The 71,837-nt window shown below is 32.0% G+C and overlaps 7 protein-coding genes and 1 long non-coding RNA gene across 16 annotated transcripts in view; 5 read left to right on the forward strand and 3 right to left on the reverse strand.

Moving 5' to 3' along the window:
- Positions 1 to 13,872: 13,872 nt before the first annotated feature.
- Positions 13,873 to 20,664, reverse strand: LOC112736110 (protein TPR3). The gene is made up of 19 exons (XM_025785453.3): positions 19,387 to 20,664; positions 19,126 to 19,287; positions 18,630 to 18,685; positions 18,424 to 18,535; positions 18,185 to 18,294; positions 18,014 to 18,089; positions 17,839 to 17,912; positions 17,536 to 17,739; positions 17,261 to 17,388; positions 16,812 to 17,046; positions 16,567 to 16,671; positions 16,280 to 16,399; positions 15,929 to 16,039; positions 15,572 to 15,739; positions 15,336 to 15,464; positions 15,145 to 15,243; positions 14,659 to 14,835; positions 14,411 to 14,568; positions 13,873 to 14,200 (listed from the first exon to the last, which is right to left on the reverse strand). Exons 1-19 carry the CDS (start codon positions 19,469 to 19,471, stop codon positions 14,101 to 14,103), a joined length of 2,409 nt encoding a protein of 802 aa, XP_025641238.2. The 5' UTR covers positions 19,472 to 20,664; the 3' UTR covers positions 13,873 to 14,100.
- Positions 19,954 to 31,052, forward strand: LOC112734795 (uncharacterized). Of its 6 annotated transcripts, XR_011880495.1 has the most exons (4): positions 27,654 to 27,787; positions 28,123 to 28,284; positions 29,289 to 29,807; positions 29,985 to 31,052. XR_011880495.1 is itself a non-coding variant. In XM_025784260.3 (3 exons), exon 3 carries the CDS (start codon positions 29,344 to 29,346, stop codon positions 29,746 to 29,748), a length of 405 nt encoding a protein of 134 aa, XP_025640045.1. In that variant the 5' UTR covers positions 27,649 to 27,787; positions 28,123 to 28,284; positions 29,289 to 29,343; the 3' UTR covers positions 29,749 to 29,939. The 6 variants fall into 6 exon arrangements, 3 of the variants coding, with proteins under 3 accessions (XP_072089833.1, XP_025640044.1, XP_025640045.1); XR_003168440.3 differs by lacking the exon at positions 28,123 to 28,284 and having other exon boundaries at positions 27,543 to 27,787; XR_003813256.2 differs by lacking the exon at positions 28,123 to 28,284 and having other exon boundaries at positions 27,543 to 27,787; positions 29,989 to 31,052.
- On the reverse strand, positions 22,498 to 23,103 carry LOC140183668 (uncharacterized). The gene has a single exon (XM_072232135.1). It carries the CDS (start codon positions 23,101 to 23,103, stop codon positions 22,498 to 22,500), a length of 606 nt encoding a protein of 201 aa, XP_072088236.1.
- Positions 31,053 to 32,688: 1,636 nt separating the features above from the next.
- LOC112734797 (hydroxyproline O-galactosyltransferase GALT2) lies at positions 32,689 to 37,477 on the forward strand. Its single transcript, XM_072233729.1, has 8 exons — positions 32,689 to 32,941; positions 33,144 to 34,069; positions 34,489 to 34,721; positions 34,899 to 35,189; positions 35,755 to 35,883; positions 35,965 to 36,138; positions 36,394 to 36,501; positions 36,775 to 37,477. The coding sequence occupies exons 2-8, from the start codon at positions 33,163 to 33,165 to the stop codon at positions 36,988 to 36,990; spliced, it is 2,058 nt and encodes a 685-aa protein (XP_072089830.1). The 5' UTR covers positions 32,689 to 32,941; positions 33,144 to 33,162; the 3' UTR covers positions 36,991 to 37,477.
- A 184-nt stretch (positions 37,478 to 37,661) lies between these two features.
- On the forward strand, positions 37,662 to 39,716 carry LOC112734798 (phospholipase A1-Igamma1, chloroplastic-like). The gene has a single exon (XM_025784262.3). The coding sequence runs from the start codon at positions 38,178 to 38,180 to the stop codon at positions 39,666 to 39,668; it is 1,491 nt and encodes a 496-aa protein (XP_025640047.1). The 5' UTR covers positions 37,662 to 38,177; the 3' UTR covers positions 39,669 to 39,716.
- A 2,118-nt stretch (positions 39,717 to 41,834) lies between these two features.
- LOC112734799 (probable mediator of RNA polymerase II transcription subunit 19b) lies at positions 41,835 to 44,288 on the reverse strand. Of its 4 annotated transcripts, none has more exons than XR_003168442.3 (6): positions 44,026 to 44,288; positions 43,676 to 43,792; positions 42,790 to 43,076; positions 42,474 to 42,686; positions 42,208 to 42,324; positions 41,835 to 42,038 (listed from the first exon to the last, which is right to left on the reverse strand). XR_003168442.3 is itself a non-coding variant. In XM_025784263.3 (5 exons), exons 2-5 carry the CDS (start codon positions 43,704 to 43,706, stop codon positions 42,259 to 42,261), a joined length of 597 nt encoding a protein of 198 aa, XP_025640048.1. In that variant the 5' UTR covers positions 43,707 to 43,792; positions 44,026 to 44,288; the 3' UTR covers positions 42,129 to 42,258. The 4 variants fall into 4 exon arrangements, 2 of the variants coding, with proteins under 2 accessions (XP_025640048.1, XP_025640049.1); XR_011880496.1 differs by having other exon boundaries at positions 43,676 to 43,856; positions 44,026 to 44,235; XM_025784263.3 differs by lacking the exon at positions 41,835 to 42,038 and having other exon boundaries at positions 42,129 to 42,324.
- Positions 44,289 to 55,483: 11,195 nt separating this feature from the next.
- On the forward strand, positions 55,484 to 58,365 carry LOC112734800 (uncharacterized). Its single transcript, XR_003168443.3, has 2 exons — positions 55,484 to 55,813; positions 58,088 to 58,365. It is a non-coding gene; the product is annotated as an uncharacterized lncRNA (long non-coding RNA).
- A 12,897-nt stretch (positions 58,366 to 71,262) lies between these two features.
- LOC112736111 (MADS-box protein SOC1) overlaps positions 71,263 to 71,837 on the forward strand; it is a 977-nt gene continuing 402 nt past the window's right edge. The window contains exon 1 of the mRNA XM_025785454.3: positions 71,263 to 71,837. This exon is cut by the window's right edge and continues 402 nt beyond it. Within this exon, the coding sequence (XP_025641239.1) occupies positions 71,483 to 71,837 (355 nt within the window). The 5' untranslated portion in view covers positions 71,263 to 71,482.

The raw sequence follows: 71,837 nt of genomic DNA on the forward strand, positions 1-71,837 counted from the left end.
AATTATAAAATTTTATTGATAATAAAAATAATAAATAATAAGAAGAATGAGATTTTAATTTGTATAAATAAGTTAATAACACCTTTAATTTGTGAAAGTCTATTGAAATCTAAGTCCAAAGTTTAATGTAAAAATACGAAACTTAAACCAATTAAATTACATTTATTCTTTTGTATTAATAGTAAATTTTGAGAATATATATTTAATAATTAGGTATTTTTGTTGTATTTTAAAATATTTTAGGGCAAATGACTAAAATAAAATATTTGGTCTCAAATTTATCGAAATATAATTTTTACATATTGCATAAACAAATGCAATTTTTCATTAAACTATATAGAAACCGTGGCAAGGGTCTTGCAGTTTTTGTGTATATGTGAAATGTGCATAAACTGCGACCCTTTTCGCCGCGACCCTTTTCGCTTCTATATCTCCATCTTCTTGTTCTGCATCACCATGTATCACTATACCCTTGGAATTAATCCCACTGCATTATTTGATTCTCTCACCAGGCTCTCCAATTTTCAGGTTATTCCGTTTTCTCTTTCTTTTTATATTTTTTTGTTGATTTTTTCAGCGAGTCTTTTGATTATTCTGTTTCAATTTTATCAAATGATCAATTTTTTTGGGTCTGGGATGTTGTGTTTATTTATTTATTTATCAAGCTATGCCTTCTCCAACTACTAGCTCGTTTCATTGGCTAAGTTCTATGCCACTTGATCAAGAAAATCTCAATCATATTTCTAGTTCTTCCCTCAAGTTTAAGAACAATGCCACTCTTGCCGATCCTAATTTTTTGCCTCCTTACTCTGCCTATGGGAGGATAGTTATAATTGGAGAAAGTATGGTTACAAGGTAGCGAGATTATAAATATACTCAACCTAATTGTCAGGTCAAGAAGGAGGTGGAAAGATCTCATGATGGCCAAATAACATAAATTATCTATAAGGATACTCATAACCATTCAAAATGATTTTTTTTATATAAATAAGTAAATAAAATATATTAATTTTCATAATAAGCATCCACAGAAAGTTTAATGAAAATTTATTTTTATATAATATCAAATATAAAATAAATTATAATCTTAAAATAATTAATTGCATTTATATAGATCAACATTAAAAAATAAGACTAGTAAATTAATTTATTATTCACTATAACTCTTTTAATTCAGGTAATACGTACTCAATACTAAATAAAAAAAATTTAACAAATATATTTTTTCAATCTTAAATTTTAGAATTATAAATTTTAGAACTAAATTGACTATAAATTCAACAAATGTATTTCATGTTTGATGTTCGAAACAAGAGACTAAATTGGAGAAGGAATTTGTGTATTATTCAGTTGTGTTAAAAGTACAATGTACAAGGGATATATATAGCCGCTAGAAGAATCAAAGTAATAAAAGTATAGAATCCTACAATTAATGTACAGATATGCTATATAAATATAAATGATACTAATTGATCTAAATTGATTCTAATGATTCTCTAACATCCCCCCTCAAACTAGGGGTGAGCACGGGTCGGTTTGATTCGGGTTCAAGGTAAAATTAGAACCGAACCGATCAAAAAGTAATTGGTTTGGTTTGGTTCGAATTTGCATTTTTTTGTGCTTGTACCCGAACCAAACCAAACCGATTAAGAACGGATTTGTTCGGTTCGGGTAGCGGGTACCCGATGACTTTGAAACTCATAAAAAAAGCCAAATTGAAAAATTTTTATCTTAAAAATTCAAGAAATACAATAAACATGTAACATTAACAGAAATAATGCAAACATATTAAATACCAAATACATTAAAAACTAAACTCATCAAAATTCAAACATATTAATAGTAAATAATCCTGTCTAATGAAAATATAAAAGTGCAATAGAAATATTAGAAGTTAAATACAAAAGTCTAGTGAATAATCTTTGAAAGAAGCTAAAACCAAAATACATTAAAATCTAAACATTAGTGAGATAGGATTAGGGTTATGAGTTAGAAAACACATAAAAAGTCATATATATATATATATATATATATATATATATATATATATATATATATATATTATTTAATTAATTATGATCGGGTATACGGGTTGGTTCGGGTTCTGCGCCCCCAAAACCGATACCCGAACCAATCATCAGCAAATGTCATTGGTTTGGTTCGGGTTGGACCCGATTATCCGTCGGTTCCAGAACCAATTTGATTGGTTTGGTTCGGGTTCGGGTGGATAATCGGGTACCCGCTACCCGTGCTCACCCCTACCTCAAACTCAAGTGGGAGTCAAGGATACCATCTTGAGTTTGGATAACAGAGTCCGGAAACGAGTCGGATGATGAGCATTCGTGAAGATATCAGCAGTCTGATCCAATGTTCCAACAGTGATGAGACGAACAGCATCAATAAGGATACATTACCGAACAATGTGACAATCAATCTCAATGTGTTTGGTGCATTCATAAAACACATCATTATGGGCAATCTGAATAGCACTGCGGTTGTCACAAAAACGTCAGTAGGGAACGACTGAGGAGCACCCAAATTTTTGAGAAGCCAACGAATCGAGATAACCTCAGCAGTGGCGTCAGCGAGAGCACGGTACTCAGCTTCTGTGCTTGATCGAGCAGTAAACGTTTGCTTCTTAGCTGTCCAAGAAATGAGAGCGTCACCAAGAAACAAACAGTAACCAGTAGTAGAACGATGATCAGTGGGATCACCAGCCCAATCAGCATCGGAGTATGCCTGAAGGGACAAAGAGGAATGGGCAGAAAAATAAAGGCCACGAAATAGAGTGCCTTTGATGTAGCGAAGAATGCGAAGAACTGCTGCATAGTGAATAGTACGAGGAGCTGACAAGAACTGGTTAAGTACATGAACTGGATAGGCAATGTCTGGTTGGGTGACAGTCAAGTAGACGAGACCTCCAACTAACTGTCGATAGAGAGTATGATTATCCAAAACAGTGCCATCCATAGGGGTAAATCAAACATTAGGCTCAAGGGGAGTAGACTCAGTGCGACTATCTGTAATCCCGGCGCGAGCAAGAAGATTTGAAGCATACTTAGCCTGAGAGAGATAGATGTCATCATATGTGGATATGACATCGAGACCAAGAAAATAGCTGAGATAACCAAGATCTTTCATCTCAAAGGTATGGTGAAGGGAGGCTTTGAAATCAGAGATACCATCAACATCATCTCCAGTAATGATCATGTCATCAACATACAAAAGCAGAAGAACAACTCCACGTTCACTTTTACGAATAAAAAGCGCATTCTCATGAGGGCTGCAAGTGAAGCTGAGATTGCAGATAGTGGTGCTAAACTTGTCAAACTATTCACGAGGAGTTTGCTTAAGACCATAAATTACCTTGCAAAGGAGACAGACTTTGCTAGAAGGACAAGAATAACCTGGAGGTGGTTTCATAGACCTTCTTTTTTAAATCTCCATTAAGAAATGCATTCTTCACATCCATCTGACTGAGAGACCATTTTTTGACCGCAGCAATGGCAGGAAGAGCTCGAACAGATGTGAGACGAGCAGCAGGAGCAAAAGTCTATTCATAGTCAATACCATACTCTTGCATACAACTTTGAGCAATTAAGCATGCCTTATAATGGTCAATAGAGTCATCAGAGCGAGTCTTGATCTTGTATACCCATTTACTGCCCACAACTTCCTAATTAGAAGTGTGTGCTTTTTCAAGTGCTTGTATTTCTTCCTGCATTGCTTGTTGCCAATTTGAATTTGTGGAGGCTTTTCTGAAAGACTTAGGTTCATGTTGATAAAGAATAGTAGAAAAGCAATGATAATCAAGAAGATGAGAAGGTGGATTTCTTACCCTAGAAGAACGAGTGAAAGGAGGAGACATGACGTTAGGAGCAGGATCGTCGTCCGGTCTGGAATCATCAGGAGATGGAGAAGGCGAAAGAGCAGGTGGTTGTAGAGAATGGCCCGAGATATAACATGTAGAATCATCACTAGGAAAAAGGTCAACATTGGGGTTAGTGAAGAAAGGTGACTGAGTATGAGGAATGGACTCAAAGGAGGAAAATCGGGAAAACATGTGATGCTCCCAGAAGACAACATGACGAGATATACAAATACGTTTAGAGAGAGGATCCCAACAATGATAACCCTTGTGTTCAGTGTCATAACCAAGAAAACAACACATGCGAGCTCGGGGTTCAAGTTTACTATGTTCATGAGGCTGAAGAAGAACGAAACAAACGAAGAGGAACGAAACAAACACAACTAAAAACTCGAAGAGAACTGTAATCTAGAGAGGTATGATAAAGACGCTCAAAGGGATTAACATTACCAAGAATAGAAGAAGGAAGTCTATTGATAACATGAACAACAGTAAGAACAGCTTCACCCCAAGTACGCTCAGGACACGAACAAGAAAGAAGCATTGCACGAACAGAGTCAAGAATGTGACAGTGTTTGCGTTTAGCTCGGCCATTTTGTTGAGAAGTACCAGGACAAAAAATCTCAGACAAAGTACCATGTTCTGCAAGAAAGGCTAAAAGTTTGGAATCATGGTATTCCATAGTATTATCGCGTCGAAAAACCTTAATGACCTTGGAAAATTGAGTTTTAATCATAGTAGCAAAGTTAATATAAATATGAGGTAACTCATGGCTATTAGTCATCAAATAAACCCAAGTAAAGCGTGAATAATCATCAATAAAACGACAAAGTATCGAGTTCCTCCCATAGAAGCAGTGGGAGCGGGGCCCCAAACATCAGAGTGGATAAGATCAAAAGGAGAACAAGCAAGAGAGAAATTATTGTGAAACGATAAAGCAGGTTGTTTAGCAGTTTGACAAGAAATGCAATCAAAAGACTCATTATGAACTTGACCCAAAATACCCTAAGACACAAGAGGACGCAATTTACCCAAGGAGCTGTGGGCAAGCCGTTGACGCCATAAGTGAAGGGTGGATGGGGAAGAAGCAGCACAGAGATTTGGCACAGAAGGAATATGAAGATTCTCGAGTTTAAACAACCTTCCGACCTTACGTCCAGTCCTGATGATTTATCCCTTTCAACGATCCTGTACACGGCAACCAGAAATAGAAAAAGTGATATCAAAACCGAGATCAACAAGTTGACCAACAGAAATAAGATTAAAGTTCAACTTAGGAATATAATAAGTATCAGGGAGATTAAGAGTTGATTGGGAAATAGAACCCTTGTGTGTTGCGTGCAAGAGGGAGCCATTAGCATTATTGACAGAAGGTGCATTTGTAGTGGTGGACAAAGACGAGAAAAAAATGACCCAAAGAAGACATGTGATTAAAGCAACCAGAGTCAAAATACCATTTAGAATTACCTGGAGGAGTCGAAAGAGCAGTAGAAGTATTACCAGAAAGGGAGAGAAGATGCTTAAGAAGAGACGCAATATCAAATAAAGAGACAGGAGTAGTATAGGTGCTAGATGCAGTAGTAGCAGCAACGGGAGAAGCAGACACATTCTTGGAGGAGTTAGGATGAGAATGAGACTTGAAGTGATCAGGACATGGTGGGCGAGTAGGATAGATAGCAATCAAATGTCCCGAGTGCTTGCAATAATGACAGAATAGTTATAGACAATTGTAGCTAATGTGACCTTTCTGTTTGCATGTGCGACATTCAACAGAAGGACAGTTTGAGAAGAGGTGCCCAGAACGGTTATAGTTACGATAGAATTGACTCTTTCTGTCTGTGGCAGCAAAAACATCTAAGTTTTGCATAATAGTAGATACAAAGATCAAAGAGATGAGAGAAAACTACAAATTCAGAGTAGAAAACGAGAAAACAGACGGCAAAATTGGAAAGAACTCACCAAAAAATCTTAGGGAGGGCCCCATTATTTTGACACGTTAGTTGCCACGTCAAATTCCACGTCAGCAGCCACATCAGTAGGAAGGTGACACGTGGCAGCGTCTGAGTAGAGAAGAGAAGCTACGTCAACGCTGAGTTAGCGAGGGCGGTGCGTGGGTCTCGAAGTGGTCTAGGTTGAGCAGGCGCGGGTTGTTGGAGACGCTGATTCCATGACACGTGGCGCGCTCTAGACCGTTTGATCGTTGCTGAAGATCGAACGGTGCTGGGAGCCCGAGCTGCTAGAGGCGTTGCTTCGGCGACACGTGGGACAATCCTGGGCGTTGATTATGGGCTGAAACCGGACGGTCCTGGAAGTGTCTGGAAGAAGGAAGAGAAGCAATCGGACGGCGACCTTCGGACGACGCGTGCGGTGGTTTCCGGTGACGAGGCTGGACTCATTGAACTCGCAACAACGAGACGAAGGCGGTGATAAGGGCGGTGACGAACTAAAGCGTCGGGAAATGGTCAAAAAATGAGACCAAAGAACACTGTCGGAAGAGAAAAAAACAAAGGGGCTATGAACGAGTTTTCATGGAAAAAAAAAAGAACCTAAGCTCTTGATACCATGTTAGAAACAAGAGACTAAATTGGAGAAGGGATTTGTGTATTATTCAATTGTGTTAAAAGTATAATGTACAAGGAATATATATAGCCGCTAGAAGAATCAAAGTAATAAAAGTATAGAATCATACAATTAATATACAGATATGCTATATAAATATAAATGATATTAATTGATCATTCTAATAATTTTCTAAGATTTGATATTGTATAAAAATAAATTGTTAACTTAATAAAAAATTAAATAACTAAAAACGTACAAATAATAAAAATATAATTTTATATTTTAAATATTAAAAAATTTATTTTAAAAATAGATCAGCTAAACATATTTTTATTATTTTCAACATTTAGAAATAAGGTATCTTTTAAAAAAAAAATTTAATGTGAAAAAATAAAAATAAAAATAAAATCTAAACCTGTTTGTACTTCTTAGTAACCGTTTTCTCTCTTTTTGTGAAACATCCTGAAAAGCTTATTATTGTTTAAGTAGAAAGATTTATTATGATTATTCCTTATCTATCCTAATATTCTAATGGAAGTTATTTCTGTTATGGTTGAAAATTAGATTGTGAATGATATTTCGCAGATACCACCACATATATGATCCAATTCGTAGGCACCACCACAAGGGTGGTCCATTTCGCGTGCAATAGCAGAGAAATGGCCGCTGCTCTATTTTGTAGGCGTCCCATTTCGCAGGTGTCAGTGGGGTGATTTAGGGCTGGCAATATATACTTTACCCGTGGGTACTTAACCTGGACCAACCCGTTCGGGTAGGGTTGTCTACCCGACCCGCTGCAGGTAGGGTAGGGTACAATGCGAGTTTGTTTGCGGGTAGGATATTGTAGGGTACGGGTTCAGGTATACCCTATCCTACCCTGCCCGCACCCCTAATATATTATATAATTTATATGTAAAAGTTATGTATGTAGTGAAAAAAGTGAGTGTTGAACTCACAATTTTCCTCTTATAAAAACTTGAAATAATCACTAAGCTAGTTGATGATCATATTATTTGTAATTTTATGTTGGATTTCTTTAAGATTTTATTGTTTTTAATTTTAATTTGAACTTAGTTTTTTATTTTCTATTTTATTAATATGTATGAAATTTGGAATGGTTGAATTTTATGTTTGTGAAAATTTTTTATTTTTTTACGGGTAGGGTTAGGGTTGAGAGATTCTCAACCCACGAGTAGAGTAGGGTAGAATTTTAAAAAAGTTTTTAACCCGCAGTAGGGTTAGGGTAGAGTCCAAACCCTACCCTACCCTACCCATTGCCAGCCCTAGGGTGATTTCAATCTCCAATTCGCGGGCACCATGACTGAAATGATGTGCAATTCCATTTCGTATTTAAAGAAATAATCATTTTATTTTATTTATTTATATAAAAAATCAAAAACCACACCTTAGCGTCAGGACTTTTCACTGAAGCACTGAAATTAGTGAAAACTAAGTTCATATTAAAATTTTAAAAAATATAGGAGACTCGAACCCACGACCTCTTAATTGAGTGTGGAAAAACTATGCCATTTGAGTTATAACTCATTAGCATGAAAAATTGCATTTGCGTATGCAATATATAAAAGTTGTATTTCGATAAATTTAAAGCCTAAATATTTTATTTTAGCCATTCGTCTAATATTTTAATAATATTTTTATTAATAAGAATTTGGATGACATTTATATATATCAATAATTTATTAATTCTTGAGAATATATATTTACTATCTACATTTGATTAATAATTGGGTGGATTTTACTTCTTGAGGTCTGTAAAGAGAAATTCTTGTAAAACATTGTATTATAAAGAGAACATAAGAGGTTGGCTTCTTTTAAATAATGTGAATCATCAGCCGCGTCACACATAAATTCTTCTGCCTTTGTAAATAATCGAATACAATAATCATTTGATAATATAAAATATTGTATCACATGAGGTTATCAAAGGACCATAAAACTAATATAAAAGGTGCTTAAGTGAAAAAACCAGTGGGTAATATATATGAATTTAATTCTGATAATATAAAATATTTTATCGGTTTTGTAATCATATTTATTTTTTTAAATAATTATTTACATAATTAATATAAAGTATAGTTATTTTTATTGATGTGAAATTATATAATTAGATATACGTGTAAAAATACTATCAATTAAATTCATATATATATATATTATTAATCAAATTTGTAATTAAATTTTTATATTTTTTAATTAAATTTTTACACTACTTTTAATTTTATAATTAGGTCATTTTTATATTAAAATATTATAATTAATAGAATATTTTTCGTAAAAATATGTGATAAAAAAGATTTATAATTAAGTTTTTAATTATAAATACTTTTAATTTAAAAAATATTAAATTAATTCGAATATTTTTTATATTAAAAAGAATCTTATTATAAAATTAAAAATAGTATCTAATTAAAAGAAAAATATATAAAAATCTAATATAAATTTGATAAAACTATAAGGACATAGTAATTAAATCTCTCTATATATAAAAAAGAGTTTTTAGTTTATTTAGAATATCGGTATTTCAGTTGTTTTAATTATTGATCTAAATTATAAAAAATATATATAATATATATTAATTAAAATCAACTGTTAAAACAATTGGAACATCGATGTTATAACAATATATAATGGCAAAACTTGTTTTGGTGTCCAATATTTTTTTTAATTTTGTCCTTTCTAATCATCTATCCCACTATATGTCTGTTATTCCACGTTAAAAAATTATCACTATCTCACCTCCTCTCTTATCACATATATTTACATTCTCCCTTATCTCATTCATTCACATTTATAGAACTTTTATAATTATCTCTTTCTTCCCTGGCTATCTCTCGTATCAAATTACTGTTACTGCATAATAGAAAAAAATTTTTCTTTTCTTATCCATCTTCTCTTGCATTCGTCTCATTACACTTAAATATAACGTAAAACTAATATAATTTATATTTCTGTCATCAAATATTCATAATAAAAGCGGAACTGTGTCCAAATAACAGACCGAATAATGATATTATGCGTATAAATTCTGTATATTTATTTAATTTTAACAATATATAATGGCAAAACCTGTTTTGGTGTCCAACATTCTTTTTCAATTTTGTCCTTTCTAATAATCTATCCCACTAAAATTTGGATCTTCTAAATTTTAAATTTGTACTTTAGAGGATAAAATGTGATCTTCTACCCTTGAATAGTTTCTCTCTCATATTTATTCTTTATCCCACCTATAAAATAAATGGTGAGAGATCACACTTTACTCTCTAAAGTAAAATTCAAACTTTAGAGAATCCAAATTCATCCTACTATATGTCCGTTATTCCACGTTAAAAAACTTGCATTGCCTCACCTCCTCTCTTATCACATACATTTACATTCTCTCTTATCTCATTCATTTACATTCACAGAACTTTTATAATGATCTCTTTCTTCTCTTGCTATCTCTCATATCAAATTATTGTTACTGCATAATAGAAAAATTTTTTTCTTTTCTTATCTATCTTCTCTTGCATCCGTCTCATTTCACTTAAATATAAAGTAAAACTAATATAATTTATATTTCTGTCGTCAAATATTCATAATAAAAGCGAAACTGTGTCCAAATAAGACCGAATAATGATATTATGGGTAAGAATTTTGTATATTTATTTAATTTAATAATAGATTTTTTCTTAAATTTTGATTCAATAAATCTTTAATTATTGTCCCAAATAATATTGTTATAATTATTATATTATGTTAATGTACTTTAGATTTATAACAATATATAATGACAATATCAAAAATTTTGGTGTCTAAATTTAAATTTCAATATTATTCTTAAAGAGAGGGATTTATTATTAAAAAGAATTCTCCAAGTTACTCTAAATAAAAAAATTTCATCTATTTTAAACAGCAACTTCATTAAAAATTTTTTATGGAATATAAATCATTGTTGCAGATTTTTAAAAAATAAAAGTAAAATAGTTTAAATAGGACAATTTTTTTAAATAAATATACAAAGAATAATCTTTTTTTTAATTATCATTATTATCATGTTATTTTAATGTACTCTTAATATTTACTAATTTACACAATATATAATGATAATTGAGGTCTAAATTTAAGTTCTAATATTATTCTTTAAGAAAGGTTTATTATTAAAAAATTCTTCCATGTTAAATATATTAATTTCTACCTATTTTTTTACAGAAATTTTATTAAGATTTTTTTATTGGATATAAATTATTGTTGCAGATTTTTTTTATTTGTATATATTTTTAAAGAATAAAAGTAAAATAGTTCAATAGGGTCTATTTTTTTTTAAAATAAATTTACACAAAATAATTTTTCTCTTCAAATTGTTATCGTATTCTTTTAATATATTCTAGGTACCTACACAATAGATAATGTCAATTGGCATCTAAATTTAAGTTCCAATATTACCCTTAGTGAGAGAAGTTTATTATTAAAAATTTTTTTCCGTACATCCCTACGTTGAATAAAAAAACTTTCACATATTTTTTCTAGCAAACTTTATTAAGAGTTTTCTATTGGATGTAAATTATTCATGTGAAAATTTTTTTATTTTGGATATACTTTTAAAAGAATAAAAATAAAATAGCTTAATAAGACAATATTTTTTTTTTAAATTACGCAGAATAATTTTTATACCAATATATCGAAATTCATTTTACATATAATTTATTCTTCTAAAAATTAGATGATTGAAAAACTATTAATTATAGAAGAAGTCTATTTCTTGACTATAAAAATACATATAATTCACTCTTGAATATAATCAAAATAAATATATATTTATTTAATCTTTTAAATTTTACATTAATTATTAAAATCATGATATAATAAATGTACTCTTATAAAAAAAATAAAAATAACCTCATAACTATTTTTTTTCTTGGAAGGAAACATGACTTAATAAATATAAAGTCTAATTTAAACAACTATAGATAAGTAAAATAATTAATAAAAAACGAACATAAAATTAATTTTTTTGTTATTTGGTACAAAAATAAATATAATAAAATAAATCACTGTTCTTATTCATAATGACATAAAATTTAATATTATTCTTTTCTAGAGCTATCTATTTATTTAATTTTTATCCTTATATTATTTTTATGCTTTATTTTAATTTTATTAAACAAAAAAGTGTTAATGTCATTTAATTTTAATTTTCAACTTTTATCATAAATAAAAATATGTGATTTTGTATGCATTAGATAATAAAAAAAAAACTCATAATAGAAAAAGTTAAATTTACTTTTTCGTTACATTTATAGAAGTGTAGGTAGATGATTCACATAAGAGTTATAAGACTTTTTTTTTTTAACTTTATTTTTAAAGTAGTATTCACTTTTGAGTGTAATAATTATGAACTAAGACATGCACGGTGGTAACTAATTGTGATTAGAGAGAAGATAGAAAGATAATACTTTTCCAAGACCGAAGAAAGAAGAGAGAACAAGCCAACATAAGAGTAGTAGTGAGGCATATGTAGATAAATAATGGTAAAAAAAAGAATAATAAAAATAAAAATTAAAAATTCTAAAAGAATAATAAAACTAAAGATCATTTAAAATATTGAATATAAAATTATAAAAAATAAAATTTTTTTAGCTATTAAAATTATGCGAGAGAAAGAGTGATTTAAATATAAATTTTTATATCTACTTTAAATTAAATATAATTGAGAAATAAATAAATTTACAAATTTTTATAAATTTTTATCTTCATTGTTACACATAGTAACAACGTAATGATTTTAGTATTATACCGAAATTAATTTAAATTTAATTATTATATATATTAAATAAATTAAATAACTTATAAATTTTATATTTAATTATTCTATACAAAATTTTTGAATGCCTTATATCTTAAATTTTTGCTTAAAATGATAAAATATGACTTTAATAAATCAAATAAAAAAATAATTCTTTTAATAAATTTTTAACAACTCAAAAGTTAATACAATAGATATGTATGGATCAAAGTGATAAACAAAAATGAGAGTTGCGATAATGATACGGTGGTAATTGGTTGTGGTTGGGGTTAATAAAAGAAGAAAACAAGAAAGGAGAATGAAACAAGGCAACATAATTATAAGAGAAAATGATAAGATGTATAATAAAATTAATATGATGAGATGATATAATCAAAATAAAAATTAATCATTTTAAAATAATAATAAAATTAAAAATAATTAAAAATATTTAATATAAGATTAAAGAAATAATTTTTTATCTATTAGAATTATATATAAAAAAAAGTATTTTGAATATAAATTTTTAAATTTACTTCAAATTAAATAGGATTGACAAAATAAATAAATTTAATATATAAATAACTAATTTATAAATAATATTAGTAAATCTTTATCTTAATTTCGTTACACGTAATAATAATTTTTTTTATTTTTTAATTTAAATTTATTTATTTTATACTTTCTATATATATTAAATAACTTAAAATATTTTATTTTTTTATAATTTATTTTTTAATGATTAATAATAAATTTATAATTTTAGAAATAAAAATATAAAAATATTTTTTAAGTCAATAGAAAAGTAGCTAAACACCCGTGCTAATATATCATAAAATGAATAAATATTATAATTTATTTATTCCAGCAAATTTGGGACAGCAAAGAAATCCCCAAAAATAGGGTAGAGAGTGAACTCGTCTTACGGTATCATAGCCGCCAAATAAGCCACAATATATACTATGAACTCGTTGTCGTTGAAAGGACACTCGAATGGAATGGATGGGGATACCGAACGGGTAATAGGTAGAGAGTGAGCGAGTCGAAACGTTCTCATGCGGCAATTTGCATGAATCATTGATTAATGGTTTTAGGTTCCGTGATGGCATAGTTAACTCAGATAATGGAGATACATGAGATCAACGCGAAACTTTGGTACTCCGTGACGAAGTATTTAGAATTGTATGTATCTGGATACATTCCTGTGTTGGAGGTGCATCCCTTCCCTAGAAGCCAAACTTGTCAGCAGGCCAGCAGCTAAACTAGCTTCTCTCTTATTTACATGCTGCCTGTAACTTTTTTTTTTCTTCTTTTTAATCTGAAAAAATGTGCCAAGAATATTTTTTTACTCATGTTTTCGCAAAATTTTATCAAATACTTACTTGATACTTTTTCTGTTTTAGAAATTTATAACTTCATCACAAAAATTTTCATAATCCTATTTGTCCTAATAAAAGAAATGAATAAAGTATAATAAATAATTATATAAAGGCATGGACAATGAATTAAAAAGTAAAAGGGAAGAAAAAAAAAAGGTGTAACAAAGTTAGGTGTTGATTGGATTTATAAGTTCAGGTGAAGTGTACTTTCTTAATGAGTCTAGGTTAGTGCACAATAAATTGTGAAAGAGCAAAGTTAATTTATTTGTATTGATAAAAGGTTTTATTTTAGTGCTACATATTTATTTCTCCAAGGTTTGATATTTGTGGATTGGGAGGAACCTGCTAAAAGTAACAAATTTGAATATCAATTAACAAATTTGAGACTACAAAGTGAATATCTCCATTTAAATGTGTGCATTGTCTAGAATACAATGAAAGAGTAAGATGTAATATTTGAATGGGAAACAAAATAGTATTTCATAGTGGCTTGCTTCTTCCGACTTTTTCTAAGGCTCAAACACCTGAACAGTACCATTTGTGAATCCCAGAGCGAATTGGTATGGCTTATTTGGATGTGCGGCAATGGAAACTGGTTTGATGGTCAAACTGGAAAAAAACAAAAGAAAGTATTCAACATATTATATGTAATAAGACTATTAATTCCAATGCATGCATGGCAGCATAATATGTAAAACTGTTTAAAAATAAAAGAAAAAAAAAACTACAATTATATTTGCATTGTGATATGCAGAGTAATAAATGTATTCAACATTATTCTAAAAATAAGATCATGTGTATATTGGTGATAAACCATACCTTGGATCTTTGGAAACAAAAGTAGCAAAATTAATTTTGCAATGAATTTCCAAATCTGAAGCATTATACATTGCAATATTTCCATTCTCTAACAGGGTATATATCATATGGCCATCACATGAGAAAACTGCCCGGGAGATTGGATCTTCTAGAACCCGCTGGTATACCAAACAAACAAAACATATATATAATTATTGTTCACCAAGACAGCTACAATTGAGAGAGAGAGAGAGAGAGGCAATAAGAACCTGTTTGACCCATCTTAATTTTTTGGCCTCATAAATTGCAAGGTGAGTATTATGTGCAACAAAGAAGTGTGTCCATTCTTTGTTAAACTGAATGCAAGTTTCAGATTCTACTCTCTGTTGAGATTCCAAGCTTATAACTTTGTACAGTGTCCAGTCAGTGGTATCCCATACACAAATCTTCAAGAGATGTGAAAATAATGAGACAATATACCACATGATAAGGATCCTCACATTTAAAAGAGGATGCATATGATAAGGTGAATGTGACTTACTACCTCTTTTTTCGAATATTTATCTAGTTTTACATATTCACATAGATTAAAGTAAACAAATGAAAAACATTAAAGGTACAAAAAAAGTTAAAAGGCATTCTTATGACGTGCACTTAATATTTTTCATATATTCTCCCTCTTGCACTGCTCTCTACTCCTTCACTTACTTCAATCTAATTACTGAACAAAGAAACAATTATTTGTGAAAAGTTACCCGAGCATCCGCATCACCAGAAACGAGAATAGTATATTCTTTAGAGAAGGCAAGGGCAGTTACTCTTTTGGTGTGGCCATCAACAAGCTTCTTTATATCCTGAGTAAGTGAAAGCAAAGCAATGATGCACCTATTCCATTTTTTTTTAATTTTATTTTTAATAATAGCAACAATACAAGAGAAGCATATACCTCTATTATAAAGCAATTGTATATACATATACTGCAGTCTTCCATGCCAAGAGCAGCTACTCCGTCTATATGAGGGTGAAAAGCAATACATGTTGACATAGGTGCATTCCTCTTGAAATTTCCCATCATCTTAAAAGAAAAAGTATACATCATATGATGACTTTATGAAACGAAAAGATCCTAGAAAATGTTAAAGCAGAAAGATTTATAACATCAAAAGATAAATTTAAGGTTACCCGAGACAGATACAGATCAAATAGGTTGATTGCAGCCCCTGACGAGGACAGGATATACTGATCATCTTTTGACACAGCAAGGCATGAAGCTTGGTCTTTTCTGTTGTGTTTTTTAAGGTCATTCCTCAAGATCGGATGAAAGCTCTTAGGGGAAACCTTTGTATTTGCCTACATATAATTACGTCATCTTTATTTAAAGAAATAATTTTTGTTTTTGTTTGGGTAGAACAATAGATGCATATCAAAACAATATTAAAGGGTTTTACACCGTTATTCAATCTTATGTTTGCATCATCCAACATAAAACTTTTAAAATACTAGTGCATTCAAATTAAATTCATTTATAATTCAACTTACCTTGCCATCCAAGTTAGTATGGCCACATGGCCACATCCAACGCACAAGACTACCGTTCAATGCCAACGCAAAAATGCAATTTCCAGCATGATTGTAAGTCAATCTATCAATCTGCGTTTCCATCAAAGGGAAACTATTCATTATTTTTCATTCGTGCAACTTAAACTAGTTGAACACAATTGCTGAAAATAATCTTGAAACAAAAACTCAAGATATGTTATCCGGTGTTTCATTCATCAGAGTCAAAATGGTTAATTAACACTAACAGAGAAAATGTATCATGTTCTAAGAAGTAATAGTAAACATATTATTAGTCATAATATTCCTAATAAAGAATATTAAATGCAGTACCATATGTTTGGTATGAACAGGCAGTTGCAAACTCTGGCACTGAGATGGTTCACAAATTTCAGAAACATTCCAATAGTTCGGCCACATTTCATTTGAATCAGACCTTTTTATGCACTCATGCTGAAAATATAAACAACATTAATAAGGCACCATGTTCATATACCTAAATTAATCAGAAAAAAGAACATTGTGTCTATGCTTCACGCTCCAGCATCAATTAAAATTGGACTTGGTGCATTAAAATGTTCAAGGCGTAATATAGCAAGTGTAAATTTGTGCATGCTTACCTTTCCCAAGTTTTCATTGGAAATTTCTAAAATTTTGATCTTGTTTTCTTTTGCACATACAGCAAGTAATGTGCTCCTTCTATTGAAACAAATGCTTGGACATTCCTGAAAGTAAAATCACAATTCACAAATTAAAGTACCTTTCTAGAGTTGAAATTCTGTTAAATTTACTTAGAAACACCCCCCTCGAACATTAATAAAGAAAGAGAAATAAGATCCCCAATCAAATATATTCCCAAGCTTACAGGTAATCCTCCATCGGCATCCGTGCTTGTCAAGAGCTCAACATTGTCCATACTCCAAAATTTAACCATATGTTCATCACCAGCAGCCAAAATTTGGTTTGGAGATGAATTGAATTTGATGGTTGAAGAGCATGGATTCTTAAGCCCTTTGTATGACCTTTTTATGCATCTTTTAACTTCATCCCATTCCACAAAATATGACTCTCTATCCTTGGTGATTCCGCACAAGAACAGCCTAAAAAGGAGTTTATCAAGATCAATTAGAAGGGTGCAAATTATCTCCTACTTTCTCAGTCCAATAATAACTTTAGAGTGAGAAAATTGGTAAATAAAAAAATTAATGTTGCTAAAGAAAAGTTCAGACTCGGACAGTTATTATTGGATGGGGCAAGTAATTATTAACCCGAAACAAATTTTTGGAACTGAATTGTGGCTAGTGAGTTCACAACCTGTTATTAGCTGCATTGTAATTCAATTTGCAATCTCCAACTCCAGGGCAATCAATATTGCCTCCTCCTCCCCTCTTGTGATATAACCATGTCTTCATCTTTCCATCAATTGAAGTTGAAAGGAGTAACTGCAAAAGAATCATGTAGCAGAAGAAGAATGAGAAATGCATGCAACCAGGACAATCCTATGTTTCTCTGTGCGATGCACCGAATTCAACCGGTGCGTCTAAGACAGTTTCCTTAAATAAAGACACTATGATAATGCAAGACCTTACATGAACCTCATTCTTCAAGTAAGGACAGATTGAACAAACTGGAGCACTGTGACCATCAAAAGTATAAAGTAAGGCTGTAGTATCAGCATTCCACACATGTATTTTCCTGTCATCTCCACATGTTATGAGCATCAGTATGACTGATGAATGCGGCTTCTGACGGGAAAATGCAAGATCATTGACACTGCCGTCATGAGCATCAATCTGAGAAGAAAATATTTCAAGATTCAGAATGAGAATTTTAATTTTATATTATATGCATGTAATAACTAGTGATTTACAGGTGAAGAACAGATATATTACTTCTTTATTCACGGAAACGATACCACCAGAGCCACGACGATATAGATGAACAAGGTGTTGAGAAAATGCTACCCCTGTATAACGTAAGGAAAAAAAAAATATTTGTTAGCAGCAAGTCAAACTATGTCGCCATTGCTGAATTTGACTTACTGCTTAAGTAGTTGAGTATCCTTACCAAAATATGAGCCACTAGGATCACACCACAAGACTTTGTTAACAGAAACTCTCAATTTTTTATCATTCTCCAGATCCTGATTCATAGTACACACAATTTCGAATCATTAACTTGATTATAAGTTTTAAGCTACTCAGCAAAGCATGGTCTAGTATGGAAGTGTGGACATACCTGAACTGTAGTGCAACACACTAATAAATCCCAAACTACAAAATGGTGGAAGTAAAGTTTCACACCAGCCTTGACATCCCAAATTAGTACAGTGCCGTCATCTGTTCCAACTGAAGAAACATATAGCAGTAGCTATAGATTAGCCTTTTTATTTATGTGCCATCAAGTTCCTCAGAATACAATCGAAATGAAACAATAATCAAACATAAAAAGAAAAAAAAGTGCTCTAGTAATCAAACCCAGAAGAACCGCATCTGAAGCAGGATGAAAGTCAATGCTAGTAGGAGACAACTCCTCTTCCAATGTTCGAACAACATTTACGGTAAAGTTTGGTGATATGGCTGATCTCACCTACAATGAATGTGAAAAACCGTCCTCTTAATTTCACAGTTAAAACAGCAAATCTTTGCGCAAAAAGAAAAAAGAAAAAATTCAGCCATTGTACCTCAGACGAAGTATCCTTAGAGGGCTCCGTCCGTTCTACATTAGGATCCATCCCTTCTGTTATTAGAGAAATGCCATTAAAAGAAAGAGTATGAATGATTGCTTAGCTCATAAGGAAGAGAGGAGGAAAAAAAATTGTTTGCAAGAATCTGAATCCGATTTTTTTTTTATTGAATCACTTTCTTTCTGATTGCAGAGTTAAAGGAATATACAAACATGATCCTCAAAGAAAGTTCAAATTTAAAGAACAAAAGAAAGGTTTGGGGGAAGTAACAAACTAACAAAATGAAAGAAACGAAGAAATGCATAGTTCATGAGTTACAATAATAATTGCATCAAATTGAAATAATATATCATTGAAAAATTACCTAAAAAGAGAAGAAAGAAAAACGAATAAATACATTATTGAAGAGAGAAATGCAACCTAGAAAGAACTCTTACACTGGAATAAAGTAAGCAGAGAGGAGAAAAATCATTGTTGAACTTGAAGTGCTAACCTGTGAATGAAAGATGATGAACAGCGCTGAATTGAAGCAAAAAGAAGAACTTTTTTGGTGATTGAAGCAACGAACAGAGTTTGAGCGCGCGCCGAGAGAGAGAGAGAGAGAGAGAGAGTAATGTGTAAAGAGAACAGTGTTGTGTTAATGACTGCTGAGACGCTGAACGGTTACGTGATAAGCGGTTAGCACACTAAAAATCTCATCATATCTTATATGATAAGCGCAACTGCTTATATATATATAATTGTTTAGACTTACCAAGTATGAGAGGGTGGGTCCCGCACCGAGTCGGTCTTACCCAGTTACCCTGCTCACTACGGTCTTCATCCCTTTCAAATTGCATGCACCATAATATTTCCCTTCTGCTAGACTATGGGTGCACCATCATCATCTTCTTTTTCCATACAAAAAAGATGAGAGAACAGATGCTTCCCACTCTTTCCGACCACACCGCTGCAGCACCGTTAGACTCTTGAAGGAATGATTTTACCTTCAAATACCCAAGCATTTCTTGCTAATCAGATTTGCCATAAGAGGTTTGATGTTACTGTTCTTTTTTTTATTTGGATTTTCCTCCATTCTCAGTTCTTCTTCCAGCTGAATCCACCACTTTCATGGTTCTAGAGCTTGAATCTGCTACGACAGATTTGAACATTTCCAAGCTTCAGTCACATCTGGGCACTCCCAGAAACAATGAAAAAACGCTTTCTTGTGACCGATTGCATTTTGGGCACCAGGATTCGATAGATTGTATTCGAGCATTCAACCTTTCTTTCACAGGGAGTCCTCTGTGCATCATTTTTCAGAGCAAATTTTTTATTTTCGGTTGACAATTTTCCATATGCTCCTCCACAAGTCCTTTCTTTTGCATTGTTCTGGCAGGTATTCAGTTGGTGGATGGTAGAAGTTAAAGGCTATTTTGTATCCTGAAGCAACAGTGAAGGCGCCCCTTTCTCAAGCATCCAAGTAACTCTATCCTCTGTCTCATGAATTGGAGTGTTGATTATTGCTGTAGCTATTTCTGGATTGAAATTGAACTGAATTAAATTCTGGTTCCATGTTCTTTTTGAATGCTGTAATTGTGAAACCCATTCTAGATTAGCAGTCATTGTCGTGGTAGTAATAGGAGTAATTAAAACATAATCCTTCACCGATGAGTCTTCTTGGATTCTGATTTTAAATCCCCTTCCTACTTCCCATAGTATACCTTTTTCTAGCACCTTTCTACCCTCAATAATACTCCTCCAACCCTATGATGAGTTATTACCAACCTCTGCTCTTAGGAAGCTTGAATATCTATAATATTTACTCTGTAACACTTTACTGATGAGAGAATTAGGTCTGGAAATTAACCTCCAACCTTGCTTTGCGAGCATGGCAAGATTAAAAGCTTTCAAATCTTTAAAGTTTAGTCCCCCTTGCATTTTTTGTCTGCAAAAAATCTTCCATTCGATCCACTACATCCTGTTTTCTGATCTTTTCTGCCCCCACCAAAATTGGAGTATGGCTCTCTAAATCTCTTCAATTAGTGTCTCCGGTAACTTGAAACAACTTAGTGTGTATATGGGTATCGCGGTTGCCACCGCCTTAATAAGCACTTCGCGTCCACTAGAAAATAATAGAGCCCTTTTCCAATGGCTAAGCTTCTGACACACCCTATTTTTAATGTAGTTAAATGTCGCTTTCTTTGATCTCTGAACCACTGCTGGTAAACTCAAATATTTGTTTTGATTGCCAACATGAGGGACAAGGAGAATCTCTGCCAAATGATTTTGGACTGGAATTGGTGTGTTCTTACTAAAGAAGACTGATGATTTGTCCAAGTTTACCTTTTGGCCACTAAGTTCTTCGTAAGTCTGTAGAACCTATAGCAATCTCTGGCACTTTACTTCTGAAGCTTTGCTAAAAAGAATTGAATCGTCTGCAAAGAAAAGATGATTGATTGTCGGATACCTCTGATTGAGTCTCAAACCAGAAACTTTCAGCCTCTGTTCTTCTCTATGGAGCAGATGGGAGAGTCCCTCTGCGCAAAAGAAAAATAGGTAGGGAGATAGAGGATCACCTTGTCGTAATCCTCTACATGGTTTAAAATAACCATGAGGTTGTCCATCCTCAGTAACAGAGTAAGATATCGTCGTCATAAGTTCCTCAATCCACTTCATCCATCGATCACAGAAACCTAGCTTCTTCATCACCTTCCAAACAAAACTCCATTCCACCCTATCATAAGCCTTGCTCATATCTAACTTTAATGCCAAATCATAATCTCCATTCCTTTTATTTTTGAGAAAATGCATGAATTCGTGTGCAATTAGGACATTATCACTAATCAACCTGCCCTTTATAAAAGCACTTTGAGAGTCACTGATTAGTCTATTCATAACTGATTGAAGTCTGTGCACCAGAATTTTAGATATGATCTTATAGAAAACAGAGTTAAGACTAATCGGTCAAACTTGTTTCATAGAATTAGTGGCCGGCACCTTAGGTATGAGCATATGTGAGTATGATTAAAAGCTTTTAAAATTTTACCTCCGTAGAAAAAGCTTATAACAGCTGCTGTCACATCTCCCTTTATTGTACTCTAAAAGAATTGAAAAAATTTTGCTGTGAATCCATCATCTCCCGGAGCCGAAAAAGGGTTGATGGAGAAGACTACTGCTTTAATTTCCTCTTCAGTCACTGGCCTACACAGCATTCTATTAGTGGCTGCATTTATTTTTTGGCGGATTCCATCCAATTATGCAGTCGGATCTCTATGACATCTTGTTGTGAATAGATTTTCAAAGTATTTCTGTGCAACTTTCGCTATTTTTGCCGGTTCCTTTGCCATATTCCCCTCCTCGTCCTCCAACTCCTTTATTCTATTTTTCCGATTCCTCGTTTGAAACTTGGAATGAAAAAATTTAGTATTTCTATCGCCCCAGTTGAGCCATTGTACCCAAGACTTCTCCCTCCAATACCGCTCTTCTTCCTCCAATACGTCCTCTAGTTCAGTTTCTAAGATTCGGATAGCATTCCCATCTGCCTGAACTCCTTTCTGTATTTCAGATTGACAGATTCTATCTGATTCTTGAGAATCTGAATTTTCTTCCTTGAATTAGATTCAGAGTGCTACTGCCATTGTACAATTGAGTGTCTACAACACTTTAGCTTTCCAGCTAGCTTAAACATTGGAAACCCCTAAATATCTATTATCCATGCCTGTTTGATTAAACTAATCACCTCTTCATTTTCACACTATCGCTCCTGAAATCTGAACCTCCTTTTTACCCTTCTTTCTTCACCACCCATGTTGAGAAGAATGACCTTATGGTCTGAACCGGAATCGGATAAGTGTGCAAGAGTGGTTGTTAAAAATTCACCTTTTCACTCATTTGTAACAAGAGCTCTGTCCAATCTCTCCTTTATATGATTCTCTCCAAATTGATGATTGCTCCAAGTGTATTTATCTCCCTCATAACCAATGTCGACTAGCCTTCCTTCATTGATGAAATCCCTAAACTGTTGTATTGAAGTGCTGGATTTTTGTCTTCCTCCCTCCTTTTTCTCTTGATTTTTAATTGCATTGAAGTCTCCTATTATTGCCAACGTTTCACTCTCTCCTTCCAATATCTGTAATGGTTTTGCAAATTGAAACCCTTTATTTGTCTCATCTGTGTGCAAGTGTACTCCTACAATTTCCCATTTTAAACTCGCTTGCTGGTCCTCTATGGAAAAATACACAAAGAACTGGTCATGTTCCACTATGTGCACCCGCACTTCATCCTTCCAAGCCATTGCTATTCCTCCGGACAGGCCCATTGGATCAACTGTAAAAACAGATTTGTAGCCTTCCTTCCTTAGCACTCTCTCCACTGTCAAGGTACTATTTTTTGTCTCACAAAGAAATAATACCTCGGGAGAATGAGATCTAGAAATCCCTTTGATGTTGTGAACTGTCAGGGGTTTCTCCAAACCCTGACAATTCCACATCATCACTTTCATCCCTCCTTGGGTGTCAATTGTTGGGTGGCACCCTCTCCCTTATTCAGCTCTTTCTCTTCCTCATGACAAAGTTTTTTAACACTTATACTCTCTCCCGATCCTCCAGATCTCCTCTTAATACCTAAGACAGCTTGAAATATGTGTTTTTTCCTTGCTATTTGCTTCAGATTTTGTTTCTTAATTTCTCCTCCCTTCCCGTTACCTCCTGCAGCACTGAAGGTGAAGCATCCATAATCTAATTTGGGCAGAGTTGGCTCTATTGATTGGGCTACTATGTTGTTGTCTTTATCTCCTTCTTCCCATGTTTCTGAACTCCCCCCTATTCCTTTCTATTATTATCATTTTTCGGCCACTGTGCACCTCTTGATTATCTTGTTTGATTTGTGAGTTCTGGTCCTCAACAGAGAGACTTACAAATTCTCTTATCAGGTTAACCGTGATTAGTTTTTTCTGTTTATGTATGTCTCCATGTGCAGCATTGGGTTGATTTAAATTGTTATTTTCTTTTTGATCCTCCACTCTCCTACCGAATTGATTTGCCCTTAGCCATGCTCCCCATTCCGCTTCTTCTTTTCCTCCTTGTGCTATATTTGCTAGGTTTTCTGAACATGCCCTGTTCTCATGCCCGATGCACCCACAATAATAACAAAAATTACCAATCCTCTCGTACTTGAGTTGAAGGTCAATAATTTTGTTGTTGCTTCCCGAGGTTCTCATCTTCCTCCTCAATGATTTTGTGATGTCTAGGAGGATTTGAATTTTTAAAATCCTCTCTTCATTTCCCTTCATAGAGAATACAGCAACATCCATTACCTTTCCCAGTGTCTCTCCTACCCTTTTTTCCAATCCTTTGGTTTTACATTGCTCCGGTAAATTTCACAGTTGTACCCATATAGGAACATGAGAGAATTTTGCATCATTGATAATTGAATCTTCCCTCCATCTTTTCAGATTTAGAATATAATTCTTGAACAACTAAGGAGCCCCTTTCTCCACCCTGAGCAATTCGATTTTATCCTTGAAGAAAAATTGGAATTCGTTACCTCTGTGATCTAAAACCCGAAAGCCTTCTGGTTGTCTCCATATTGTGTTTAGAGCGGCCTTCAATGTACCTGCACTGAATGATCCGCCAGTAATCTTTCAATCAAACTTTTGGTACATAATTTCAATCCTTTTTTGATGTCCTCATCTACAAAAGCTATGATCTGTTCCTCCTCTAATTTAGTCTGTCCTCTATCCGGGTCCTGTGAGGCAGCAGAAATTGCCATTGTATTATCGTTGACACTCTAAAAATTTTGACTAGTAAAATAAGTATTTTCTGTAAATTTTAGCAGAACTTGAAAAATTATAGCAGCAAGACAGTCATGTTAATTCTATCTTTCTGTAATGACCTTATGTGAATTTAAAAACAAAGTTTTTATAAGAGAATAATAAAAGATTTTTTTTCCAGAAAGTTCTAAATTTTATATAAATATTTATGGTGATCGTTCTTTGCAATTTTTCAAGTCGTTTTAACTTAAACAAAGTTTTGTTCATTTATGATATTAAAATTCCGCTAAATCTAACACCATTTACTTAAAATTCATCATATATAACTACATATAGGACCAGAATTTCAATTACCATATTTTATAGTATAGATTTATATAAGTCACTAATATAGAATCTGAAATGTTAGTTTATAAAGATTCAGCCTATATTTTTTCTATCAGAAAACAACTAATTTTAAAATTATTACATAAAAGTTATTTTGGTATTTTTATGTATGTAAAAAAAATATTTGATTTTATAAAATAACTCTAAAGTTTTAATATTTTAAAATTAAAAATTAAATTTTAATTTGTAATACAATTAAATAATTTTATAGGTAAAAGGACATTTTTTTAATCTTTTTATATTTTATAATATCAATATTATTTATTTATTATTAATAAATTAAATTTTTAATTTGATGCTGGCACTAAGTATTTGTATGTAAAACTTTATTTTTTATCATATGTATATGTATTTTTTTGAAAATAAAAATTTTATATTAAAAGTGTAGATTTGGCTAATATATATTTTTTATTAATTTTGGAAGAACTAAAAATAGATTGTAATTAATATATGTGTAACTTCTTTTTCTTTAATTGCTATATTAATTTAAAATTAAAGAAAGATTGAAAATTTTCCATTATAAATATATCAAAAACAATTAAAGGATTGGCTATATTTATTTAACTAATAGCATTATAGGACTAAAAATTAAAGCAATTAAATAATATCATTGTATTTTTAATATTTGTATTACTCATGATATATGTAATTACTAATATTTATCTACTAATAAGTTTAAATATATACAGATTACATAGTTTATAAATAAGAACTTTAAATTTGATATTTACTTTCCGTGATAATTTTGTTAAAAAATTTAAATCAATTATATATTTTTTTATACTAATAAAACAAAAACAAAGCAAATAAAATTAATATCATTTTTCTTTTTTTAATCAACATAAAAAATAAAAGATAATTGATTATTTTTTTACTTAGAATTGATATTTACTTATATATATATATATATATATATATATATATATATATATATATAATAAATTAATTTTATTAAATACATATTTATCACAAATAAATTCACAGAATTTATTAGTTATATCTTAAAAATCTTGCTATTGTAAAATAAAAATATCTCTCTTTTTTTTTTTTTTTTCATATGTGCATTATGATTATGTTTTCTACTTCTTCAAATTAAGACTATCTGTTTCAATTATGCATAAGTCATAAAATGTGAAAAACAAGAATAAATAAATACAGAATGTCTATTATACTTGATTCAAAAAAAAAGAATGTCTATTATTACAAGATCATAATTTACTACAATTTTAATATATAACTTGCACTACATATGCAATATTTACCTACTTACAAAATATTAAAATTACACAAACAAAAGTACATCACCATTATACAATTATAACTACATAAATTTCTTTTTTATTATAATGTCCAATAAAATTAACCCAAACAATTTATACTTGCTAAAAATATTACTATCTTTCTCAACATTTTTGCATTTAATCAGCTTTTTCTTTATCTCTGCAATTTTTTTTCATATTTTTCATTATGTCTGCAACTCCATTTTATACCACTTTATCAATAAAAAAAGAGATAATATATTCATCTAACCAAGTAAAATATTTACAATGTCGTACATTGTTCTGTATCAAAGATAACTAGTGTTAAACTTTAAAAATCACTAAATAACTCAGCACATCAAACAAAATCCTAAACATAAAACTTACCTTAAAATAAAAAGGTTTAATCACTCTATTGGTCCTTATAGTTTTGTGAAATTTTCAATTAGGTCCATATACTTTTTTTCTTTTTAATTGAGTCCCTACACTAAATTTTTTTTTCAATTAAGTCATTCTTAATAGTAATTGGCTTAATTTTATAGGGACCTAACTAAAAAAAAAAGAATTGGTATAGGGACCTAAATAAAAGAAAAAAAAGTGTAGGGACCCAATTAAAAAAAAATGGTGTAAGGACTCAATTAAAAGGAAAAAAAGTATAGAGACCTAATTGAAAATTTCGCAAAACTATAGAAACCAACAAAGTAATTAAACCAAATAAAAACAACCAAAGAAAAGCCTCCTTGGATTCTGAAAAGTGCCAAATTCGAATAAAATGGCGTACGTTCCACAATTGTACATTGAAAAAACAAATTTCTTCTTTCTCTTTTACGACATTTCTTCATACCCACCGCATCGTTTCTCATGATTGCATGACAAACCAGAATTTGCAATATCCATGCCAACTATTGCAGAGTCTTCTCACATTAATGCAAGATGAAAACCTACCCTTTCAATCCTTTGACTAAGGGGATTTATGGGACTGCCAAGCAACAACAACGTTTCACTTGCAGAAAGGAAATAATTTGTCCCTGAAACGATTCTAATTGACACGTGGCACTTGATATAAACAGTTCAGTCTCCAACTAATACGTCATATTGATAATCATTTACAACCGATTACAAGAATCAAACAGTCAAATTATATAAATGAGTGAAAACCTACTTGAAATTTAGTGATGATTAAAGAACGATTTGTCCCGCAAAAAAAATAGTACGAACCAAAAAAGATATTTACCTTATAATTATAGTATAATGGGCATTTTCTAATTCCTTCATTATAATTTTACTTATTTAGAGATCATTCACACAGTATTAAAAATTAGGATAAAAAAAACTATCATAACAAAAAAAAAATGAATATCCAATTCGATTCCTGCAATTATTTAACAAAAAATACTCATTTTAACTCTTAATTTTTATTTTTATGAAATTAATTAACTACTGTGTCAATATTTAAAATTAATAAGTCCATAACAATAAAGATTAATAACTGAAAAGAGTACTTTTTTGTTTGAGTCTTTGAGAGTCTCTTAATTCCTTGGAAATAATTATCAGAAATATTTAAAGTTTTTTCCCCACAAAAATGTTATATTTTTCTTTGTCCTTAAAGAACCTATTTATACTTTTTCGCATAGACAAATCCGTGATTGTATTAGGGTTTGGAGTTGGGGACAGAGTCTCAGTGCGGGTTGCGACTTGCGAGCTCCAAGATACTTCGTTTCGTCAATCTTCTCTTGATTCCGTTCAGGAACACAACGGTACCCATTCTTTTCTGCCCATAAGCTTCGTTTTTTCTTTTAAATTTGTTGGATTTCATCACTGTTACCATTGTTACGTCATTGAATCTAATCACATCAGAACTTTGAAATCGGCAGAAATTGGTGTGTTTTGCGGTGATTCGATTTACAAAGAAAGAGGAGAAATGTGTGGAAATATACATTTTAATAAAATATTGCTCAAATATTAGCTTCACAGGTGTTTGTGTATTTGCCTATGTCCCTAATCCTAAATTCCTCTCTTCTCCCATTCTGCACTAAATCCCTTTCTTCTGAGTCTTCTCCCATTCACCGTCCATCCCCCTTCTCACTCGCAGTCATCGTCTTCTGCTGCCTGATGTCCTCGGCTACACAAAAGATTTCTCTCATTGTGGTTTACTGGTTCAATGCACTCGCCGCCTCGTTCGTTGCCACCCGGAAAGCTCGTCGGTTTCGAGCTTCTCTGTTCTCACCGGTTCCCTGCTTTTCCAGTCTCTCCGGTATTCCTCGCCTCTGTTCGTGTTCCTAGTTACGGTTGCCTCTGTTCTACATTTTTTCTTTGATACGGCGATTCTGCACTTTTACCGTTTTACTTATTCCGATCTGCTAGCCTCGCGGGTTCTGTCCAGTTTTGCACTTCTATTAGAGACTTTGGGTGCCCCGATTTGGTTGCCTGGAATTATTAATTTTTTTTTATTTTCTTGTTCTGAGTTGCTGTTGTTATGATTTTAGTTCTGAGTTACTGCTAAATTGAATTATTGTTGTTGCTGCTGAATTATTAAATTATTGTTTAATTATTGATTTTAATTTTCTCACATAATCTATCTGAAGTGATACAATGTTCTTATTTTACCTCACCAAGATCTATTTATTTACTGGTGCTGATTATATTATTTCCTTCTGATATTGACCAAAAGAACTGGGTTAGTTTGATGCTTGTTATCAGTGTCCACTTCCTTTGATAAGTTAATTATTTATGCTTTTGATTATATAATAGTTGTGATTTGATTTTAATAGAAATAAACATTTTAATTTTTTGAGAAAAGGACAAATAGGTCCTTGACCTTTTGTCTCGCGGACATTTTCGTCCCTGACCATTGAAAAATACTTTTAAGTCCCTGACCTTCACAAAATTTGGACGGATCAGTCCCTCTGTCCAAATGCCTCCGTCAGGGACTGATCCGTCCAAATGTCTTCGTCAGGGACTGATCCGTCTAAGTTTTGTGAAGGTCAGGGACTTAAAAATATTTTTCAATGGTCAGGGACGAAAATGTCCGCGAGACAAAAGATCAGGGACCTATTTGTCATTTTCTCTAATTTTTTTTTTCGGATATATCCCATATCCGATCCACAAATGTGTGGATCGGATCCGAGCATAAAAAATGCGGATATATTGTATCCGATCCGATGAGTTTAGTGCGGATCGGATAGAGATTTTGATCCATGTGCAATCCTAGCCTATGAGGTGTTTGTGTATTTGCCTGATGGACTAAATCATTTTCAGCTCTTGGAACACTGAAAGACGGTAGAAATTGAAAAGAAAGAAAGAGAAGGTTGTTATGGCGGGGCAGGCAGGGAAAGCTGCAGCTGGTAATGTGGCGAAGGCGGTAGCGGCAGCGGAGTATCAGTATCCGTGGCGTGAGAAGTTGGCTAAATACAAGGATGAACTTGCCAAGGGTGTGTGGGGGTACTGGGAGCTGGGGGCATGGAAGCCCCTCAGCATCAGCGCCAGGCGGAGGGCTAGGCTTCGCAAGGAAGTTCTTCTTGCTGGGGAAGATTGGCAGTTTGATCCGGAAAGGAAGGAGATGAGAACAAGGAGGAAAGGGCACAAGTGCGATAGGATAGCCGCGGAGAAGAGGGAGAACACGGCCAGGTTGATGGAGAAGATGCCGGAAATGTTGCTAGATTACAAGAAGAGAAGGTGGCAGAAGAAGATGAAGGAAGAAGACAAAGGCAAACTGTGATTTTGCTTGTCATTCTTTTTGCTCAAATCTGCCTATGCAAATTTATATACTTGCTTTAGGTACTCTACTAAGGTGCTTAGATTTAATGTATGGTTAAACTCTGTTATGTGTATTTCAATCCATAATGTAATAATTCCTTTCAAGATGACGCTTTTAATATTATTAAGCAGAAATGTGCTTGCTCCTTGGAATCTGCATGGTTGAGTGCATGTTGGAACTAACATTGCTTATCTTAGGTAGTAGCTGGTCTAGTCTAGTCCCTTCCGAGGCATCTCAAAGACATCCGCATGCTTCCTCGATACGTTGTTGAAACTCAAAGCTAAGTGTACTGTTGTTCAATCTTTTTCTTCCATATCATTGATAATGTTGCCTTCTATTACAGTGATTGAATTTTGATATTGACGAATAGCTCTGCAAAATACTTAAGCATAGTCTACTTCATCTTTTCAGTTAAGGTTTCAATTTTTCCCGATAGAAATAGAATTTAACTTTCAACTGGCTCCATTCTGCATCATATATAATCTATGGGAATTCTGCTGATGTGCTCCATGAGTGCTGACCATCAAACGAAAGTAAAGTGTGTAGTCAAGAAAGAGGGAAATGTGGGTATGAATTGAGGGAATGGGAAACTCAGATTAATCTGATGTATGTATGTATATAGTGATTAGTGCACCAGAAGGAGTTGCACACTAATGCAGTAGATCACTCACCTCTACTGCTGACTGATTCAGCTAATCTTACCAACAAATTCATATGGCCAACACTGAAACACTGCTTCCAGCAGCAGCAGCAGCAGCTTCTCCTTTAGATGCAAATCCTAGGGAAAGGCTCCTTCATGATTTGAATTTGGATTATTGAATTCAATGTTCAATGTCCTTACTGTTGGCAACAGATGCAGTTAGAATTGAAAGTCTCGTGCACATGATGAAGCCACTACACAATGCTTTCGCTAAGCTAGTGGAAATCTGGCTAGTTCAGCATGTGCCAGTTGCCACTGAAGACAATTACAATGATCGTCTAATGCCTTGTTTTATGGTTGTTCCAAATTATGGTAGCAACGCGCTTACACAAGTGGCTAAGGTAACATGCGTCTCACTAACATTACCACTAATAATAATAATCATTTTCTGATGACCATAGCTGGGGGATGAGCTAATTTTTTAATTTCTCCAAAATGATGAATTAAGGGATGTTTATTCTTGATTTCATTTAAAAGTGAATATTTTCATATGTTGCAATACAATCTAGTGAAATATATACCTGCATTTAAATGTTAAGCAAATATTTTAGAAGACTATATGCAATCTTTTCTCTTAATATCTTATTTTACTTTTCATCGTTTTATTACTTGAAGCTAGTGTTTGCAATTTAATCAAGATATGTGGGCTTTCATACTGTCGTCCCTGATACAAACTAAAAGTTCTTAACACAGGTGTCCCAAGCCACGACTAAGATCGTTATTAACTAGAATCTGATGAAAAAAAAAATGTAGATTTAGTTTGTTTGGTGGCAAGTTCCTCGATAAAATAAATAGCGGGAACCATAAGCCGGCAAATTATGAGAAAACGTGGTTCCCACTTCCCATAAGTCCATAACTAGCACAAGCTTCCAATACATGAAAAGTTAACTAGTTTTGAAGCAAGGCATATATATCTATGTTGCCAAAGAGATGGAAACGAAAAGGATTTTACCAAGAAAGCATATAAATCAACGAAAGGAACAATATAAACATACTTGCCAAGGAATACAATTAGAGATATGAAGACAAGAAATCAAATTGTATTTGTTGATGTGATAAGATATGATTAAATATATATATATATATATATATATATATATATATATAAAGTAATGCTAGATCAACATTTTAGTTAAAGAAAGGAATTGATTAATATTAATTCAAATATAAGACAGATATAAGATAAAAAATTAAAAATATTAATCGTCTAATCTTTTTTTAAAAATATTATTCAAATATTTAAGATATATGTTGAGTTTATTTATAAATTAAATATTATGTTTATAGTGTAACGTATTCAATGTTGATGCGATTTTAAATAATACTCTTGTTTAATCACTCAACGTACTGATTTTATTAAGACAAACATTGTTGCATGCTTTTATTGAATAGAGTAATATCCTAAATTACGTCCCCAAAAAAAAAATTTAATTGGATAATTTAATCATCAATAAAATTTAATAACTAAATAAGTTTATAATATTTATTTTATTAGACATATCAATCTTTGTATTTAAATTTTAGTAATAAGTTAGACAAAAAAAGTATTACACATATAAGTATTTTTTTTGTGAACCAAATCCAACTAAGTTAAATGATAAGATTTGAGTGAATGAGTGAGTGAGACAAATTAATCTACATTGTTATTGAATGAGGAGATAATAAGCTTTTAGAATTTTTAAAACTTTTAGGTAAATTTTTTTATATAGACAAATAATTTAATGTGAAGATTAATTTATCTAATGAAGTAAAAATTTTAAAATTAATTTAATTATTAAAATTTGTTGAAAGTTAAAGTATTCCACTAAAAAAAATTTGACTTAGTTGGGGTATTACTTGCACTATTCCTCTCCAAATGTTAAGGTTATTTTTCTGTCACGCTATTATATTTTCAGCATGTTTGTCATTGATCAAAATGACATTAATAATTGCCAATGAGTAATAACTCAAATGACATAGTCTCTCCATACTCAATTAAGAGGTTGCGAGTTTGAGTCTCATATATTTGGTAAAAAACAAAATGACATTAATAATTTAATATCATTCCCGAAGTATATTTATTTTGAAACAAGTAAGTAAATGTACAATATTTATAACGAAATTCCTGAAACGAAAACAGAGGACTAAAAAATTTATAAACGCGGGACAATTAACAGAGGAAATTTGGTAATAAAAACAAACAAACAAGGTCAAAAACCAACATCGATTTTAAAAGTTTTGGTCCCCCTCATGTTCTTCACGTTCAGGTGTGATTATCATCGTGTTCAGTTACAGGCTGACGCCCGTTCACATTTCCCTCTCTTCTTTGCACTAATCTTCACGGGTTCGGCATTTAGGGTTCAATCAACCAATCTAGAGATCGAGTTTTCTGCAGAATGCTAGCCAAAGCTTGAAGCTTTAAGTATTTCTCAGGGCTGAACTGAAACGGGTTTCTTCTAAATTTTCTGATTGATGGTTGCTTTCGTCTATTCCTAAACTCGATCTCTTCCTTTGGTTATTTATTTCTTTTTTTTTATCTTTTACGAAGATGTCCACTCCCATTGCCTAATAAGTAGCTCTAGTGGTTTCTGTTTCAAATTTTAATATTTTATTTTTTCAAAGAATGGTGTGTGGGGTTTGAGCTCATTGTTGTTGTCTCTGTCGAAGTGTGTTGCAGTTTGGGGAAGTTTTTGAAGATGAGGAGAACGAAAAGTGATCCTTCCATTTCGAGAAGGTTTAAGTTGTCTCATTTTTTGTTTGGCATTGGGGGGTTATACTTGGTATTTATAGCATGTAAGTTTCCAAAGTTTCTAAGAACTGTATCAACGCTAAGTGGGGTTGAGAGTGATGGTAGATTGGATGGGGAAGATGATGGAGGCTCTGAAGATTCAGATTTGAGCAAGTCTTTTGTGAGTTCTGTTTATAGAGATGCACTTCACCGGAGGTTAGTGGATAATAGGGACCAGGGTGCACCCTTGAGGCCAAGCATGGAGCCAATGAAGGAGGCAGAACATGGTCCTGAACCCTTGAAGAAGATTCCTCCGCGATATGGTAGGATAACTGGGGAAATCATGCATGACCAGCAGAGGATAAATGAATTGCCTGTGTTTGAGAGAATGGCAGAAGAGGCATGGATGTTAGGGTTAAAGGCGTGGAATGAAGTAGATGAGATTGTTCAGAAGGAGCGAGGAGAAAGCTCTATTTTTGATGAAAAACCTGAGTCATGCCCTTCATGGGTATCAATGAGTGGGGATGAACTGGTGAAAGGAGATAATTTGATGTTTCTTCCTTGCGGGCTTGCAGCCGGTTCTTCCGTCACTGTGGTTGGGACACCCCATTATGCTCATAAGGAGTATGTTCCCCAGCTTTCCAAGTCGAAGAAAGGTGAAGCATTGGTTTCAGTTTCACAGTTCATGGTTGAATTGCAAGGGCTAAAGACAGTGGATGGGGAGGATCCTCCAAAAATTCTTCATTTGAATCCTCGAATAAGAGGGGATTGGAGCAAACAGCCAGTTATCGAGCATAACACCTGTTATCGAATGCATTGGGGATCATCTCAAAGGTGTGATGGTCTGCCATCTGGGGATGAAGATGGAATGCTTGGTATGGTTTATCATATTTTGTATTTATCTTGTACCATATTATAAAATCGTTAATTTCAGCCTCCATTGTCCTTGTTTTAAAACATATATGCGGTTTCAATATTCTTGGAAATGATTGAATAAGAAATATAGAAAAGGTCTCGGGAAACTTCACTTGGTCATTTTATAGAAAGTTTATTAGAGATTTAGAAACCATGAATCTGGAAACCTAAGAAAATGTACTGCTTATTGCGGTTTTATCTTATATTAATATATAATATACTTAGTGAATAGGGTATTTTATCTTGGTATTTAGTTGTTTTATTTCTATTTTAGCATTTTGTCATCAATATGCTAGTCTGTTGTTTATGGTGATTACATCTCTGTCTTATCTTCCCTGTTCGCATTTCCTTATAACTCATTTATCATTATATTTGGCAGTCGATGGATACAAAAAATGTGAAAGATGGATGCGGAATGAGATTGTGGACTCAAAAGAGTCCAAGACGACATCATGGTTTAAGCGGTTTATAGGGCGTAAACAGAAGCCAGCAGTGACCTGGCCATTTCCTTTTATAGAGGGTAGAATGTTTGTCCTTACGCTGCGTGCTGGCGTTGATGGATTTCATATTAACGTTGGGGGTCGCCATGTAACTTCATTTCCATACCGCACTGTAAGTTTCTTGAGAAAACATAGAAGTTCTCATCTAATAGCTATCCTAAATATCTATAGTTACATATATGGCTTCTCATTACACTAATCTGTTGTGAGATAACTTTTGTAATGTAACGTTGCTTTCACTTACTGGTGTTACGTGTTTTCACCCTGACTTCTATTTACTTATCTTCAGGGTTTTACACTTGAAGATGCTACAGGATTGGCAGTTAAAGGGAACGTGGATGTTCATTCAATTCATGCCACCTCTCTTCCTACTTCCCATCCTAGTTTCTCACCTCAAAGAGTACTGGAAATGTCAGAGTCCTGGAAAGCCAGTCCTTTACCCAAACACCCTATTAAACTTCTCATTGGAGTGCTTTCTGCTTCAAATCACTTCGCAGAACGTATGGCGGTTAGAAAAACATGGATGCAATCACCTGCAATAAAGTATTCAGATGTAGTAGTACGGTTCTTTGTTGCACTGGTAAGATTTCTTGTTATCTACTATTGATAAAAGGATATATTCATTCAGTACTTGGGACATTAGCTCAAACAGATGCTTGTTATGAAAAATCCTGTATATAAAAGAGGAACTCAACCTTCCTAAGGCCCTTTTATGGATTTTTATCTTTTATTTTTTACTTTTTGATAAAACTTTAGATTTTGAACAATGACAGAACCTCTGGTTTAAGCTTCAAGTGGGGCTTTTGAAATTTTAAGCTCTTAATTTGTTGTGCAGGGGTGAGATTCATGAACAGAACTTTAAATATTATTAGTTATTTCCATGCAGTATCTTCTTTTAACTAGTAATTATACTAGCTTGATTCTTTAATTCAACATTAGTCAGTTGATTTGATTGAAAGTCATTGGACCGAGTGATAGAATCACATAGATGTTATGCAGAGATATTGTACATTTGTACATACACGAGGATTTCTATGCTCAGTGTACTTTTCGTATATTTGTCTTGTATTTTCTATTGTTAAGATATGGCTGTATGGTTAAATTTTCCGTGTATTCCTTGTGCATACTAAAAACATAAACTGAAGAATCCAAGGAAGGAAATAAATGCAGTGCTGAAGAAGGAGGCTGCTTACTTTGGCGATATTGTCATTTTGCCCTTTATGGATCGCTATGAGCTTGTTGTGCTTAAAACTGTGGCCATTTGTGAGTTTGGGGTGAGCTCACTTTTGAACTTTTTCATTTTCCTCTCCGGTTCTTTTGGTGACTGGCATTTAAGTCCACATTTGTTCATGCAGATTAAGAATGTGAGTGCTGCATATGTTATGAAATGTGATGATGATACGTTCATTAGGGTGGATAAAGTCTTGAAAGAAATCGAGAAGGTACCCCAGAGAAAGTCCCTTTATATGGGCAATCTCAATCTCTTGCATCGACCTCTCAGAAATGGCAAATGGGCTGTTACTTATGAGGTATGACAGCTGCCAAATACATGAGTTGTGCATCCATTACTATTATTATGTCATCATTAGTAATATATAGTATATACCAATACCTTTTTTTAAGACGTAGTGATCTTTCATGCTTATTTTTCTTTTATATAGTTGACTTATTTTTTTCTTTGATATCATCATTGTCTTAAATATAATTCCGTATATTTGACCATTTCACAAGAATGGTGTTGTGTTTTCTGTTCTGTTCTGATGTCTTACATTTTATTGTTGCAGGAGTGGCCAGAAGAAGTATATCCTCCTTATGCAAATGGGCCTGCTTATGTAATTTCCAGTGATATAGTTACTTTCATCTTATCTCAACATAAAGATAGGAAGCTAAGGGTTAGTTGCCTTAATATTCTTTTTACTTCTGAATTTTACTTTTGAGCACCATAACAATAGTAATAATAATTAGGTTTAATGTTGGCACATGAATATAAATTGATGGTGAAAACTCATGTATTTATCTTCATGTGAAGCCGATAATTGATAACCGTTAGATAATTTGACATATTTGACTAAATTGTCATCAAACGGTTCTCAATTGACTAAACTACATGTGAGTTTTCACCTAAATTGATAGGTGACTGAAATAGATATGTTTTATGGTGGCAGCTGTTCAAAATGGAGGATGTAAGTATGGGAATGTGGGTTGAGCGGTATAATACAAGCACAGGAGCAGTCCATTACGCGCACAACTGGAAGTTTTGTCAGTATGGATGCATGGATGGCTACTTCACTGCACACTACCAATCGCCAAGGCAGATGATTTGTCTTTGGGAAAAATTATCAAAAGGCCAAGGTCGACCACGTTGCTGCAATTTCAGATGACGAATCGAGAAACGCAACTATGCAAGCAGCTCTTGTCACAGTGACTTGCCATTGTATCTTTCTCCATTCCCTTAAGCCTCTGTGGTTAAGGTAGTGTTCACCATGAATGATTGTTTCTAAAACAGGAGGGGCAAAAAAAGCTCAGATGAGGAGTGTGGAACCAGATGCAACTATAACTTTGGTGCTTGTGCATTCGAGAAGAGAAATCAGGTAACAAATGCTTACATGAGAATGTCAAAAAGCATTGCACTCTCCAACACATACATTCGTTCAGAATTAAAATTTTGTGCCTTAATAACTTGGCTTATATCTGTTCTTTACTTATTCTTGATTCAATTTTGATTGTGGAGGCTTAGATGCAGAAGCCACTACTTTGAATTACGTACCACTTTAATTATTTTTTTTTCTTGGTGTATGAAATTAGCAATGACCAATGTGAACGTCTACATATTCCATTGTCTAAGTAGAAGTCAAATGTTTATGGTTACTTGTTCATGGCAATGTAGTAGTGTCTTTGTTCGGGCCACCTTAACAAATAACAATTATCTTCCCAAAACTAGATTGACCTGATCTTAACACATGCCAGCCGCGTGAAAAATATGTGGACCAACACAAGTAATGATATTCTATATCTTTAATTTGGACTTCATAATCGACTTAATAGTGCCTTTGTTCAAGTCAATTATATTATTATTCTATTTTCTTTCAACATCAAAATTCAGTTATCAGTCAGTAACTGTTGTATGTAGAAATTGTATAATTTTTTTCATTATACTACCGCAAATAAGTTTATTTATTCGTTTATTTTATAGATTTTGATTATTCTATTATAATATATTTGGTTATTATAATGGTTAATTATTTAGTTTAAAAAAATGTATGAATTAATACATAGTGCATTCCTGCAAAAGCATATCACTCGTGTGAATAGTTGAATTCAAAATATTTGAGTAACGTGTTGAAAGTTCTAATCTGACTAATCAAAATAATGAAATGGTAATAGAGATTAGAGAAGTTATAATTTGAGGCTTTGAGCCTTGTGTATATGTCAATCCACAACCCCGCGTGACATTGCTTCTACCATACCAAACCTTCACCAATATTATATATACCAGATTTATTTTCCAGTAGTTGTTAATTCTCAGCCAACATAACCTTTAACTATTCTTCCCTCCAATTTCATCACCATGGCACTCTCCAGTTCCGCCGTAATCCACAACCACATGAACATGAAACGGTTCAACATGGTTCGAGTTCATCAAGAATTGACTCTTGAAATTCCAAAATCAAAGAGGCCAATCAGGGCGACGCATTTGGCGGAATCCATTTGCAATGTCCTTCATCATCCTCCTTCACGCAGCATAGACTTGCTAAGGTACCATGAAGAGAAACTTTCAACGCCAACCATGTCTCCAAGAGAAGACATCTCACAAAAATGGCGCCAAATCCACGGTTGCTCAAACTGGGAGAACATTCTAGATCCTCTTCATCCCTGCCTACGCAGAGAAATTCTCAAGTACGGAGAATTCGCACAAGCCACCTACGACGCCTTTGATTATGACTCTCTCTCCCAGTACTGTGGCAGTTGCCGTTACAACCGTAACAAACTCTTTCAGAAATTGGGTCTTTCTAGAAACGGTTACGCCGTTACTAAGTACATATATGCCATGTCACACATCGATCTGCCACGCTGGCTTGAGAGGTCTCTCGTGGCTGACACGTGGAGCAGAGACTCCAATTGGATTGGTTACGTGGCTGTAAGCGACGACCAAGAGACACGTAGGATTGGAAGGCGGGACATCGTGGTTGCGTGGCGTGGCACGGTGGCGCCATGCGAGTGGTACGAGGATTTTCAGAGGAAATTGGATCCAATTGGGAAAAAAGGCGCCAAAGTGGAGCATGGCTTTTTAAGCATTTACACTTCCAAGAGTGACACAACAAGGTATAATAAATCAAGTGCGTCTGATCAGGTGATGAAGGAGATTACAAAATTGGTGAAATTCTATGAACAAAAAGGTGAGGAAGTTAGTGTCACAATCACTGGGCATAGCCTGGGTGGTGCATTGGCATTGCTGAATGCATATGAAGCAGCATATAAAGTCCCAAATAATGTTCCAATTAGTGTAATATCTTTTGGGGCACCAAGAGTTGGAAACATTACATTCAAACAAGAGTTGGAAGAAATGGGAGTGAAGACACTGCGTGTTGTGGTGAAGCAAGATTGGGTGCATAGAATGCCAGGGCTTGTTTTCAATGAGGCCTTCAAGGTGTTTGATGAAATAACAAGTTTGGAATGGGTTTACACACACGTTGGTGCTGAGTTGAAACTTGATGTTGGTTCATCTCCTTATCTCAAAGGTGGAGGGATGAACTTGTCAGGGTTTCATAGCTTGGAGACATACCTTCACCTTGTTGATGGCTACTTGAGCAGTGAGACACCGTTTAGGAATGAAGCTAAAAGGGATGTTGCTTTGGTTAATAAGTATTGTGACATGCTTGTTGATGAGCTTAGGATTCCACAATCTTGGTACCAATTAGCTAACAAAGGTTTGGTCTGTAATGATCATGGAAGATGGGTCAAACCCAAAAGAGACCCTGATGATATTCCTTCACATCATGATGACCTTCTTGTTCCAGATGGAACTCAAACATATATGATGACTTTGGTGTCCTCTTAGAACATAATGAAATCAGTATTTATAGGAAACATAATTACATTATTAAAACTGTTTCAGTGAAGGTGCATGGACTCAAAAACAAACTCAATTTTAAGACATAAGTAATCTGGAATTCTTAAATTATCATCGCGAATGACATCTTTGATTAAAACTTAAAAAATCTAAATGCATGTTCCGTCTTTTAAGAAATCATTTTTGAAAATATATACTTCGACTCTAGTTATTTTCCATTCTTTGTCATATGACCTTGAGATGATCAAGGTTTTATTTCAGGAAATACTCCAACTCTCTAACTGATTAATTATAATATTACCATATGATTTTTTTACCGAAGATAGGGAAACTCGAACTTACAACCTCTTAGGTGAATATGGGAAGACTATGTCATTTGAGATACAGCTCATTGGCACTATATGTTTTTTTTTATAATGTATATATCCCTGAATGTATTAATAAAATATAAACTATTTTGAAATTTAAAACAATCCATGTCTACTTTGAATTTTGTAATAGAATTTAATTTTGATGGGCTGATAAAATAGTTTTACATGTGTATAACGTCATATTAATAAAAATAACTACCTTTCATATTAATCGCGTGAATGGTCATCCAAAATAACAAATGTAATTACAGTTATACAATTGTGTAAAATATTTTATATTATTAATGCATCAAAATTAAACTTTTTTATAATATTTAGATTTCAACTTATGATTTATGAACTATATATGAATATTTGCTCCTAGATAATTTATTGTCATTGGTCTGTTCTTATTTAAAATGCCTTACTAATAGATACATGAATTTGCTCATTTTACAAACATGATTAGATACTGGATAAAGTTCTTGTTAAAAAAGAAAAGAAAAAACTGCATAAAGTTACATACTCTTAATATACAAAGACATTATTATATTCTCCTGAAGCATAATTAATGCATGATTTAGGAAGAAAATCTCTATAAGTGATTTGAAGTCAATATCTTTGGTAGATTACTTGAAATTTTGTGCCCGCACAATTAAGTGCATTTTCTAACTAAATTATATAGTCATGATTGAAAATTTAGTAAGAACTTTTAGATATTTTTTTTCCGAATTAAATAATTTAACATATTTTTATATCCTTTTACAATACTTCTTTAGTTCATTCGTTGATAAGATCAAATTAAAGATATACAGTCAGCTTCTACTAGCAAATATTAATGGAATATTTGTTCTAAGGTTTATAAAGTTACTTTGGAAATAATTATTTGAAAATAATTTACTCCCATCTTCATTGCAAGTTATATTTAGAAATATTTGTGGGTAATTAAATGTTTTTAGAAAAGTCAGTTTTACATGGTAGGAGCTAAGAATAAAATAATTCCCAACAAAAAGGAATTTAAAATACTATAATAGTCTTAAAATATAATACAATTAGGCTTAGTTTGATAAAACTTTTTAAAGAGATGTTTGTGCTTTTTAAAAGCATAAGCATTTCGTTTTGCGTTTGATAAATCAAAAAGCTCATGTATTTGTACTTATAGCTTTTAAAAGTTAAGAGTGTTTTTAAAAGCATCTAAGAAAAAAATTTTAAAGTTGACTTGTACTTATTAAAATTTAAAAATCTAATATAATCTCGTACATTAATTAATATTCAAATTTAATTCTTACATTAATATCTATTATAATATTTTTAAATTTTAAAAATAATTTTACCAAATGCACTTGTCTTATACTTATTAAAAGTTATTTTTAATTTAATTTACCAAAATGCTATAACTTTTAAAAAATTAGCTTTTAAAAACTACTTTTAAAAAGTACAAATTTTACCAAACTAAACTTTAATATATTAAACATATTTTAAGAATTATCACATAGATTCCTGATATTACAGTGTATAACCAATATAAACATTCAAAATAAACTACTAAACATTCAAAATAAACTACCAATCTCTTATAGGAATGATGACTACAATAATGATATGTTCATGTAAAAATGATATTATGAACTATATAATTTGACATATTTAACTAAATATGTTTGACTGAACTATCTAACAGTTCACAACATCATCTTTACGTGAAGATGTCATCATTGAAGTGACCACCTATAAGAATACATATTTGATGCCTTATTTTTATGTTCATGAAACATTTTTGTACACATACCACAGAACAAACTGATTTTAAATATCAAACAAACAAATTTTATAGAATACTTAGAGGAAGAAACACCTTTTTCAGGTATATTACATTTGCAGGAGTCATATTGGCAAGAATATAATTTCAGACCCTTAGAGATTAACCACTGGTAAAAATTAAAGAATGGTATTAATTTCGTTGGTCCCTTCCTCCCCTCTCGCCTCTCTTAAGATTACAAGCCTGGACCTATAAAAAGAATAAATAAATAAACAAATAAACCGACTACAAGCAATATGCACAAAACTGAGAAGTTCTAGAGAAAGGCAAGTCAGTAAATTGTGGTGTAATAAGGCCAATAGTGCTTCTATTGATGGCAGAAAAGCACAACCAAATGTCAATTGTACAAAATATTTACATCGGGTTTTGAATTACTGAAGCAAGTAACTTGAGCCTGTAATCCAGCTTCTCACTTTCTTGTATTTGGTGGTCTCTTGCAAACAGAAGGATCATTGCTTGTCTCAGCCCTCCTTTTCTAAAAATGCCAACAGTCACAAAAATAGATTTTAGTGTGACAAATTGCATTCTTACTTCAAGATGCAAAATTCACAATCGCATATGTATTAGGGTAAGAATTAAAACACATAACATTATATAACAAGGGAAGAAGGAACGGGACAAAACCTTGTCTTGTTGATTCTTTAATTGCAAGGAATGAGAATCATGGCGCCTAATTACATTGTTTTCTATACAACTTCCATCCTTTACCTCATGTACTTTATGCTTACTATGTTTTTCATCCTTCCTATCAACAGTTTTGTCCTCAATTTTCTCCATCTTGTTGCCTTTTGATTGTTTCTCTGACTTTGGCTTTGCGGTCCTTAGCCCCTTTTGCGACTGTTATAAGATACCAGAATGACACAGAGAGCAATCAAACAAGCCAATTCAAAATATTCAATTCCCTTCGACATGATGAGAAAGCAAAGAGCAAGACTCTTACAGTAGAAAGGTGCATGGGACCCATTTCCCTCATGTGGAAAGCTTCATTTAGCACATCCAACTCAAAAGGATGTAAGGAAGCTTTTCTCTCACTTGTGTTGGTGTTCTTACAGAACTGATGCAGTCCCATTCCTTCTCCCTTCCTAATTTTTTTGTCACCGACCACATTGTGAAGATAGTGTGTGTCCGAAATTGATGATGGAAGTGACCTCTTGCAGAAGAATTCATAGTATGGCCAGAGCTTATACTGGTTTATGAGATCTCGTCCACCTCCAAGTTCTTTATGTCCTGAATCCAAGAATTACCAAACAACATTTACTAAGAGAAAAACAGAGTTCTTGCAGGTTTCATGAATTAACACACATGATTGAACATGAAACCCAGATTCAGCAAGTTATCAGCGACTGAATCGCAAAAGAAACATATACAATTTACACTTTAAAATGTTAGAGCATGCCTTAACAGGATTATTATTGATGATCATCTCATGATCATATATGTCCAATAAGCTCTATTTGACTATTTGTTGTATCACTGACTTTAAACCTCGCGAAAATTCTATGATCGTGAGGCTCCAATAAACAGTGAAACTTTTTGGGGTGAAAGCATGCCAAGTTCATTACAAATTTGCAAACTTACCTTGCTCAAGAATCCAATACTAATCAACAACAATTCTATCATTAATCTATGTCTTGACATTCAATAATCAAGAATCAGAAATATTATTAATTCAAGGGTTACACAAATATACTTTCCACGTGACCCTCCTGTAAACGCCATGAATGAATCATTAGAAACCATGTTTTCCAGAAAATACACATGACATATTGACATTGTCAAATTATTCAGAAGAAAAAGAATCAATAGAGCACTTCCTGAGTTCTTACCCATCCCAAATCTCTTGCCTTCAAGATCCATTTTTCAGACAAATCCACAAGCGGCAGCCAAAATGCCGGTACCAATTATGTTTGCAAACACAACCAGCAACCACAGGTAGTTACTGCCTGAAAATTTGGACAAAGATAAAGTTCCCCAGCAATGAAGTTGCACACTTCAACAAAAGCTACCCTAGAATATCATACCAAATACATTATTTTATTTGTATCCATCCACACCAATACCAACATGCATTAGTATTTACAAACTTTAAACGATTGGGGTCAAGTAAAATATATGGTCAATAAAAATCAATCCAATTACTAATAACCAAAACCCTTAAAATGAATCAAGAAAATACCTGAGCACGAAGCAGTGCTAGGGTTTGAGATTATTCGAGGTTATTGTACACAAATTTTAAAAAGGAGGTTATTGGGTTCCAAGATCTTTTCCTTATTTCGAAAAGAAGGAAACAAAAGGACTTCTTTTTTGAAATTGGGGATGAAAGAATGCGAACTCGATGAGAACGTAACCTTCTCAGAGACACGGGCTTCCCTTTTTGGAATAGGGTGTAATTGGGTCGGTCCTCGAGGGTTAAAAAGGTAAACACCGAAACTAAAATAAGAGTCTAGCTTAAACAAATTATTTTAGGAAATGATGCAAAGTTTAGAGATTATTTTTAGGCTAAATATATTTTTTTTTTGAAATTTGTTAAAAAATTTTAAAAATATCTTTAAGTTTTATTTTGTTTTAATTTTATCTTAAAATTTTTTGTTTGTATTAAATTTATTTTTAATAATTAATTTTTTTAAAAAATTATGACCAATTTAGTAATAATTCTACAAGAACAATCTTTAACATAAGCAAATCAAACATATTTATCATGCATTATCAGAAATATATTTGATACAAATAAAAAAATTTTGGGACAAAATTGAAACAAAATAAAATTTAGGGATATTTTTGAAACTTTTAACAAATTTCAGAAACAAAAAATATACTTTATCATTATTTTTAAGAGTTAATAGTCAAATCCATCATTGAAAGATCACATATTCTTTATTTTTGTCTCTGAATGATTTTTTTAATCAAATTAGTCTCTAAATAATGTTTTTAAATCACGTTCATCCCTCTGTTAATTTTTTTACACTACCATTAACGGTTTGCTAACCTAAAACGTGAAGTGACAGCACAACATAGAAAACGACGTCGTTTTACACTTAACACAGTGTATGATTCTTCTTTACTCTCACTCTCACTTTCTGCTTCCCTAACTCATGACCTACCATCACGAAGACGAAGAAGATTAGATATCATCCGCAACCATTAAAGTAGTCGTAGAGCATTGTTAATGTGTCCGATCTGAAACTTGGAATATGCTAGATCAACAACACAACAAGCGCTCTTTAACTTCCATTAACCTTGTTCTGGTTCCTATGGAAACTCTCCCGTCTGATAAACCAAGGGTTTTCATCGATGCTTGGTCAAACACAGTAATGGATCGTGAAATTAATGATGCCAACAACAAGAATTCTATTTCACCAATTGGAAAATTGTCCCTCTCTTCTCTTGATTTATCAATAGAAAGTGGATATATGCATGAAGAAGTGGGGTTAGGCAGAACCAGAAGAGAACAACACAAGTAATGATAATAAATCTGGCTTCTCGAATTGGCTCACACCATCCCCTTGGGTAGCTTCAATTCGAACCTGTCGTCTCTGGCCAGGAGAATGGTGTCATCTCCATCTGGGGTATTTCATAAGACACTTGCCTCATCGTTCTTCCTTCTTCATATGGAGGAGCTCGAAGCATAGCTACTATGAGAGTGCGATAGCAGAAGTGAAGCGGAGATGGGGGGGCCAACTTTAGAGGTCACACCAGCGTCATCAGCAGCAGCAGCAGAATCATCGGCGGCAGAAGCAGAGTCAGCGGCGGCAGAAGTAGAGTCAGCGGAGGCAATAGATGCGTCAGCAGCAGCAACGTGAGCAGAGGCATCGGTAGTGAGAGTAGAGGCATGGGTGGAGGCAACGGAAGTAGAGTCGTCGGCGGCGACAGGACCGACCATAACCGAGGCAGTGGCAGCAAAGCCGTTGCCAGGGAGGATGGAAGATTCGCGTAGTGTTCCACATAAAGGAGCAGGAGAAGATGATTAGTGAAGGAGTTCTGGCAAGGAACAGGATCGGGTAGTGGTTAGGATTCGTTTTTCCTGGTTTGGACTGCCTTATTTCTAGGCCTTGACAAAAAAAAAATGTAACTGCCACATCATTCTCTATTAGCGCCGTTAGTAAGAAAATAACGGAAAGACTAACGTGATCAGGTCGATTATCTTTTGAGGACAAATTTGATTAATTTATTTTTTTTGGGACAAAAATAGAGATCGAGGTATCTTTAAGGGACCATTTTGACTATTAACTCTTATTTTTAATATGGATAATATTTGTGGGTTATGTAGCTATATTTTATCATGGTATGTGATAGTTATCAGTGGCTAAGAGAAGGGATGTTGAATCTTAGCTTCCTTTTCTGCTGAATATTACTTTTGCGTTTTCAAAGAAACTTAGGAGATATTTTTACTTTTGTCTCGTATCAAGTTGAGAGACATTTTCATTTTATCTCCTAAGTAACATAAACAGAAGTGAAGTAGAGAAGAGAGAGTAACACCCAAATGTATCCTAGTTCAGCTACTTAGTGTAATGTAGCGTACATCCAGTCTCCATCACAACAGTGATGGAATTTCACTATCTTTCAACAAGATTACATTCACCAATTCTTCCTAGGATCTACCCAATCCTATCTGGGACAAATCTAGATTCTAACCCCGATCTGAATTTGACTAGACCCCAATCTAGCTTTTAACAGTAAAGTGCTAACCTAACTTGCAAGAGAATTCCCACAGGATCATGACACAAAACAGAAAGATGTACAAAGCAAATCTAAGACATCTTATGGCTTTTTCTCACAGTTTATTTCACTGCCTTTTACCTCTCATTGGATTTTTCTTACAAAGCTCACCATGTTTGCCTTTTTCAATAAGACTTAGACAGACTAAACTGAGAAAACGAAAATACTAAATGAACAACATGAAGGAGAAGAACTCAATCAACTTGGGTAGCTATGAGAATTGAACTATGTGTTTTCACTTACTCTCCTTGCCTTCAACCCTTGGTCGTTCACCCTTAATATAGAATAGTGAAGCTTCCAAGGTTGAATCACATTCAACCCTAACACTGTAAACCCCGAAAAATTAGCGAATAATTAATCAATAAATTATTTTTTAATAAAAAAATTAGAAATATAAATTTTATAGTTTAATAAGATAGAACTAATTAAAATAATAATTTTAACACCAATTTTAAAGAATTTAGCCCAAGATTTGACCAAACGGGCTGAACTGATCGAATCAGACCCGAACTGGGTCCATGGGCCCAACCAAATCACTAACTTAAGTGAGCTTCAGCTCATTTCCTCTCTCCCACATGCAAGAAACGCATAAACACAGCCAAGAAAGGGGGAAAAACATTCCAAGGTTCTAAAACCTTGGCATTGATTCAAATCCACATAACTTTTCGCTCCGATCTCCGATCGCCGCACTGTTTACGGCCACGCGTCCGCAGTGACGAACTTTACAAAGTCCAGTACATTGCAAGGTGAGGAAACTACATTCTTAGCTTCTATTTTCTTTTCTCCAATTCGAAAATTTGGTAGTTTTGGGTGTTGAGATTCTTGGTTAATTTGGTATTTTAGGATCAAATTGACTTGAGGAATTGATGGGCTTTTGCTAAATTGAGACTCATACAAGGTAAGGATCCTCAACCCTAGTAAATCTCTTAGTTGTAATCTTGGTATTAATTGTGTATGTATGGGTGCAATGATATGATATAGGTGTGTATATATGTAAATTGGAGGCTTGGTTTGGATCTTGATTGCGGAATTTTGGAGTTGAAGGCTTGTAATTTTGCCTAAGTGGGTTGTCTTAGGATATATGAGAAAATCAGCCAAGGTATGATTTAGGTTTCTCATATTTAATATATAATGTCTTGTGAAAACTTAGGCTAGACGACTTAGGATAAGTTGAATTATAAGTGTTGGAATTTATTTGGTGGGTTAGTTGGCATTGCATGTTTGGTTTATTGAGAAATGATAAATTGTTGGTCTTATGGTATGAATATAGTTGATGTGGTAAGGAGGCTAATGAATGATGACTTTGATGGTGGTAAAGGTAATTGTTAATTGTGGATATGTTAATGATTATGATTGTGATGCCATTATTGAAAATGTTGGAAGAAAATGCATGTAAGGTTGAGGTATGCTTGGTTTTGATAGAATGTGGGGTTAGGATACTGAATTGAAAGGTTGTGGTGCTGTTTGTATGTTTAGAGTGTTAGTATTGAGTTGAGTTGGTGATAATAAAGGTTTATGAATTTTCGTAAAAAAATTTATTTTTGGCCGAACTTCGATGAGCCATAACTTGGCTTTCGGACTCCTAAATTGTTTCAAACTTATTTCATATAAAAATTGGGTTCGTGAAGTTTACGCCGTTCAAAGAACGAATGAAAAATGTTCTAAAACGAAAAAGTTATGCGCGTCGGAAATTTGGTATGTAAAGCTAAATTTCTGCAGACTTAGCCATTTTTGACTGATCTACGTTGTATGCGTACGCGAACCCCCTCCATACGCAAAGGATCACCTCTGTCTGGCATGTATGCGTATGCGAGAATGTGTATGCATACGCATGATGGGCCAAACGCACTCCCACACGTAAGCGTGGCTCCTACTTCAACAAACTTAGATTTTGTGTTTTAAAGCTTAATTTCAAACCTCTAAACCTCTATTTTTATTCTCTTAACCCTAGATCTTAGTAGTATGCCTAGTAATGAGATGAAACTAGAAATAGGTGGTAACTTAGAGACGAAGAAAGGTTGAGAAGTGATGATTTAGGTATGAGGAGGTAGGGTGCATATATATATAAATATATATATATATATATATATATATATATATATATATATATATATATATATATATATATATATATATATATATATATACTACTTAAATTATGAAACTTGCTAAAGAAATGAATAAATGTTACATCCGAGTACTCTTTCTCGAAAGTGCGACCCCAGGAGATGGTGGAAGGTAAGGATCCCCTTCCTTGTTCCTCCTAGTGTTGTAAAATCTCCCCCAGCGAGATGGTAGGAGGTTAGGATCCCCTCCTTTGTTCCTCCTGGCATATGAGAACGTACCTCCTGGGTAGACGCAAGGGTTGTGGTTTTGCCCCCACTTGGTTGGTTAGTATAGAGGCTCTCGGGGTAGACGCAAGGGTTGTGGTTTCACCCCACTTGCTCCGAGTTATGATGAGTTATATGTAAAAATGCAACTATATGATGTACAAAATGATGTTACGGCCATAATGAATTATTATGAAATGTTTATGAATGAATGTGAAATGATTATCTGAGATACGAGTTTCCCTGGGTAAAGTACCGTGGCTTGCCACCACGTGTTCCAGGTTGATACTCGATACTCTGTTGACCCTACGACGTAAGAGGTGACCAGGCACTTATAAATTCCCGAGAAGATTAACCCCCATTGAGCAATTTTATATATATGAGAAAAAACTATGCATAGACTCTTGGGGATGCGCATCGGGGGACAGTCCAGGGTTTAGCAGCCGGACTTGTCGGGTTGACTTGATAACCGACAGATGAGACTCATCAGCCATAGGACAGGCATGCATCATATGCATATTATTTGAATTGCTTGTTTGTACATTATTTGGGAATGCCTAAGTGAACTTATCATGTTAATTGTTATATTTGCTACCTGCAGTACTTGTATTCTACCTGTGTTTGTTTTTGTCTGCTTGGTTGTGTGTGCGGTTCTCTAGTTTTGTAGGATTGGAGAAAAGGAGAAGGATTGAGGGTTAGGTTTCAGTTTTAGTTGAGGTAGAACCCTTAGAAAACCACCTTGATTTATGGTTTCTGTTTTAGTTCCTTAAGTTCTATAATCTGAGTGTTGGTGTTCTAAGATTGCCTTTGGCATTTTCAGAACCTTATATCTTATGGACGTGGCACCTTTACGATATACTGAGAACCCCGGTTCTCATCCCATACGATGTTGTTATTTTTCAGATGCAGGTCGATATGCACCTCGCTAGGCGTCTGGAGTTCTGCAGTGAAGTAGATTTTGGGGCTTTGTTTTGATGTATAGTTTATATATGATCATATATATAGAACTCTCCTAAGAACTTGTTTTATTTTGCACCTCTTAGAGGTTTATGGAGAACCAGAATTTATTATATATGTATTTCAGGTTTTGGGGTTAAGTATATATGTATGTAAATATTCTCTGGCCAGCTTTAGCTTCGCAGGCTGAGTTAGAAGCTTATTATTTTGTACTCTTGACCCTCTGTTCTTACCTTCTATATGTTTATGTTTATGAACTCTAGCTTTCTTCATACGCAAGTTACATTATTTATGAGTGTTGCGCTTTTAATTTTATGATTTTGTTTTACCTATTCTTCAAGGCTCCTAATATACTACTTTCTTTTGACTATTATACTCCTCATTGAGCTTTTCCAAATTCTGAAAGAGCAAATAATAATTCTATTCTTCTTATCATTTCCAAATACCTCCTCATCTTGCTGTTAATGTATGTGCAGGGAACATCTATAAGCAAGCGTGTATTTGAAACAAAAACTGATAAAATGTCTTGTTTTATGATTAACAAATAACAATTCTATTCTTCTTTGCATTTTAAACAAGGAAACATTTGCATAATGTTTGCAGAAGTAATGAAGTACTATGTTTGAAGATGGTGCAACAATCCTTCATGTCATGGCAATGCTTCTTAGGATCTATCACTGAGATTGATTTATAACCTAACTTAATATAACATAGTTATAAGCTTCTAGTATTTTTTATTGTTTAGATTTGTAACATGATTTGTTACTTTTTAAGAGAGATTTGTGTATTAATATTTTGAGTTTAATGAAATATCTCATTTTGTAGCAATTAATTTGTATATTTATATTATGCATAATAATAATAATAATAATAATAATAATAATAATAATAATAATAATAATAATTGTTGGCACAAACAATTGAAATTCTAGAAAGAAAAAAAAAAGGTAGTTCATTGTTTCTAAAAAAATGAGTATAATATAACTAAAAAAAGTCTTAAGATTTTAGCGGCAATAGTAATGGCAACTAAAAGTAAATAATATTACAATTTTAGAATTATTTTTAGTGGTCATATAAATTGCCGGTAAAATGGGTTTTGGCAGCAATAGTAATGACCACTAAAAATGAATAACATTGTAATTTTGGAATTATTTTTGGTGGCCATATAAATTGTCAAGAAAATGGTCGCTAATAATTATATACTTTTTGCGGCCATTAAAAAGGTCTTTACCGGTAAATGTTATAATTGCTGCTAAAACCTTTTAGCGACAAAGCATAAGACGGCTAATGTCTAATTACCTGTAAATGTATTAGCGGTTATTTTTATTGCCGCTAAAAGTAATTTTTCTTGTAGATAGGTCAAATCAAATAATTGATTAATTATAATCAATGTGATTTAATGAATCAAATAAAATATTAAATGATTTTATATTTATTCCAATAAAATCAAAGTAAATAATTGATTAATTATAATTAATGCGTTTAAACGAATCAAGTAAATTAAATAAAAAAATACTTCCAAAAATTAATCAAATCAGTTATTAGTTAATACAAATAATTAGTATAATTAATTTTGTTCGATAAATTAAAATAAATAAATAAATAAAAAGATTAAAAAAAATGAATGAACAAAAAGTATAGCCGTCAAAAGAAAATAAAGAAGCAATTTTTAATTTTTTATTTATTAATTATTAATTTATTATAATTGAGTTCACAATATATTATTCATCTTACAAATTAATCCAATCAATTAATTAATATATATATATCCTTTCTAAATAAATAATAAAACAAGGAACATCTTAATTATTTGTGTAAAGTAGAATAAAATAAATACGTAAATTCAGTAGATATAAGTTTAAAAACTATAAAATTTTATTAACACTTTCTTGTACAAAATTATCATGTTATAAGACAATATTAATAATTTCAATAAAGAGTAAAGTATCGTTTTTGTCCCCAACGTTTGGGGTAAATCTTATTTGTGTCCTTAACGTTTAAATCGTCTTATTTGTATCCCTAACATTTATAAAAGTGATTCAATGTTATCATGCCGTCAATTACACATCATGAACGCTTTAGTTTGAGTTTTAAAAATCTCTTCTTGAAATTAGAATACAAATATCTGGAATAGAATCGATGATTCACTCCGAAAAATAGCTCATCAAAAGTTGAAACTAATTCCTACAACATTTACATAATTCACTTTTCTAAGAACATAATTGAATCTAAACACAAATAGTGGATATAATATTAAAATCGAACACATTCAAGTGAGACCTAATTGAGAATGAATACATCCAAGTGAAAATAATTGAAAAATATAATCTGATTTGTTAGTATAATTGATAGTAGGATAACATTGAATCACTTTTATAAACGTTAGGGATACAAATAAGATAATTTAAACGTTAGGGACACAAATATGACTTACCCCAAATGTTGGGGACAAAAACGATACTTTAATCTTCAATAAATTATTGTATCGCAAAACTAAATTTTATGCCTATTTTAAGATAATGATTGATTCTTTTAATTATTACAATTTATATAAAGTAATGTCCTATAACTTATTTTATTACCTATTTTAAGTAATTATTAATCAACATAACATTTTTAATTTAGGATTAATTTATATTTAATTTAGTACTATTTTCTATTCAAAAAAAGATATAGTTTCACTCTATTTTGAATTATATACAATTAATGTTTTAAAATTATTTTGATAGAACGAATCTTTTCTATTTTATTTTTTATCACTTTCCTCATAAAAATATAATTTACATCATTATACAAATTTTATATATATCACTGAAGTTATAATATGCAGCTTTAATTGATTAAACGTTATAGTAAATTATAATTTCAAACCATAAATAAAATTAGGAGATATATGCCTAGAAAAAATAATTATAAATAGACCATATTATAATATATATAATGAATTGGTGACGATATCATAAAGCTAAAACAACAAAATGCATTGTTAGTATATAATAATATAAACAAAGAGATTCTTTTAATCTACTTACCGCAAAAATAAAAATAAAATCATAATAAATAGTTTAGAGAAGAAAAAATAAATATGAAATATGAAAAGAATTTTATCTATAAATTACAATGTTTAGGACAATGGATAAAGTAGATCTGTGATTAAAAAGTCAAAAGAAAAAAATTAATCAAAGAATATAAAGTATAAAAATAAAAAACAAAGCAAGATAAATTCTTATTAAAAGGCAATTTAAGAGAGAAAATTATAAAGAAAAAAATATTAATCAATTTCTACAAAGATATTGTCAAAAAAATATTTAAATCATTAGTAAACAAATATAAACATTGTTGAGAAATCATACATGGGATGAAAAATTAATATAAAATAAAATCAATATAATGATCTCAATTTGACAGAAATAAAAATAAAAACAAACAAACATAAAAGAGGTACATAACCTCCGCTAAGTAAGCAAGAATGCCGTAAAGAGGTGGAAATGAAATGACATAGAAAGTATAATATTTATAATCATATTCTTATCATATATATGATTTTGTTACCAAATACCAATAAATAAACTAAATTAAATAGTCTTATCTTATATACCAATTTATAGTACCAATCATTATATTAATACTAAACAGATTAAATTATATTATATTATGTAATATTTAGATATTTAATTATATTAATTATTTGATATAATTAAATATTTATAATTAATTTGATTTAATAAATTAAAAAATAAATTATAAATTTTTTTTTAAAAGCATGTCACGTCAGTTTTATCATTGGATACAAAAATCTAATTTTAATAGAATATAATAGATTATCGTATATATATATATATATATATATATATATATATATATATATATATATATATAACCAACGAATTATAGCTCAAATGGTATAATCTCTTCATGTTCATCTAAGAAGTATTATAATTATTGTTGGTAAAATGCGTGTTTAAATATATACTAATAATTATATACATATTAGTAAAAAACCGTAAAATTCCTAATTATATACATGTTTAAATATATAGCAAGAATTATAATACATTTAATAGGCATTAATATTTATTATTAATTAATTGAATATAAAGATAATTAGCAGTAATTATAATAAATTTTAATTATTACCTAAAAAGAGTGAATTAAATAACAATAATTGAATTAATTTCTAATCTTAATTAATAGAAATTAAATTTATGAGTTAAAATAAGTAATTAAGAATTGATAATAAAATAATATTCTTCTCTTATTTAAAAGAATGATATGATCCTCTTTTTTTTAAATGCCATTTTATATATATATATATTTGGCTATTATTTTGCCTAACATAATATTCACTTCATATAATTATTATTTATATGTAAATTAGTTTAGGTTGATTAGTAGTCTTTTTTTTTTAACGGGAAAGGGATTAATGATTATTTATTTATTTTTAAAAAAAAATTGTTATTCTACATATATTATTGTACTATTATACTAATAGTATAGTAAGGAGATATTGATGTACATATTACTTAATTTCAAATGCATGATTATTGATTAATAAATCAATGAAATTAAGCACATGAGGGAGATGATTTTAATATTGAAAAGATTCTACATGTGATTTGTATGAGTTTAAATAAATTAACATATAAAAGATAAAAATGATAAAATTCATAATAAAAAATAAAAAAATTTAAATAAATAAAAATAGAAAAGATAGACTACAATAACTAGAAAGAAAAAAAAAAGAAATAAAAAGTGTTGCTATAAAAGCTATCCAATAAAAAAATAATTGGTAAAAAGATAAATTTTTTTAGTATATATAATCTTTTATAATGATAAATAAAAATAAAAAGAATAAAATTTTATATTTTTAAAATAGGAGTAAAATTTGATATTTATCTTAATCAAATTAAATAATTGATAATTATAATTTATATATATTTAAATAAATAAAAGATATTAACTAAATATATTTTTAAGAATTGATTAAATCAATTAGTTAATATAAATAATTAGTATAATTGATTGGATTTATTAAAATGAATGAAATAAATTAAAAAATAGTTAATTAGTTGATGTAATTTAATCTTTGTTAATTTTATATTTGTTATTAATTTTTTATTAAAAAAAAAGTTTGGCGGACTAGTCCACCGACCCACCAACCCACCATAAAAAAGAGGCAGACAGGTCAGCTTATCCCTTTTTTTGTGCTGACATTAGCAAGAATAGCTAAATCCTTAAAATAAACACTTTAATTACTATTATTTTTTATTAATTTTTTTGATATTTTTAATAATTTAAATTCAAAAAATATTATTCATACACCAAATATTTTTTACACCTGTATAAAAAATATCGTATAAAAAATATGATTGTTACTAATTAATTTGTAGTTAAATTATTTTTTGTAAATTTCGTAAAATTAGTAAATAATTAGTTAATAAATTAATTTTTAATAAAAAAATTTGAAAGGTGAAATTTATATTAAAATAGGAGAGAGCTAATTAAAACAAAAATTTTGATACTAAATTTAAAAAATTTGACCCAAAATTAGATCGAACGGGTCGAACTGATTGAACCGGGTCCAAAATGGCCCAAGGCCCAACTAGTCAGCCCAAGTAATTAAAGAAGGGCACTCTTCTTCCCTTTACTCAGCAAACACGCTGAAACAACATCCATGGTGAAAGGGAAGAAGACATAAACTTAACACCACCTTCAAACCACCACAACTTCCTACTCTGGGCTCCGATCGCTGCACCGTTTGTGGCCACGTGACCACCCTGTCGAGCTCTACGATTCTATCGGAACAATTTCATAGATAAGTCACTCTATTACTCTCAGCTTCTCCTTCTCCCAATTTTTCGAAATTATGTAAGTGGTGTTGAATTTTTACCACTTTGATGTATTAGGATCCGATTAGCTTGAGAAAAACATTCACTCTTGCTTATACGACGCTTGGGTAAGGTCAGAATTCAAAGAATCCTATCTAATCCCTTGATTTTATATGTTAGGTATTGAATTTGGTATTTGGGTATATGAATCATGTATTAGGTGTATGTGTATATATATGATGTGGAGCTATTAGAAGATTGATTAGAAACTTGGTGGGTGTTAGAGCTGAATTGTGGTGTTAAAGCTTTGCCTTTTCGCCTAAGAGGGTTTCTTGGATAATACGTGAAAATCGACCAAAGTATAGTTTAGGTTTCGTGTATTTAATATATAATGTTTTGCGAAAATTTAGGCTAGTTGACTATAAGATATGAATGAATGTATGAGCATATAAATTGTTTAGTGCCTAATGATAAATGTTAAAGTCTTGACTTATTATGGATATTGGTGTTGAATTGTTAAGTGATGAATTAGTGATGCTTGTAAAGGCAAGGGGATGGATAAGAATTGTGGTGACATGTTGGTGAATGTTGTGATTGGAGTAATGATTTCTTTTAGGTATGAGAATATGTATGAATTGAGGTATATTTGATTGAGGTAGTATATGAAAAAATGAATGTTGAATGATATATTAATGAGGATTGACAAATTAATGGTGATGGTCTTGTGTGCAAAGTGGATCATAAGTGATTATGTTGATATATATATGAAACTAATGTACTATAATTGTTAAAATTGGGGTTGATGGGTGATGATTGAATGTGGAGTGATGTTGTTATGATATTGTATGAGTTGAAGCTGAATTTGCATGTTATAGGTTGATTTTGAAAGATCACTTGATGGAAAACAGAGGTTTTAAAGTTTTGTGAAAAATTGGTTTTTGGCCGAACTTCGACGAGCCATAACTTGGCTTTCGGATCCCCAAATGATTTCAAACTTGTTTTATGTGAAAATTGGGTCTGTGAAGCTTACACTTTTCGAAAAACAGATGAAAAATGATTTAAAACAAAAAAATTATGCGTGTCGGAAGTTTAAGGTTGAAAACTAAAATTCTACAGCTTTTGAAACTTAGTGAAATTTTTGAAAAAATGCATGTCCATGCATACGCGTGGCCCACGCGTACGCGTGATATGGAATTTTTGCGTACGCATATACCCCCTTCGCAGACAAACACTACTGCCTGGTTTGCATGCATACGCGTAAAGAGGGATGCGTACGCGTGACATTTCAGTAGTGTACTTCCACACGTACGTGTGGCCCCTGGTTCAGCAAAAAAGAATTGTATTTTGTGTTTTCAAGCCAAATTTCAAACTTTTAAATCTCCGTTTTTATTCTTTTAGTCCTAAACTGTAGTAGTAAGTCTAGTAATGAGCTGAAGCTAGGAAAAGGTGATAACTTTAGAGTGAAGTAATAATCTTAAATGATGAATTAGGTACAAAGTGCAATGATATAAGATGTATGTATGAGATCAGGCTAAGCTATGACTATAAAGAATGAATGTAAGAAAATGATGATGATAAATGATGAGATTTGGGATGACTGTATGTGGTCGGAATGGTCAAGATGCGTATGTGACCGAAATGGTCGAGATGGTAAGGTCTAGGTGTGATCCCGCTTGCATATTAATTTGAAAATGTGTTCGGATGGCAAGTTGAGGACGGAAGTTTCCTCTCTTGTCGTGATGTGGATGTGGGGAAGGTGGAAAGACACTCTCCTTCGTATTATTTTTCCCACATTCTTCTCTAGTTGTAAGGTGGAAAGGCACACTTCTTCGATGTGGAAAGACACTCTCCTTCGTGAAACCTCCAGAAGAAGGTGGAAAGGCACTCTCTTTCGTTTATGATCCTCCTGGAGATGCGCAACCTAGAGACCAATGTCTAGGTTAGCTACCAGATGTGTCGAGTTCTGGCAAAGTAACCGACACGTGAGCTCACGGCCAGTAGGATAGACATTCATCATATGCACTTTGTTTGTTTGTTTGCTATGGCTTATTTGGGATTGCCTAACTTAATATATTATGATAATTGTGATAATTGCTACTTGCACTACTTGTCTCCTACTTGTGCTTGCAATTGCCTGTTTGTTTGTATTTGTAAACCCACTGGAGATGGAGGAACGGAGAAAAGGTGGACAGGTTGGGTGTTAAGATAAAGTTTAAGTTGAGTTTAGAGTTTTCTAGACACCTACCCCTTTTATGGTTTCTGTTTAGTCATTTTAAGTTTTATAATCTGAGTGTCGCCGTTCTAGAATTGTCTCAGGTATTTCTAGGACCTTATATATTATGTGCGTGGCACATTTACCATGCTGAGAACCTCCGGTTCTCACCCCATACTGTGTTGGTATTTTCAGATGCAACTCGAGAGGCTCCTTGCTAGGCGTCTGGACTTCTGAAGCGGAGTAGTCTCTGGGTTTTATTTTGATGTACAGTTTTGAATATATATGTACTTAGTTTCCTCTTCAAGAAACTTGTTTATTTTGTCCCTCTTAGAGGTTTGAGGAGAGATGGAGGTTTTACTCTATATTTTGGGTATTTTGGGACATGTATATATGTATGTAAATACTCTCCGGCCAACCTCAGCTCCGCAAGCTGAGCTAGGAGCTTGTTATATCGTTCTCTTGACTCTCTATTCCTGTTTCCTATTTATTTATGCTTTTAAACTTTAGCTTTCTTCTCACGCAAGTAACCCTTATTTCTGAGCGTTGCATTTTTAATTTTTGCGATTTTGCTTTACCTATTCTTCAAGGCTCCTAGAATACTGCACTCTTTCAATTATTAACGTATTATATTTTATTTTAGAGGTCGTAATACTACACCACCTCTGTTTTACGACTTAAGCGTAATGCTCTGTGTGGTAGGGTGCTACATTTTTCAGTTAACAAAATAAGAAAAATTAGTGTTTACAATCTACTCACACTCTTATATAGTATAGTCTGTAGTTAAAAAATTATTATAGAAAGATCATGAAAATTGAACCCACATCTTCCTTTTATAATTGTAAAATGGAATTCATTATGATTTTATAGCTTTTAATTTTTAATATGTACTTAATTTTGTATTTTGTATTTTATTATTATGTTTATGAAATATTGAATGATTAAATATTGTGTTTAATTAAAAAATTTGATTTGTTACGAGTAGGATCGAGAGTAAAATTTTATGGTGTGTGAAAAGGTAGGGTTGAGAGATTCTCAACAACGGATAAGATAGAGTAGAATTTTAGAAAAAATTTAAATCTATGAATAAGAGTCTAAACTATATTATTCTATTCTATCGATTATCAATCCTAACTAAATATTATTGTAAAAATAATTTAAAAAACACAGTTAAATTTTACTAATTTACTAATAAAAATTGTGATTTTTTTATATGAATTAATTAAAAAAAATAAAATTTTAAATACAATTAAATATATTAAATTATCTAATGTTTTTAACTAGTAACTCTATATAAAATTAACGATACATAAATTTTTATAAAAAAGATAAAACAACACGCAAGAAAATAAAAACAAACAATCATAGAATAAGGCTAATTAATTTCCCTTTTATTTTACCCTTATTTTCTTTTTTTTTTTCCTTTTTAAACAAAAGAACTTAATCCAATAAGATAGAATAAGAACAAATATATATACTAGAAAGAAAATGAACCTTATCTAATTGCAAGATACGATCAAGATCTTCATGCGAATGTAGCCATGCTGCATAGTTTACATTAGCCCATGCTCCTTTTTCACAAGCTAAGCCTTTATTTGTTTCTTTGCAATAACGGTCAACTTGACCATTCATATAATTTAAAGTAGTGTTTATTTGCTTAGACTGAAACTGAGACAAAAAAAAAATTGAGATTTAATATTATATTTAATATTAGAGATAAAAATTAAAATTTCAATCGTACTTCTAGAAAGTGGGAATAAAAAGAAATGATTGGGACTAAAAAATTAAAATTTTAATAATATTTAAAAAAAAATTTATTTAATTTTTTAAATTTTAAATTTATCTTTTAATTTTTAAATTTATCTTAAACTAAATATAATATTTAAACATAACTCAAATTAATTTATTTTACACTAAATATAATATAAAAATTTAATTCAATCTCAGTCTTAGTCTTTGACTTTTAATCTTCGTCTAAATGCAACTTAAATATTTTATATGTTCATGTATTTTTATAATATTATCTTTTACAAAATATCTAGTATAAGATGGAATTTAGATAATTCATTATTCATGTGTGATTCAAAAAAGGAAAACACACCCCATACATATTTAGTATTAGCACGCTAGCTTCAAAATTTTCAAACTGAGAAAAAGGGGTTTTTATTAATGATTTAATACCTTTCCATAAACTGAAATTTATGTCTATAAGAATAAAAAAAATTAGAAAGAGTGTTAGTTCACATTATAAATGAGTGTGCTATCAACAACAATAATCACATAGATGCATATCTTGGTTTTCATACATATTCCCATCACTCTCTTATTCTTTAGTTATAAATAATAGAAAATTATACTCTAAAATAATATTAAATAAAAAATACTAAAAATATTAAAAAAATATAAATTTTAGTTTTTTGTTTTTTTATCAAAGCTAAAAATTTTATTGATATAATAAAATAATATATGCGGTCCTAAATAGGACAACAAAATAGAAAATGGAGTATTTCAATAGAAAATAAATTCTCTCTATTTTTTTTTTCAATTATTTGATAAAGTGTGATCTTTTATTTTATACTCTTTAAATGGAATTAAGAAAAAATATGTAAGAGAAGATATTAAATAATAAAAGATCACACTTTATCAAATAATTTAAAAAAAAATTAAGAGAATCCACTCTCACTCCAATAGCTATTACAATTAATTGAGAAGAAAAAATAGAAAAAGAAAAAAGAAAATTGAGAAGGAGAAGAAAAACCATCTTCGAAAATCAGGGGGAAAGAAACCATGGAAGTGAACCCATGCCCAAAACTCATTCACTGCATTTTGTGTTGCCCTGGCGATTTTCGAGCTTGAAATCACTTTTATAATGCATCACTATTTTCTCTTTCTCGTTGCATCCAGGACATATGCTTTATACTGATTGGATTTGTTCCTGAATTTTTTCTCCCACAGAAATTCCTTCATGCATCGCTTTCCAACAAAAAAAAAATACCCAATTTTTGAGTCGGCATTTGAGAGACTAAATTGACCACAATAGAACTTTCTGTTAAAAGAGCTTTGGAAGAAATTCTTAGTGAATATGGTAGAAGTGGAAGGTTATATGGTATCGTGAGTTCACAGTGTAAGTATCCTTACTCTCCTTTCTCCATATCACTCTGCCATTCTGACGCAGAAAAAATGTCGGTAAAGATTTTCATAAAAATGTCACGTTGTAAGTATAGTTCTAAATCAACAAATTATTCTCGGTTAATGTTTAAATTGTTTGTCACTTAAGCAAACCCAATAAAATTAATTGAAATATTTAAACGTCGAGTCGTCTCTCAAGAAATTATAGAGAAGTGTATTTATTATTGGTTATGAGATTGTATCTTTTTATATTTTGAATTTAATAAGCAAGGAATGTAAATAACAAGAAAATAAACTAATAACTAAGAAAAGTCCTAGCAAGGGTTGAGAAACGGAATTCCTATCCTCATTATCATTGTCAATTGTGATGGTAATTGCAAATTGCTCTCACTTAGTTAACCTTTAACAATTGAAGAAAAGTCAAGTGAGCAAATCAACTTGAGTTCACAATTCCTAATCAAAGACTAGAGTTAGTGAGGCTCAAGCCAACTAGCAACTTTCAATCACCAACCAACAAGAGACTTTGACAATTCAAGAGTCTCCAAATTACTCAATCCAAGTCAAGAACGTAAAAAGCTAAATTAAGATTCTCCCAAGCATTTCATCAAACACTTGGTAGGCACAAAATAAAAGCATGATAAAATTAATAAGGAATATTAAATCTAAACAACCAATTGCAAGCATCGAAATCAAATGTAACAAGAGCTCAATAACATAAAAATGGCAAAAAAGGAAAATTAACAAGAGAAGAAGATGAATTAAAGTGCTTAAACAAATAAAAGTAAGAGAAAACTAAATTAATGGAAGATTGAACCTGAACCTAAAGAGAAATTGAAAGAAGAAACTCTAAACCTAGAGAGAGGAGAGAGTTTCTCTCTCTAGAAAACTACATCTAAAACCTAAAATTCAGTGAATAAAAAGTGAATGATTGATTTTTCCTTCTAGCTCCACTCTGCAGCCTCTAATCTGTATTTTCGGGCCTGAAACTGGGTCAAAAGCAGCCCAAAAATTGCCCCCAACGTTTTCTGTTAATTACAACACGTGACGCTCTGTCATGCGTACGCGTCAGCCACGCGTACACGTCGCTGGACTTTTCACTGGCCACGTGTAGGCGTCAGCCACGCGTGCGCGTCATCTGTCAAATGCACCAATCACGCTTATGCGTCGTCCAGGCGTGCGCGTCGCTACCAGATTCTGAAATACTTCATTTCTTGTGTTCCTTCCACTTTTGCATGCTTTCTTTCCATCCTCTAAGCCATTCCTGCCCTATAAATCCTGAAAACACTTAACAAACATATCATGGCATCGGATAATAATAAGAGAAGATTAAAATTAGTAAATTTAAGGCCAAAGAAGCATGTTTTCAATTATAGCACAAAATTAGGAAGAAAAATGTAAAATATGCAAATTATATGCATAAATGTGAGAATAATGTATAAAAGCCACTCAATTTAATAGAAAATAAACCGCAAAATAGTGGTTTATCACATTACTTTATTGAATGAGAGTCTGAATAATAAGTTGTTTAATAAGCGCGTAAAACAGTTTCTAATTAGAGGTTTATTCAATCATCGTTCTGGCAATAGGAGTTGGCTAACCCATGTTAGGTTATGATCAGAAGTAAGATGTTTTTTAGATATTTGGATTTTATTAAGACTCCAGTTGTAAACTCTAAGTAATTAGTTAATAATTAATCAATAAATTAATTATTATTTAAAAAATTAAAAACTTAAATTTTATAGTTTAAAGAAATAGAAATAATTAAAATATGAATGTTAACACTAATTTTAAAGAATTTGGCCCAAAATTAAGTCAAACAGGCCGAACTGAACGAACCGGGCCGTATTGGGCCCAAGGCCCAACCCAACACACTTAAGCACTTGAGCTTCAGCTCACCTTCCTTCTTCCTCATGCATCTTACGCTGAAACACATAAGGGAAGGGAAGAAGAAACTCAAAACCCTCACTTCCATAATCAAATCCACACAACTTTTCACTCCAAGCTCCGATTGCCGCACCGTTTACGGCCACGCGATCGTAACGTCGAGTTCCACAAAATCCGGTACATAACAAGTGAGGAAACCACATTCCTAGCTTCTGTCCCTTCTTCTCCTATTCGAAAATTTAGTGTTTGGAATTTCGAGATTTTGATATTTTGATGTATTGAGTTGTCATCCTATGATATTTGGAGAAGGTAAAAACTCTAATCCTCTTGTGGATTTTTGAAATTTTGATTTTAAGGGTTAATTATAGTGATATATATAGATTAGATTGAATATTGTTGGTGTAATATCAAATTAGAAGTCAAACTTGTAATTGGAACTCATTTGAAGAGAATGGAAGCTTGAGATCAATTTTGGAAGCTAGGTCCGTTGGTGAGGGGCTGAGGATGATAGCTTGTGGTGCGGAAAATGCTTGAGGTGTTCCGGGTTTATCGGAGAATCGGCCAAGGTATAGTTTTGATTTCTCGTAACTAAAATATAACGTGTCGTGAAAACTTAGGCTAGTGACCGTAAGATAGGATTGAAATGTATGTTGTTAATGATGTAGAATTGGATGGTATTTATGAGGCTTGGTAATTTGATGTTGTTGGTGAAATAATGTAATCTTGTAGAGCTTGATTGTGCGCGTGTGCGTGTGCGTGCGTGTGCGTGCGTGTGCGTGTGCGTGCGCGTGTGTGCGCGTGCACTTGCGCGTGTAAGTTAATAATGTTGTTTGATGTTGTCTTTGTATGAAATTATTGAACAAACTTATTATAATTATGGATTGATGTGTTAAGAGGTGTTATGATATTGTTGAGGCTGGTTTGGAGCTTTTGTGGTAAGGTTTGGGTTGGTTTTTGAAAGGTTTGGAATTAGCATGTTTTGAAAGTTGAGGTGTGCAAATTTTATGGAAACTCTTATTTTTTACCAACTTTGGCGGAGCATAACTTGGCCTTCGGACCTCCAAATTTTATCAAACTTCTCTTGAAAGAAAATTTGGTCTGAGAGGTTTATATCGTTTAAAGAACGAAGAAAAATGTTTTAAAACGAAAAAGTTATACGCGATCAAAATTTGGTGTGTAAAACAGAAATTTTGAACTTAGCAGCTTTTTGAGATTTCTGCTAACCATGCGTACGCGAGGGACACACACGACGCGAGTAGTCCATTCGGGTTGGAACACTCACGTAGGTGAGCAGGGGATCACATATGCAACCACCCATTTTTAACTCTGTGCGTATGCACGACACACACAGTCCCTGTTTTTCTGAAATATGAGTTTTTTTTTGTGTTTTTAAACCATTCCTCTAGCTTTTAAAACCTTGTTAATACTTATTTAAAGCTTGATAGGTAGATTTTTGGGTAGTGAAGTATGATTAGGGGTGTTTACCGTCATGAATTTAGAGCCAATGGAGTAGAGGGTAGAGGTTTGGGAGAGTTATAACAACAAATGATTTTGTTGGAAAATAATGAATATGGCATGACGAAGATGGTATTGATGTTAAGATTTGTGATGAATGAGATATGATTGGAAATGGAGGTGTGAATGATTTATAATGAATTTGAAAATAAAATTGACTTTTCTTGAGTTTTGACCTGGCAAGGTTCGTGGTGGTTTACTGCTTGCCCAGTGTCGAGACGTATGTGGGGTTCGTGGTGGTTTACTACCCACATATTTTTAAATGAGAATGCTTTGTGGGATTCGTAGTGGTGTACCACCCACGTGTGTGTGTTGTTTTCCAATTGAAGATCTTGCGAGGTTCGTGGTGGTGTACTGCTCGCAATGGTGGGGTTCATGGTAGTGTACCGCCCGCCAGGTGGGGTTCGTGGTGGTGTACCGCCCACTGGTTTTCAAGAGGATGATATTCGGGTTAGCTATCGCATGTGTCGGGTTCTGGCAAAATAACTGACACGTGAGCTCACGGCCAGTAGGAAAGACATGCATCATATGCATTTGAGTGACTTGTTTGGTTTTACATTCTTGGGTTTGCGTAATTAATATTCATGCTTAACTGCTATATGTTCTGTTTGCTGTAACTGTAAACTACTTGTGTTTTCTTTGTATGCATTGTCTGTCTGTGCACCGGTATTTCAGAGGATTGGAGAAAAGGTGATGAACTTAGGGGTTAAGTTGGAAATTGAAATAGAATATAGAATCCTTAGATACCTCACCCTATTTATGATTTTCAATGTTAGTTTTAAGTTTAAATCTAATGTCAGAAGTTCTAGGATTTTCTCTGACTTTTTCGGGACATTATATGTTAGTTATGTGGGCACCATTACCATGCTGAGAACCTCTGATTCTCATTCCATACATATTTTGTGGTTTTCAGATGCAGGACGTGAGACACTTCGCTGAGACACACTGGGAGCTTCTGAAAGCGAAGATCCTTGTGTTTGGGATTTTATTTTGGTTCTGATGTATATATAAATACTCTTAAATCTCCATTGTATATGTATAATATGCTTTATCCCTCTTAGAGGTTGATTTGGAGAAATAGGTTCTGTAAACTGTCTTTTAGGCCTTTTGGGTTTTATCTTGTATATATGTATATATGCTCTGGCCGGTTTTAACTTCGCGAGCTGAGTCAGAAGTCTTGTTATTTGTACCTTTGAAATTCTTTTCCTATGTATATATGTATATATGTCGCTTTACTCTTATCCTGTCTAGTATACGTTTATCGTTTTCGAGAGTGATGCGCTTTTCTGTTTAACACGTTTGTTTAATACCTTTCTTCAAAGGCTCCTAGATAAAATAATTTTTCGTCTATATTATATATATGATTTCATTTTTAGAGGTCGTAATACCACACCACCTCTGTTTTACATTCCTAGTGTAAAACTTTGTGTGGTAGGATGTTACACCAGTAATCTTTAAAGATATGAATCTGTGTACCATTGCTCACCTGCCATTTTATATCCTTTTTAATCACTTTCCTACGTTCCAGTAGGCTTCTCCAAGCCCAGGAAGGATTACTTCCTAATTGAGCTTTTATAAAGGAAGAAAAGGAAAAAATATTTGCTCTTTAGAACCTTGTGAGCTAGGACTCAGATCTGTTTAGGATTCTCCAACACTATTTTTCTAACATTGCGAAATTAAAGGCTTTTAAGTCTTTAAAATTCAAACCTCCATTATCTTTAGTTCTACAAACTGTGTCCCATTTGATCTATTGTATTTTTCTTTCGTTGTCTCTTCTCTGGCCCCACCAAAATCTCATCATATTCTTCTGTATACTGTCAATAAGTGTCTCCAGAAGCTTAAAGCTGCTTATGGTGTAAATAGGCATTGCTGATCCTACTGCTTTAATAAGTACTTCTCGTTTACTAATTGAAAGGAGAGATCACTTTCATACATTCAGGTTCTTGCTCACTTTATCTTTAATATATCTGAACGTTTCTTTCTTTGATTTGTAGATAATTGTAGGGAGACCCTGGTATTTATCCTGAGATCCTACATGTGACACCTGAAGGATGCTCTACTCTAGAGGGGTATTTTGACAGAAGAATACTGAAGACTTGTTGAGGTTAATTATCTTTCCGATTATCTCACTATACTACAGTAGAATGTTTAGTAAATTATGGCAAGTTTGGGTAGTTGCTTTACCAAAGAGAATAGAGTCGTCAGCAAAAAATAAATGGCTAAGAGTAGAGCACCTTCGATTTAACTTTAGACCTGTGAAATCTTAATTATATTCTCCTCTTTGGAGCATATGAGACAAGCCCCTTGCACAAATTAAAAAAAGACAGGGTAAAAGAGGATCTCCTTATCTAAGACCTCTTGTTGGCTTAACGAAGTCCTTTGAATTTTCTTTTACTGTAGTAGAATAAAAAATTATAATGACACATTCCTTCATCCAATCTATCCATTTCTAACAAAATTTCAGTCTTTTAAGCATCTCTTATACACAACTTCACTCTACTCGGTTGTATACTTTGCTCATGTCGAGTTTGAGAGGCATATTATAATTTTTCTGTCTCTTATTCTTCAAATAGTGCATGAATTCATGGACAATAATAATATTCTCACTGATAGGCCGCCCTTTAATAAAGACACTTTGGTTCATACGAATAATTCTGTCTATAGTTGATTTCATTTTATTTTTTTGTTTGGTTTTGTAAAATTTTGTCATTGTAATTTTGTGTATTATTTATTATTATAATTTTTTATAATATAAATTATTATTTATATTAAAAAGAACAAATTAAATAAAAATTAATTGTAAGTAATAATAGAATCATAATTAATAAAAAATTATAGTCTAAAATAATACTAAAAATAAAAATAGTGATCGTACTAAAAAGAGGTACCATATAAAAAGAGTATTAATAAAAAAAATATAAAAACTAACATTCTTACATATATATCTAAAATAAAATAATAAAATAATATAAAAAAGTTATTTCAATTTATATTCTTTGTAATAATTTTTTATTTAAAAATAATTTTAAATATTATAATCTAAACAATATTTATTTATTGTCTGAGTCAAACGACCAATCTTGTCTCATAAACTATTAATAATAAGATGCCAATCTAGTGAATAACATTTTGAGAATCCACTTAATCTATGATCGCCAACTAAAATAGAAAATAATCAATTTTTTTAAATCATCTTCTTAATTATATTGTAAATAATTTTTTGGTAATTCACATAAATAAACCAACATTAATTCAATATTACGTATATCACCCAAAATAAAAAACGTAACGTGAATCACCGCAATCATATCTCTATAAAAATTGAAATAGATAGACTAGATTTAGCTCTTTATATAAATCGAAACAGTCTGGTTCGATTTATACATATTTGCATGTTGTCATAGTAAATCTAATTAGGCTGTTTCGATTTATACATGCATGCATGCTATCCTAGTAAATCTACTCTGTCTATTTAGATTTACTAGGATAGTATGCATGCATGCATAAATCAAAACAGTCTGATTAGATTTACGTTTCGATTTTCAATTTGTAATTTGAGAAAAATAATTAACATATTATATCATTAAGTATAAAAAATATTTCTTTAAAATATTGATATACTATATATACACATATGTTAGGATTTTTTAAATAAATATTTTATTTATGAATATAGGTAATTTGTAGCATATTTATCAGTTTTTTTTTTTTTACATATTCCATTTACCGTGTAAACAAATTAAGATTGCTTATATCTCGTTTACACGATAAACAAGATAATAGAATTTTAAGAAAATACACATAACAAGATAAATTCATAATTATCTTGTGTATACTGTAAACGAGATATATGAAGTTATAAATATAAAAATATAATTTTTGAACATAATAAAATAATATTAATAATTTAATTTAGACTAATTTAAAAAATAAAAATTGATATATTTTGTTACTATTTAGATCAATTTTAATTAAATTATATCTCATCTATATTTTAAATTTTAAATGAATGATGACTTTTTCATATTTATTTGTACTGAACTATTTAAAATAGATGGTTTCAAATAACAATAGAGATAAACTGTATCAATATTTTAAGGAAATAATTTTTATACTTAATTTCATAAATTATGATAATTTTGTTGATATAATATGTTAATTATTTTTCTCAAATTACAAATTGGAAATCAAAACGTAAATTTAATCAGACTGTTTTGATTTATGCATGCATGCATACTATCTTAGTAAATCTAAACAGACGGATTAGATTTACTAGGATAGTATGCATGCATGTATAAATTGAAACAACCTGATTAAATTTACTATCACAACATGCAAATATGTATAAATCGAACCAGACTGTTTCAATTTATATAGAGAATTAAATCTAGTCTATCTGTTTCAATTTACATAGAAATGTGATTGGAGTGATTTACGTTATATTTTTTATTTTGGGTGATATGCGTAATATTAAATGAATGTTGATTTATTCATGTGAATTACTCTCATTCCTTAAAAGTAAATTTTTGTATTTTTTTTTATTTAAGTTGGTAAAATTTATTAAGAAATAAAAAATTAGTCGACAGTATAAGTTAATAAAATTTACATTTAGTATAACCAGATCCTTCTTTATATTTGAATTTATAATGTTTTAAAGTTGGGGATTATTAGAAATTATTATTAAGAGGGAGACTCTATCACAACTAATGAAAATAATATTTGAATTTGTAAGATGTCTTAAAATTCAGCGAATTTTAGATAATTTGAAGTAAAAAATAGTAAAGGTCTCAACACCCAAATACGTGTAGTAGAGGTCTTAAAATATTAAAATAAAAAATTTTTATTGACAAAGTAAATTATTTAATTTTATGTATTTAATATTATTGAAATATCTAAAATATTTACCTATTTTGGTTCTCAAAGAATTTTGGATTAGACACTTTAGTCTCCAACTAAAATTAATTACTCAATTGATTCCTAACAATTAATTCCGTCAGTCACTTAGGTCATTTGTTCCGTTAACTCTAACGAAGGACAAAATAGTCCCTAGCAACTCTAACAGGGGACAAAATGGTTCCTGACCTCTTCTGTTCGAAAATGACACTGTTCTCCCCCAATTTCTATCATATCTCGCATAACACTAACAATTTAACACTATAACTTCAAGCTACACAATGCACACTCTGTAACTTCAATATTCACAAGAAGAAAAATAATCAACTTGTTCTCAATCAATTAATACTCAATAAACTAATGACTATGTCTCTCAAGTATATACTTGTTGTCTTCGATGGATCTCATGAATTTAGACAGCAATTCTGATTTGTTAAGACACCCGTTGTTGTCGTTGCCATCTCTCTCCTCCTCTATCCTATCATCTTCATGACTACATTGTCCACCACTCCAATTGGTTCCTTCAGCTTCTTCTCCGAACCAATGTTCAGTAATCGCTTCAGTTTCTATATAAGCGGCAACAACGATATTACTTGTTGTACTGATAGCTTGAATGTGAGGTCGAAGTTGTCTGCCAACTTGGACTCCGAAAAAGAAGGAATGAAGCACTCGGAGTCCATTCCAAATGAGAATTTGCATATGATGCCGAAGGAGAATCTTCTCATGATGTCCTAATGTCCAACAATCTATATTGCTTGTTGGAGAGTGAAGAAAGGCGTGCCCTTGGGGTAATTATAAAATTTGGTCTTGAGAATGTGGTGGACGTTGTCAGGGTTGGAGGTGATGCTGTTATTAGGACGTGGAGGTGGATGTTTCTGGTGGGTGCGTGAAGTGCGGAGGAGGTGGGTGTACCAGTTACAGAGATTTAGGAAGTGTGTGGTCCATGATATATTGAGGCAGGTGCGACACGCGTGACAGTTACACCATGGCTTGATCTTGGAGTTGAAGAGGAAGAAGGAAAAGATGGAAAAGAAGAAGACTGTGAAAGTGAAGAAGGAGAGTATGAATATTAGGATTATGCGAGATATGATGGAAGTTGGGGAAGAACAGTATCGTTTTCGAACAAAAGGGTCAAGGATCATTTTGTCCACTGTTAAAGTTGTCAGGAATTATTTCGTCTCCTGTTAGAGTTGTCAGGGGCCATTTTGTCTTCCGTTAGAGTTGACAGAGGTAAGAACCTAAGTAACTGACAGAATTAGTTGTTAGGGATCAATCGAGTAATTAATTTTAGTTGAAAATTAAAATATCTGATCCAAAATTCTTTGAGAACCAAAATGGATAAATACTCTTTATTATCTTTTCTATTAAAAACTTCTGCTCTTTCATTGTAAATAAGATAATGTATATCAGTGGAAAAATTAACAGTAAGTAATAATAGAATCATAATTAATAAAAAATTATATTCTAAAATAATATTAAAAATAAAAATATTAAAAAGTTTACTAATATAAAAAATATTCAAATATATATTTTTTAATAATTTTTTATTTAAAAATAATTTTAAATAATATAATTCAAATAATATTTATTTTATTATATTCTAATATTGTTTTGGTATTTTCAAAATATTTATTATAAGATAAAATGATTATACTACGTGTACACTAAAATTAACTATCAAAGTCAGTCACTAATATAAATATATATTGAAAATAAATTAAATTATACATGTTAACATGTATTTATATATAAATAAATTAGTATATTTATATATAAATACATTAGTGGTTGATTTTAGTGATTGATTTTAATGTAAGAATAACATTTTTTAAGATAGAATTTAGATTTTTTCGTGTGTGTGATTCCAAAAAAGGAAAACATGCCCCATCCATATTTAGTATTACTGTGCTAGCTTCACAATTTTCAAATCGAAAAAAGGTTTCTATTAATGATTTAATACCTTTCCATAAACTGAAATTTATGTCCATAAGCAAAAACAAAGAGAAATTCCAACCAAATGAATAAAAAAATAATTAGAAAAAGTGTTAGTTTACATTATAAATGAGTGTTCACAAACAATAATAATCACATACATGCCTATCCTCGTTTTCCATACACATTCTCATCACTTTCTTCTTTCTTTAGTAATCACTGTCACCATCATCAGGCATGGGTCGCCGTAAGATCGAGATTAAGATGGTGAAAGACACCAACACAAGGCAGGTCACATTCTCCAAACGAAGAACCGGTCTTTTCAAGAAAGCCAACGAACTTTCTATTCTCTGCGGATCCGAGGTTGCTATTGTGGTCTTCTCTCCGGGAAACAAGCCTTACTCCTTCGCCCACCCCACCGTCGACGCTGTCGTCGCCAAGTTCCTCATCCAAAACCCTGAGCGGCGTGGTGGAGGCGATGATGACGAGGACAGCAGCGATGATAATGATGGTGGTGCTGATCCAGACACCTTGGACCATTTGTTCAAGGAGACTGTGGAACAGGTGCGCGTGGAGGAAAAAGTGGGCGCGG

This window comes from Arachis hypogaea, chromosome 3 (assembly GCF_003086295.3).
Source record: "Arachis hypogaea cultivar Tifrunner chromosome 3, arahy.Tifrunner.gnm2.J5K5, whole genome shotgun sequence".
Classification (NCBI taxonomy): Eukaryota; Viridiplantae; Streptophyta; class Magnoliopsida; order Fabales; family Fabaceae; genus Arachis; species Arachis hypogaea.

What these genes read in the sequence shown, in the direction of transcription:
- LOC112734799 (XM_025784263.3), bottom strand. Translation starts at nt 43,706, where the DNA reads ATGGATCTTGAAGGCAAGAGATTTGGGATGG. An exon ending in GTCCCATGCACCTTTCTACT is followed by an intron (nt 42,687 to 42,789) that starts GTAAGAGTCTTG and finishes ATCTTATAACAG; the next exon opens with TCGCAAAAGGGGCTAAGGAC. An exon ending in TAAAGAATCAACAAGACAAG is followed by an intron (nt 42,325 to 42,473) that starts GTTTTGTCCCGT and finishes TGGCATTTTTAG; the next exon opens with AAAAGGAGGGCTGAGACAAG.
- LOC112734797 (XM_072233729.1), top strand. Translation starts at nt 33,163, where the DNA reads ATGAGGAGAACGAAAAGTGATCCTTCCATTTCGAGAAGGTTTAAGTTG. An exon ending in CTTCATTTCCATACCGCACT is followed by an intron (nt 34,722 to 34,898) that starts GTAAGTTTCTTG and finishes ACTTATCTTCAG; the next exon opens with GGTTTTACACTTGAAGATGC. An exon ending in TACGGTTCTTTGTTGCACTG is followed by an intron (nt 35,190 to 35,754) that starts GTAAGATTTCTT and finishes CATAAACTGAAG; the next exon opens with AATCCAAGGAAGGAAATAAA.
- LOC140183668 (XM_072232135.1), bottom strand. Translation starts at nt 23,103, where the DNA reads ATGTGGAATTGTCAGGGTTTGGAGAAACCCCTGACAGTTCACAACATC.
- LOC112734795 (XM_072233732.1), top strand. Translation starts at nt 29,344, where the DNA reads ATGGCGGGGCAGGCAGGGAAAGCTGCAGCTGGTAATGTGGCGAAGGCG.
- LOC112734798 (XM_025784262.3), top strand. Translation starts at nt 38,178, where the DNA reads ATGGCACTCTCCAGTTCCGCCGTAATCCACAACCACATGAACATGAAA.
- LOC112736110 (XM_025785453.3), bottom strand. Translation starts at nt 19,471, where the DNA reads ATGCAATTTGAAAGGGATGAAGACCGTAGTGAGCAGGGTAACTGGGTA. An exon ending in CCAATGAAAACTTGGGAAAG is followed by an intron (nt 16,400 to 16,566) that starts GTAAGCATGCAC and finishes TTATATTTTCAG; the next exon opens with CATGAGTGCATAAAAAGGTC. An exon ending in TTGATCTGTATCTGTCTCGG is followed by an intron (nt 15,465 to 15,571) that starts GTAACCTTAAAT and finishes TTTTCTTTTAAG; the next exon opens with ATGATGGGAAATTTCAAGAG.